This window comes from Triticum urartu, chromosome 2A, assembly GCF_056163025.1.
Source record: "Triticum urartu cultivar PI428250 chromosome 2A, HENAU_Tu73, whole genome shotgun sequence".
Classification (NCBI taxonomy): Eukaryota; Viridiplantae; Streptophyta; class Magnoliopsida; order Poales; family Poaceae; genus Triticum; species Triticum urartu.
The window spans coordinates 697,521,742-697,593,830 of NC_141874.1; the positions used below are offsets into that span (position 1 = coordinate 697,521,742).

A 72,089-nucleotide genomic window follows, 5' to 3' on the forward strand; every position below is an offset into this window, starting at 1 on the left:
TAAGCACTTCTCCCATTGCAAGAAAGATAATCTAGTAGGCCAAACCAAACTGATAATTCGAAGAGACTTGCAAAGATAACCAATCATACATAAAAGAATTCAGAGAAGATTCAAATATTATTCATAGATAGACTTGATCATAAACCCACAATTCATCGGTCTCAACAAACACACCGCTAAAAGAAGATTACATCGAATAGATCTCCACAAGAGAGGGGGAGAACATTGTATTGAGATCCAAAAAGAGAGAAGAAGCCATCTAGCTACTAACTATGGACCTGTAGGTCTGAAGTAAACTACTCACACTTCATCGGAGAGGCTATGGTGTTGATGTAGAAGCCCTCCGTGATCGATGCCTCCTCCGGCGGAGCTCCGGAACAGGCCCCAAGATGGGATCTCGTGGATATAGAAAGTTATGGCAGTGGAATTAGGGTTTTGGCTCCGTATCTGATCGTTTGGGGTACGTGGGTATATATAGGAGGAAGAAGTATGTCGGTGGAGCAACAGGGGGCGCGCCTGGTAGGGTAGGGTGCGCCCCCCTACCTCGTGGCCTCCTGTTACGTGCCTTGACGTAGGGTCCAAGTCTCCTGAGTTGTATTCGGTGAGAAAATCACTTTCCCGAAGGTTTCATTCCGTTTGGACTCCGTTTGATATTCCTTTTCTTCGAAACCCTAAAACAGGCAAAAAAAACAGCAATTCTGGGTTGGGCCTCCGGTTAATAGGTTAGTCCCAAAAATAATATAAAAGTGGATAATAAAGCCCAATAATGTCCAAAACAGTAGATAATATAGCATGGAGAAATCAAAAATTATAGATACGTTGGAGACGTATCACCGTGCTGCTATTGGATATACTCTTGATGATCTTAAGGGCATTAGTCCCACTCTATGTCAACACAAAATAAATTTGGAGAAAGACGCCAAACCAGTTATTGATCACCAACGACGGCTATATCCTAAGATGAAACAAGTGGTAAGAAAGGAAATATTAAAGCTCCTTGAAGCAGGTATAATTTATTCCGTTGCTGATAGTCAGTGGGTGAGTCATGTCCATTGTGTCCCTAAGAAGGGAGGTATTACTGTCGTTCCTAATGATAAAGATGAATTGATTCCGGAAAGAATTATTACAGGTTATAGGATGGTGATTGATTTCCACAAATTAAATAAAGCTACTAAAAAAGATCATTACCCTTTGCCATTCATTGATCAAATGCTAGAAAGATTATCCAAACATACACATTGTTGTTTTCTAGATGGTTACTCTGGTTTCTCTCAAATACCTATGTCAGCTGATGACCAAGAATATACCACTTTTACTTGCCCTTTTGGTACCTTTGCTTATAGATGTATTCCTTTTGCTTTATGTAATGCACCTGCTACCTTTCAAAGATGCATGATGGCTATATTCTCTGACTTTTGTGAAAAGATTTGTGAGGTTTTCATGGATGATTTCTCTGTTTATGGATCCTCTTTTGATGATTTTTTGAGCAACCTTGATCGAGTTTTGCAGAGATATGAAGAAACTAACCTTGTCTTGAATTGGGAGAAGTGCCACTTTATGGTAAATGAAGGTATTGTCTTGGGGCATAAAATTTTTGAAAGAGGTATTGAAGTTGACAAAGCTAAAGTTGATGCTATTGAAAAGATGCCGTGTCCCAAGGACATTAAAGGTATAAGAAGTTTCCATGGTCATGCTGGTTTTTATAGGAGGTTCATTAAGGACTTCTCAAAAATTTCCCGGCCTATGACTAACTATTACAAAAAGATATACTTTTTGTCTTTGATGATGATTGAGTGGAAGCATTTGAAATACTTAAGAAAGCATTAATTTCTGTGCCTATTGTTCAGCCACCTGATTGGAATTTACCCTTTGAAATTATGTGTGATGCTAGTGATTATGTTGTAGGTGCTGTTCTAGGACAAAGAGTTGATAAGAAATTAAATGTTATCCAATATGCTAGTAAAACTCTAGACAATGCCCCGAGAAATTATGCTACTACTGAGAAATAATTTTTAGCAGTTGTATTTGCTTGTGATAAGTTCAGACCTTATATTGTTGATTCTAAAGTAACTATTCACACTGATCATGCTGCTATTAAATACCTTATGGAAAAGAAAGATGCTAAACCTAGAATTGTTAGATTGGTTCTCCTACTATAAGAATTTGATTTGCATATTATTGATAGAAAGGGAGCTGAGAACCCCGTTGCAGACAACTTGTCTAGGTTATAGAATGTTCTTGATGACCCACTACCTATTGATGATAGCTTTCCTGATGAACAATTAGCTGTCATAAATGCTTCTCGTACTGCTCCATGGTATGTTGATTATGCTAATTACATTGTTGCTAAATTTATACCACCTAGTTTCACATACCAGCAAAAGAAAAGGTTTTTCTATGATTTAAGACATTACTTCTGGGATGACCCACACCTTTATAAAGAAGGAGTAGATGGTGTTATTAGACGTTGTATACTTGAGCATGAATAGGAACAAATCCTACGCAAGTGTCACTCCGAAGCTTATGGAGGACACCACGCTAGAGATAGAACTGCACATAAGGTATTGCAATCCGGTTTTTATTGGCCTACTCTCTTCAAAGATGCCCGTAAGTTTGTCTTGTCTTGTGATGAATGTCAAAGAATTGGTAATATTAGTAGATGTCAAGAAATGCCTATGAATTATTCACTCGTTATTGAACCATTTGATGTTTGGGGCTTTGATTACATGGGACCATTTCCTTCCTCTAATGGGTATACACATATTTTAGTTGTTGTTGATTACGTTACTAAGTGGGTAGAAGCTATTCCAACTAGTAGTGCTGATCGTAACACCTCTATTAAGATGCTTAAAGAAGTTATTTTCCCGAGGTTTGGAATCCCTAGATATTTAATGATTGATGGTGGTTCACATTTTATTCATGGTGCCTTTCGTAAAATGCTTGCTAAGTATGATGTTAATCATAGAATTGCATCTCCATATCACCCACAGTCTAGTGGTCAAGTAGAATTGAGTAATAGAGAGCTCAAATTAATTCTACAAAAGACTGTTAATAGATCTAGAAAGAATTGGTCCAAGAAACTTGATGATGCATTATGGGCCTATAGAACTGCATATAAAAATCCTATGGGTATGTCTCCGTATAAAATGGTCTATGGGAAAGCATGTCACTTACCTCTTAAACTAGAACATAAGGCATATTGGGCCATTAAAGAGCTCAACTATGATTTCAAACTTGCCGGTGAGAAGAGGTTATTTGACATTAGCTCACTCGATGAATGGAGAACCCAGGCCTATGATAATGCCAAACTGTTTAAAGAAAAAGTTAAAAGATGGCATGACAAAAGGATACAAAAGCGTGAGTTTAATATAGGTGATTATGTGTTGCTATTCAACTCTCGTTTAAGTTTTTTGCAGGAAAACTTCTCTCTAAATGGGAAGGTCATTATATTATCGAGGAGGTCTATCGTTCAGGTGCCATAAAAATCAACAACCTCGAAGGCACAAATCCGAAGGTGGTGAACGGTCAAAGAATAAAACATTATATCTCAGGTAATCCTATAAATGTTGAAACTAATATTATTGAAACCGTAACCCCGGAGGAATACATAAGTGACACTTTCCAGAACGTTTCAGACTCCAAAAAGGAATAGGTATGTGGTACGCTAAGTAAACCGACTCCAAAACAGTTCTAATGGCAATTTTTCTCCGTTTTGGAATATTTATAAAAATAGGAAAATAAGAAGTAGTTCGGGAAGGACACGAGGCTTCCACGAGGGTAGAGGGCGCGCCCTACCCCCTGGGCGCGCCCCCTGCCTCATGGGCACCCCGTGTGCTCTCCGGACTCCTTTTTCTTGCACGATACTTCTTTTGGTCGGTAAAAATTCATTATATAATCTCCCAAAGGTTTTGACCACTGTACCACGCAAATATCCTCTATTTTCTTTTCAAGCTATTTTCTGCCAGGGTTGTAAAGGCCAGGCATCATGTCGTCCCCCTCCCCCAACAATGGTGACAACGATGCTTGGCTAATGAAGATAGAGCTGAAGAGAGAAGAACCTGGGAAGATCAACAAGGATGATGGGATCAAGAAGGCCATGGAGGACCAAGTTCCGGCAGCGGGCGACATCCTTCAACTTGATCACAATCTTCTTACCCCAACTGAGATCGAAGCTTTCAAGATGATTGAGTTAGATCGTATACAAAACAAGTATCTCACGCATGAAAATATTTTGTTGAAGGAGCATATCATCGCACTCAAGGGCATTATCCGTAAATTGGAGGACCTCCTACACTCGATGTGCGACTATCCATCATCACCTCCATCTCCATCACCGACAAGGGATACATAATCACATGGGTATGGGCACTCCCCTTAGCAACTACCAAGCTTGGGGGAGGTGCCCCGGTATAGTATCACCATCACACCCCTATCTTTACCTTTTTCTTAGTTTGATCCTTTTAGTAATATCTTGATCTAGTAGAATAAAGTTTTACTATGATTTAGTTTTGAGTTTTTCCTTATGATCCTTCTATGTAATCGAGTCCATGAGCTATATATAATAAAAATTAGTGTTGAGTCAAGGGCTTGATTACTTTGCTTTGATCTTCAGGGAATAAAAAGAAAAAGGGGGAAAGAATAAAAAGAAATAAAGAGATCATATTGATCTTATGGAGAGTAATGACTTCACATGTAAAGAGTATGATGATTCAAAGTTGTTGAGAGTTGATAAACTTAGTTTTGGTCATTGTTGCAATTAATAGGAAGTAATAAAGAAAGAGAGGTTTTCACATATAAATATACTATCTTGGACATCTTTTATGATTGTGAGCACTCATTATAATATGACATGCTAAAGAGTTGATGTTGGACAAGGAAGACAACGTAATGGGTTATGTTTTCTTATACCTGAAATAAAGTATATTGTCATGGATCATCCAACCATAAAAGCACATGACAACCTCTGCTTCCCTCTGCGAAGGGCCTATCTTTTACTTTTGTCTTATTCCTTATGCAAGAGTCATGGTGATCTTCACCTCTCCTTTTTATATTTTATCCTTTGGCAAACACATTGTGTTGGAAAGATCCTGATATATATATCCAATTGGATGTAAGTTAGCATGAATTATTATTTTTGACATTACCCTTGAGGTAAAAAGTTGGGAGGCAACACTATAAGCCCCTATCTTTCTCTGTGTCAGATTAAAACTCCATACCCATAAGTATTGCGTGAGTGTTAGCCATTGTGAAAGACTAAATGATAGTTGAGTATGTGGACTTGCTGAAAAGATCTTATATTGACTCTTTCCGATATTATGATAAATTGCAATCGCTTCAACGATTGAGATTATAGTTTGTTGGTTCTCAATGAAGTTTCTGATTCATACTTGATGTTGTGAATAGATTATCACTTGAGCATAAGAAATAATATGACAATATCCATATATGTTGCTGTTATAAGTATGATCATGATGCCCTCATGTCCATATTTTATTTTATCGACACCTCTCTCTCTCTAAACATGTGGACATATTTATCGGTATCGACTTACGCTTGAGGACAAGCGAGGTCTATGCTTGGGGGAGTTGATACGTCCATTTTGCATCATGCTTTTATATCGATATTTATTGCATTATGGGCTGTTATTACATGTTATTCCACAATACTTATGCCTATTCTCTCTTATTTTACAAGGTTTACATGAAGAGGGAGAGTGCCGGCAGCTGGAATTCTGGGCTGGAAAAGGAGCAAATATTAGAGACCTATTCTGCACAGCTCCAAAAGTCCTGAAACTTCACGGAACTTATTTTTGGAATTAATAAAAAATAATTGTGAAAGAATCCACCAGAGGGGGCCCACACCCTGGCCACAAGGGTGGGGGCGCGCCCTACCCCCCTTGGCGCACCACCTGCCTCGTGGACCCCTTGGTAGGCCTCCGGCACCCATCTTCTGCTATATGAAGTCTTTCATCCGAGGAAAAATCATAAGCAAGCTTTCGGGAAGAAACTCCACCGCCACGAGGCAGAACCTTGGCAGAACCAATCTAGGGCTTCGGCAGAGCTGTTCTGCCGGGGAAACATCCCTCCGGGAGGGGGAAATCATCGCCATCGTCATCACCAACGATCCTCTCGTTGGGGGGTGTCAATCTCCATCAACATCTTCACCAGCACCATCTCCTCTCAAACCCTAGTTCATCTCTTGTATCCAATCTTTGTCCCAAAGCCTCAGATTGGTACCTGCGGGTTGCTAGTAGTGTTGATTACTCCTTGTAGTTGATGCTAGTTGGTTTATTTGGTGGAAGATCATATGTTCAGATCCATTATGCATATTAATACCCCTCTGATTATGAACAGGAATATGATTTGTGAGTAGTTACGTTTGTTCCTGAGGACATGGGAGAAGTCTTGCTATAAGTAGTCATGTGAATTTGGTATTCGTTCGACATTTTGATGAGATGTATGTTGTCTTTCCTCTAGTGGTGTTATGTGAACATCGACTACATGACACTTCACCATTGTTTGGGCCTAGAGGAAGGCATTGGGAAGTAATAAGTAGATGATGGGTTGCTAGAGTGACAGAAGCTTAAACCCTAGTTTATGAGTTGCTTCGTAAGGGGCTGGTTTGGATCCATATGTTTCATGCTATGGTTAGGTTTACCTTAATACTTCTTTTGTAGTTGCGGATGCTTGCAATAGGGGTTAATCATAAGAGGGATGCTTGTCCAAGAAAGGGCAGCACCCATGCACCGGTCCACCCACATACCAAATTATCAAAGTAACGAACGTGAATCATATGAACGTGATGAAAACTAGCTTGACGATAATTCCCATGTGTCCTTGAGAGCACTTTTCTCTATATAAGAGTTTGTCCAGGCTTGTACTTTGCTACAAAAAGGATTGGGCCATCTTGTTGCACCTTGTTTACTTTCATTACTTGTTACCTGTTACAAATTACCTTATCATAAAACTATCTGTTACCGATAATTTCAGTGCTTGTAGAGAATATCTTACTGAAAACCGCGTGTCATTTCCTTCTGCTCCTCGTTGGGTTTGACACTCTTACTTATCGAAAGGACTACGATAGATCCCCTACACTTGTGGGTCATCAGCCGTCACATACCAATTCCATGAACACATTTCTGGAACATAGAAGTTGGTAGAGACCGGGTGAACAAATCAGTCGCATGATTTGACTTGCAAGATATGCAATATAGTGATATTGCTTATTATGTAACCTGTTTGCATCCAGGCAACACAAGAAACATTATCTTGAGATAATGGTTGGTGGATGTAGCCATGAGGTCAGTTTCGAAAACTCTTCATGAGAGGGCTACCACACCTAGTAGGAAGACTAAGCTTGTCTACGATCTAACATAGTGGGGATCTGATCGATGTATCCAATGATATGGGTGTTCACATTTTTGTGAAACTAAAAACCAGGACAAGATGTTTAATGCCTTGGAGATATCGGAAGATATTCTTGAGTACCAACCAGTTGTGTTTGGTGGATCCAATGGCATTATGGAACGTTGAGTCCCAATATCTCATTTCCATCATCTCATGGTCTATATAGATCTTTCTCTATGTCTAGAGAATGAACTACCATGAGAGTTATGGATGGATAATATTTGTCCACAATGAATTAATCAGTATATTTTGGATATAGACAACATAGTATACCATAATGTATGAATGAAGCTGCTCAAGTTGTAGTAACGAGCGATATTTTGGTTTACCCGAATCCTTCATTTTAAACTCCGTCACTTAGATGATTACATGTGTCGTCATTGCAGACAGGCAAACATGGATAATCATCATTGTAGGAGTAATCCTTGTGTATAAGGAACTTACTACGTCGGTTATACCAAATGTACCGACAACAATAAGCCATATGGTGACTTATTGATTTTACACAATGTATGTTGCACTATGTACTTCGATTCAGAATTGAGATTACATCAAAAATCAATCATATATGTATGAATCTAGTGAGCCACATGTATATGTGATCACTACATCTATCAACTATAGAAATAGATGATTTTGTACTACCAATGATATAAGTTATCGAAAAGAGATTCCACCTCTGGAGAATAGTTGGGTATCTGCGTGAACCCTTGTGCTACAATACTTGCTCTATGTTTAACCACCTCATTGTTCTCAATTCTGTTTCAAGAAGACAACTGGTGTAGGTATTGCTTATGAATACCTTCCCATTATTGAGCAAGATTATTTCTACCTAGATTATACCCTTTGCTTGAGTCCAGTCTGAGTGTTGTTCACACTTTGCCATGGCCATGGTCTTTGGATCTGAATCACTTGAAAGGTTTTGCAATCTAGTTGAGAAATGTATGTCGACAATTGTAGACTTTTGGTTATATGTTCCTCCAGAATCTATATATCAATATAGAGTTGATGGAAATATCGTTACCCATGGTGACTGCTCGCGATTTCCCAATGCGGCTTAGTCGGGTATTCTGATGTCCCGGTCATTGTGTGCACTATGACCTGGGTTGGTGGAGGTTTCCCATCCACTGGGTATACTACCCATCAGGTGTCTGTCAATGTGAAGTTGGCCTGCATTTACTAATTCAGAGGCCTTGATATCCTTGCTTGCAAGAAGCTGAATCCTGATGTACTATTGTGGTACTTCTCCCCCTGTTGCTTTGAACGAGGAGTTGAGTGGTTTTAGTTGGTACCTCCACTATTTCCGACATATTTTTGCAGGATTGTAGGATTGCATGACACCTTTATAGTTAGTAAATGAATCTGGCAGGTTATTTGCAATGTCTTGCAAATCTTCTGAGCGCATGGTTCAGATCTTTGACTACGTGGATTTAAGACAGAAATGTGTTGAACATTCCACTAATTTCCTGGCATTCTCTATGGTACTTGAAATCTCCCCCTAATGCCTGGAAATGTTACTCATTGAATTAGCATACTGGCCTTAAATAACTCCCCATGTGAGGGGCTTGAAGTATTGACGGTAATACAGTTATTCCTCACATAGATCCCAACTATATGTTGAGGGGCCAATCATGTATGCCAGGTGGTGATATCGGTATGCAACCGAATTACCGTAGATAGGAAATACTTGGTAGATATCCACATATCAAAGATAGAGGGGAATAATATTATGTAGTTCTGTCATGAGCGTGTAAAACTGCATGGCTCCAACCTAAAGTTGGTAAGTTGCAATTCCAAAGTAAACATAATGCAATGAGCTTAACTCTTTGGATAGAATTCTACCAAACCATTTTGAGTCTAGACATTAGGACAAATTGCTAAAATTCAATCCAAAAGCCATAGAGAAGGCACTCAAGGAGAATTTTGCAATGTTATCCATTCGATTTGCTTGAAATCGATGTCAGGATAATGAGCCAATGGTTTTGTGCGAATAAAGCACGGACTTAAGACCATCATGTAGATATGTCTTTTAGAATCATGGAATACCTGAATAGTCTAGTCAATGGATGGGAAGAGCCACTTACCTCGACTTGATGCATTCAAGGAGTCTGGGTGGTTCAGCGTAGACTTTAAGGAGTGTGGGCCTTAAAATTAGCTTCCCTGTATCACTTGTAGTGCACATAAAATCCAAATGTTGTTAGAATTTAGCATCATAATAATCATAAACTATTGGAATTGCTGATAGCTTCGGTTTCAACCCAATGTCTCGATGACCAAGGAGAGTATGCCAAGTTTGTCATGTATAAGACACTCTGGAAAACTATCTTGTACGCAACATGTGCTACAGGTTGTGTCGTATGTGTAGTACAATCCAGATGATACACAGAGAATGTGCTTGCCATATCCGTTGCATATGGTAAAGAGAAGTTATTTCTCTTTGTTGTCATCATAAGTTTCTCTATGGAAACTATTTTAACGGATACCTCCATAGTTTAGTAGGGTACGAGTTAAACCTAGGAAGCAATAAAGCATCCCGATGTTACTCGAATACCCACATGGATAGTAAATATGACTCGAGTTGAGCCAGCAAATACCTCATCGTGCCTAGCAATTTTAAAATATATCCTTTCTCTCAATGAGAGTGGAAACATTGGACTTCCCTGAGTATAGAGTTTGTGGTGCATATCTCCACAAGGCACATATCATTTTTCATTGGCTTACTCCCTTAGAAATCTATATATAGACCTGAAGATTCTCAATATGAAAATCACTGTCAGATATATAGAATACATACAAATGTATTTGTATCAAAGTGCTGATACAATATACTGTAATATACAATATATAATGACAACAATACTTATGTTATTGTTACAACATCGTAAATGGACATTAATTATATTGACCACTCAGAAGATTGAAAGACTATTCATAGTCTCCAAACATGTCGGTTGAGGCATATTCAACCATCATATTCTCCGTGCCCATAGGGTCCCGTCACAGCTGGTGATGTCGGATTGAAGGTTGAAGTAAGATTCAAATCTTTCACTTGAGGTTCATTGTATCCCAGGAATTGCTGATACATAATAACTAGATGCTGAGATCTGAATCTAATACCTTATGATATATAAGACACCATTTTTCTGTTACGGTGTGATCCTGACCAGAGGTGAATCCAGGATTCCACACATTATCCCATGGGACACAAGAGCAATCATGATGTCCATGGCCCAGATAGAGCAGTGGTGGCCATTGAGGGCGAATGGCTCAAACTCTATAGCCATATGTTACCTCGATGGTTAAACCAGAGATAATTAATTTACAACCAGTAAATTAAAGACCATCATGGTTGATGTTGTAATGAACTTAGCAAAATCAATGGGTATTTCAAGAAGTTATCTTGAAACTATTAGTGTGAATCTCAAATTGCTAAATATGACACCTTGAAGATAATCTCCAAAATGGTGTAGATCTCGCAGCACTAGAGAGTATAATATGATGAAATCAGTAAATACTCACTCGTAATGCCTTATGTCATGACTTAGTAAAATGTGTGGGGTAGCACTTTGTAAAGCAATTATAACATCAAAATGACAAATTATAAGCTTTAACAGTAGTCATTGATAATCTGCGAAGGCAGTAGATCCATATGACTATGTGCCACACCACTGAAACCGCACATGGATCCCTGACTATCTTGCACGTAGTCCGAGCACCTAGCATGGTTGCACACCTGTTCTAGAGAGAGAAATTAAGGAGATGCAACCACAAACTTCATCATAAAATTTGTTTCATCTTCACCACCAATGAGATCATCATGCTCGTAATTTCTTGTTCACACTCAAGAAGGTCTTGTTCGCAACATTAATTTGTTGGATTATTGGCATCATAATTTTAAAGAAAGAAATTGTCTATCCAATAAAATATCATTGCACATTGCAATGTTATTCATTATAAAAAATACGATCGTCACGCTTTGGAGGGCTAATGGTACCTTTGCGTCTACCAATAACGGGCTACGGGGCATGGCGCGCACGTTCTACAGTGAGCTATACTCGACGGAACAAATATGGAAGCAATTTTGCAACATCTTAAAGCTGCGGTGACACTGGAGATGAATGCAAGACTTATGGCTAGATGGACAAACGAAGAGATCGAGCATGCCCTCTTTCAGATGGGCCCGGCGAAGGCGCCGGGTCCGAACGGCCTGCTGGCGTTATTCTACCAAAGACACTGGTCTTTGGTGAAAGATAAAGTGTGCGCTGCAGTTATAGGATTCTTGGACGGAAAGGATTTTCTAGACGACTTCAACAACATTGTATTGGTCCTGATCCCCAAGGTTACAGCACCGGAGCTGCTCTCACAATTTAGGCCCATCGGCCTATGCAATGTACTCTATAAGATAGCTGCAAAAGTTTTGGCGAACAGGCTGAAGACCATTCTACCGGTGCTGATTTCTGAGGAACATAGTGCCTTTGTCCCCGGTCGGTTAATCACAGATAATGTCCTTATAGCTTACGAGTGCACACACGCCATTTGGAAGAGGAAACGGGGAAAGGCATTTTGTGAAGTCAAGCTAGACATGATGAAGGCGTACGACAGGGTTGAATGGGTCTTCCTTGAGAAGATGATGGAGCGAATGGGCTTTTCTCTAAATTGGATTCAGACTATTCTGCGTTGTGTTAAATAAGTTAAATTCTCAGTCCGTCTTAATGGTGACACTTCTGAGTTGTTCTCGCCATCACGAGGTTTGCGGCAGGGGAACCCTCTATCCCCCTACCTCTTTCTCTTTTGTGTGGAAGGCTTCTCCACACTGTTGAAGAAAGCCCAAGAGGAACAATGGATTAAGGGGGTCGAGTTTGGGAGGGACGGTCCTCACATTACTCACCTTTTAGTTGCGAATGACAATGTTGTTTTTCTTGAGGCGACTGAGGATAGTTTGCTTGAGCTCCACAGTATACTGAATGTTTATGAGTCCGCCTCAGGGCAGAAAGTTAATTTTGATAAATCTTCCATCTTCTTTGGGAAGGGGTACGATGATACGAGGAAAACTACGTTAAGAAGTGTGATTGGTATTGTAAATGAGGCTTTCAATGAGAGATACCTAGGGCTACCAACACTGGTTGGCCGCTCGAAAGACGGTTGCTTTGAATACGTGACAAATCAGTCAGCTGCCAAAACTCATGGTTGGAAAGGACAAGGCCTCTCCAAAGCTGGCAGAAAAGTGCTTGTGAAATCAGTTCTACAAGTGACTCCCACGTTTTCCATGAGCTACTTCCAGTTTGCCAAAAAAAACGTGCCGGAACCTGACATCTATTTTTTCAAAATTTTGATGGGGAGCGGAGCATGAAAAACGTAAGGTTCATTGGATCGGATGTTATAAAATGTGTCATGGCAAGAGGACGGGGTATGGGTTTTCGGGATTTTAAGGCTTTTAACCAGGCCCTACTCGCCAAGCAAGCATGAAGGTTACTCATCACTCCGGAATCACTTTGTGCTCAAGTACTAAAGGTGCGCTATTTTCAGAATACTGAGTTTCTTCACGCAGGCTGCCCCAAAAATAGCTCTTTCACTTGGAAAAGCATTATGTTTGACCGAGAACTGCTACAGTGCAGGCTGGTGTGACGCATTGGGGACGGCATATCAGTCGACGCGTGGATGCATGGATCCCCAAGGCCGGGTCTCGTCGGCCGCTGGGCGCACTTGACAAAACGAACATAGCTACAGTGGTGGATCTGCTTGATGGATCTGCTTGATTACTCTGGAAGGACATGGGATGTGCAGACACTTGAATGGGCGCTGTTGCCAGCTGATATAAGCGACGTCCTAAAGGTCCTAGTAGGTGGTAAGGCCAACTCTAGCAGACCCCGCATCTGGCCGGTCCGCAAAACACGTTTGCAGTTTGCTGAAAAACGACTTTGCGGACCGGCGCAGACGGCCGCAGATGCAGACCCCACATAATAGATTCATAAAAAAAGATATTCGCGGAATATGCTTTTTTACGGGTCAACTTTGCGGGGTCTGATCTAGCGCAGCTCCTCCCGACCCGAAAAACCTAAATTTGCACCTTAATTTGATCCAACATAATTCATTTCTTTGCTTTTTCAACAACATTGGATACATAAGACATCACCAAATCTTTGCTAGAATAGCAAAACCAAAGAAAACAAGAACAACAAGTATGCATTTTAGAAGATTTCCAACTTCCATAACTGCTCCCACTGGTTCGAAAGAAGTAGAGGGGAGGCCCCGTGCGTGTGGCGGCCTTTCGGCATGCTCCCGCTGGCTGCTTTCGCCAGAATCTTGGGTGGCGGCCCGGCGACGGGGCGAGGGGGAGAGGGAGCTGGTTGGTGGGGAAAGCGCGGGCCGAAATGCCCCCCCCCCCCCACCACCACCAATCGCTTCCGCTTATATGCAGGGCACCGCAGCGGCGAAGGGAAAACCCGCATTTTTGCGGGTTAGGGCCGAGATTTTGTCGCGTCCCTCAAAAAATTTTGCGGGCTGGCCGCCTTTGTGGCGTCTATTCGGCCGGGATTTTCCGCACCGACCCGCATTTTGACGGTTATTTTACGGGTCGGGGCTTTTTGCGGGGTCTACTAGAGTTGCTCTATTGGGCGTGCTGACTACCCACCATGGAATAACACTAAAAATGGGGTATTCACAGTACGCTCGGCCTATCATCTTGCTATGGAAATTAAACGCTTGCGTTCAGGTTCGCCGGAGTCCTCATTACAGCGCACCAGGGATGGATTGAACTATGGGAGACCAACGTCCCAGGCAAAGTTAAAATACACGCCTAGAGATTGACCCGGAATGGTCTGGTCGTAGGGGCCGAGCTGCAGCGACGTCATATTAAACAAGGAGTCACGTGCCCGGTTTGGGGAAGGGAAGAGACATCCATCCATCGGTTTTGGAAATGTCCCGTGCTCGGCACGTGTGGTCAATTGTTAATGCAGATAGAGGAGATGACATGTTCTCAGTGCTAGAGACAATACATTTTCGAAAAGGGGTGCTTTATCTCTATTCTTAATGGAGTAGTTGGTAGTCTCCGCCGGTCAATTTTCGTTCCACCAACGACGGGTTTTTTTCGTCCTTGATCCCACCTCCCGCAACTCAGCAATTCCCTCCTTCCGCCCTCAAGACCGACAAAAAAAAACGATGTGGTACCACGAGGCTCGTTGTGAAACACTACGGTTCATCGACAGAAAATCATTCTAAAAAAATCTACGACAGTTAACCTACGAAAATTAGCCAGGCGCTCGCACCCTCGTTCCCTCGATGCAATTGCCCGCACAAGTCGTCGCAGTCATTCGTTCCTACATCGCTCAATCCCTTCGCCGCCGCCCAAACCCTTCGCCGCCGCCCAATCGCTTCGCTGCTCAACCCCTTCGCCGCCGCCCAATCCCTCCGCCGCCGCTCCTCCACCCATCTGCACCTGAACCCATAGGATCCGTCGCGGATCATCGGATCTGCGGCCGATTCCGTTGAGGGCCCCAGATCCGGCGGCGACCGCTTGGGCCGCGAGGGAGACCGGTTCCAGGGCCCGGCGCCGACGTTCCAGGCCCCGAAGATGATCAAGATATCCAACTCATACATCCAACGCATGGTCATACATGCAATAAAAATTTACATCCAACGCATGCTCAGCTCACCGCTATACTTTTAAGCAGTTCAAAGCTTGTGTCAACAGCCCTATAAACTTTAGGATGTCATTTTCCTTCAGAGCAATCAACACATGTCACTGACCAATTCGGGACTCCGGTTGGATCAACCATCTGCAGGCACGACAACAGTATATATTAGTGGTGGCTAAAGTGAAAAAGAACACGGTTAGGAGCTTCTGAGTGCTTACATTAAATAAGGTTGGCAGATAGTGCTCATCAGAATAGAAGTTATGAGATTCATTCCCAGGCTGCAAAGTGGCGACACACAAATCAGGAAGAACAACAAACTGATTTCCAACAAAATACAGAAAAAGAAATCAAACAATCTTGTAGGTCATGGCAAACATAAAACAGCTATATAGGATCGGAGGGAGTAATAACGTAAAACAGCTATATAGTACTCCCTCCGTAAACTAATATAAGAGCGTTTAGATCACTAAAATAGTGATCTAAACGCTCTTATATTAGTTTACAGAGGGAGTATTGACTCGCCCCCTCTGTGTTTTCCACTTTATATGAACAGCTAGGTTGACAGTAATATTGACAGGAGGACTATATATAGACACATACATGCAATAAAAATTTACATCCAACGCATGCTCAAGGTAATGTGCAGTATCAGCGCTAAATATGAAGGTAATGCCTGTTAATTGTTTCTGTGTATGAAATTTTGTTTCAGCTGCCTCTTGAACAATAATTTAGGCAAACAGGGTGTACTTACTTAATCTGATGTAGCAGCTTCTAGAAAGATGCAGCTTCTATGGGAAACAGAACAACTGCAAGAAGAATAAAAAATTCATGCAAGATGCAATTAACAGTAGAAAAGCATCTACAAAGTTACATCTAGGTAGTAGCGTGCTGCTAATTAACTAATAGGTAGTATAGTGGTTCCCAAAAATGTGGACCGAGATCACAATAGTTTAGTATGATAAGTAAATTATTTTGTCTATTATGACTCGCTAAATCGACCTATAACTTCAAATGTGACCTTGTGGTTTTTGTCTTTCTTTAAGCAACTACCAACTCTCTATCTGTAACCAACAATAAATGCTGAGAGTAACAAAATTGTCATTCTTTTGAGGCAAAATTAAGAATGTCTTGCAAATTAACAGCAAAAGTAAGTGTTTTTTTGAGGCCTACTGTACATAATTTAGCTGTTTTGCACACATATATGTAGAAGTAAGTGTTCAAATCAGATGTCAATTTTATTTCTTATGAGGACTGAAGGGTTAGACTACAAAACTGCGACATCAATAAATTTCTTGTGGCAAGGGCATCAGTTACAAACCGTAAAATTACCAACAACGTTTTGTTTTGGCCTAACCTGACAAGCAGACCAGTAGTCGATCACTGCATGCAGACCAAGCAAGGAGTAATTTTTTCACTTCATTGAACCTTCTTCTGGCCTCATCCTTAGCATTTTGTGCAATGCAAGACCTTTACAAGTCTGATTGCATTGCATTTCAACTATGCTTCCTTTTTTGTTCCATCCAAAAATTAAACATCTTATAAAAACTTTGTCAAACTGAGCATCTACAAAGTTGATTGTCAAACTGGAACATAGCTAGCTAGGTATCCAGGACATGTAGACACTAATTTTGATCTTCAATTTTGCGCAACAAGATTTGAGCTTTAAGAAATGGAAAACACTATCCTGTTTCAGAAGGCTTGTGCAATAGAAATCTTGTTTCAGAAATAAAAAAATGATTCGGCTGTGTAGTTTTTTTTCCAGCAACAGGATGCCAAGAGGGTCCTGCAAGGTCCAATATGTTGTATGCACATGAAAACTACCCCAAAGTTGAAGCATGAATAGTACAGGTATATGAAGTACTCTACTACCTACCCTAGGCACCGCATGCGCGCGCACACACATGGGGAGTATTTGCGGTGCCATAACTTCATACACAAAGTTTCCACATGGCAATAAAAACTATAAACGCCCTCGTGGAGATAGTGAGGGTTGCAACTTCGCATAGCTTAGCTAAATATAGATTGGTCTCTTCAAGACGCTACGTGCAGAATTTCATGGAAACAACAAAACAACAGTTATGCAAATATGTTTATAAGATCTCAAATATTTAGCAAAGTGAGGCTCGGTAATCTTTTTATCTCAAATATTTATCAAAGCATTGCTAACTGAATTCCAGAATACAACCCCTGTTTGTCATATCATAGCATTGCTAAGATGGAGACAGGATGACTACATATAGACACATGCAAAACATCTAGAGGACATCATGCATAGTATAGTTATCTTGCTACTCCCACCCCTGCTATTTCAAATATTCTTGCCATCAGGCAATTGTCATTTAATGTCAGTGAACTGCCATTCCATAGGTGCGTATGAGGAATTCGAAAAGCAAGGCAGGTGCACATCATCCAAAAGAGGACGTTACTACGGGTATGATGCACTCCATCATAAATTCCTATACATGCGTTCGGTTCATTTCTGGCAGTGACAAGCTTTATGCATAATGTATTGCAGGCCTTACGAGCGGGGGAGATGATGAAGAACATAATGCAAGCATGACGATACTTACACAACGGTTCCAGGTATAAGATTGTATGAAGATTGGTGAGAATGCTGCCTGCATAGTTTGTCGCCTATGTATCATCGGTCTTATTTTCATCCTGGTTATAACTCTACAGATGGATCAAGATCGCTACAGGTTGGAGACCATCATGATGCTTCGTTGTCGGCTCCAAGTAATCTAACAGTGGATTCTGGCACATTTGAAGCACAAAATGAATATGGTACCGACTCATCCTCATTTCATATGCCAAGAATGTTGCCTGCATAGTATGTCGCCTATGTATCATTGGTCTTATTTTCATTCTGGTTACAACTCTACAGATGGATCAAGATCGCTACGGGTTGGAGACCATCATGATGCTTCGTTGTCGGCTCCGAGTAATCTAACACTCGATTGTGGCACATTTGTAGCACAAGATGCCCGTGGTACTAACTCATCCGCATTTCATATGCCACAATTTATAAATATGGGTGTTCACCTTCATGTACAACATACCACATTTTTTTTTGATTGGTAAGCTGTAGGCTGTGAACCTTCAAACAATGAGATGGATGGTGCGGCAAAGCTACAAGGTATTCCCATGCATGCTTATCCACCATCCAAGCCGACGTATATTCCCATGCATGCTTATCCACCATCCAAGCCGACGTGTTCGGTAGCGGATCAGTCAGGTTTATGGGCTTTTTGGGTTTTACTTTTGACATGATGCAGACGACAGAACTTGGGAGCAGCATGCAACAGGAGCTGTATATAATGAAAGCAAAGATTACGCTGACAAAACAAGGGAGCAGTTCAACGCACAAAGGCGTGCGGCTTATCGGAAGAAAAAAGAGGATAAGGTCAGGTTGTGATCTATAAATGGGTTATGCATATTTGATCTCATTAGCAGTTTAAGAAATAAAATGGAAAAGGAAATTACTATATATATTGACCTTTTTAGAGCGAGTGAAAAAATAGTGCAGATAAATATTGATAGTTATGGAATTTCCTAAGGTGGTTCATATGAACATACCTGGAATATTAAGAGTTTAACGAAAGAGGACACTAAACCACCAAGCGTAGATGAATGAGGTGACAACCCTAAGAAACAAAGAAAAACATGCCCAGAGAGAATCAGTACTCAGGTATATTGCAGTGCCAACTAAATTGGCATTACTAACACATCTGTTTTTCGAGGTTTTGACATTGTATAAATACTCGGTGTGTGTGCTGGAAAGCTATAGTGATATTGTGTAAAAGGCAAGAGAAATAACATCCATAATTCAGCAATAAATAAAATAAAATTTATTGCACAAAATGATCCATTAATCATAACTGGAACCAGTACTTTTGAATGCGAAGTAGCAACGCACGGGCCTTCCAAAGCCGGTGTTTAAGAAATGGAAATAGTAGCAGCATCATCGTGTTGAGGTTTTCTATGTTCTCCTTGTTTCTGGCATAGCCATGGTCAACTCGTGGTATGTGTTAGAGTTATAATATAAGTCATGTACCCCTTTGTATTTATCCCATTGTATAAGGGGTTTCCTGCATATGTTCCACACCTGTACATGTATATATATATCGGCCTATGGCCTCATGGGAATACAAGTTGCTTATTCCTAACATGGTATTAGAGCTAGGTCAATTTTTTGCACGCCGCAACTCGTGCTGATTGATCCGCCTCGCGACGCCACCGTCCTCTGTGGCCGTCGCTCTGTTCTCTATCGCCGCTGGCTCTCCCCGCCAGGCTGGGCCCAACCGTCGCCGCCGTGTGGATCGCCAGGCTGGGCCGCTGTCTTCGCTCCCGCCCGTGCGATTCCTCCCTCACGATCGAGTCAACGACGTGCGCTGGTTCGCTCCCGATCGAGAGTTCCCTCTCCTCCCGATCGCGTCCACACCATGCTCCCTGATCCGGATCAAGCCGCCAGCCGTTCCCCTCGCTGGATTCTACCGCCGTGATCTCCCTGGTTCTGATCCAGTCGCCAGCGTTCTCTCCAGCGGACGCCCGCCCGCCCGATCCGGTCGCCCGATCCACCAATCGCCAGCGCCCTCCTGCCCAAGCTACTCCCGATCCCGATCTCGCGCCTGATTCTGCTGGTCGCCCGTTCCACCAGTCGCCAGCGCCCTCCCTCCCAAGCTACTCCCGATCCCGATCTCGCGCCTGATTCTGCTGTTCTCGATTCTGCTGTCGCTGGTGCTCTAGTCGGTTCTAAAAAAAATGTTTGCTGCATCGGGCTATGTTGCTGTCCCTCGCTGTCCGGTGATCTTTGATGGTACTAACTACACCGAGTTTACTGGCTTCATGCGCATTCACATGCGTGGCATCCGTCTTTGGGGTGTTCTTTCTGGCGAGGTCTGTTGTCCGCCACGTCCAGTTCCTCCGGTGGCCCCTACTCCGCCAACTCCATCGGTTCTTCCTATGGATGCTAATCAGGTCGCCAAGGATGCGGCTAAGCTTGCTGATGAGGCTGCTGATCGTGCTTATGATGAGAGGGTTTTAGCTTATGAGGAGGCTCTTCAGACATATCATGGTGCTCTGTCTGTTTACACCCAGTGGCTTGATGATGATGCTCGTGCTGCAGCTGTTCTCACTGCTAGTGTTCTGCCTCAGTTTGCTTCTGAATTTCTGGGTCTTCCTACTGTCTTTGAGATGTGGACCCGTCTTCGTGAGCGCTATCAGCCCTCTGGTGATGCCTTATACCTCTCTGTGATCCGTCAGGAGCATGCTCTTCAGCAGGGTGACTCTACTGTTGATGACTTCTATGCACAGAGTTTTGCTATCTGGCGCCAGCTTGATTCTCTCCGTAGTGCTGGGTGTCGTACCTGCCCCTGTTGCCAGGCTGTCCAGGCCAATTTGGAGTTTCATCGCGTCTATGAGTTCCTGTCCCGGCTCCGTAAGGAGTTTGAGCCCCGGCGTGCTCAGTTATTTGCTCGTGGCCGTATTTCTCTCATGGAGGCGCTTTCTGAGATTCGTGCTGAGGAGACTCGCTTACGTGGTGCTGGTTTGCTGGCGGTTCCCTCTGTGCTCGCTACTCGTGCTCCTACGCCACCTGCTGCACCGACCCCTTCTCGCTCGAGTGCTCCGCCGCTCTTGCCCACTCCTTCTGGAGGCTCGGGTCGCCCCCGTCCACATTGCGACTATTGCAACAATGATGGTCATCTTGAGTCTCAGTGCTACACGAAGAAGAAACACCTGCGCAAGGCTCGATCATCATCTTCAGGGACTTCGTCATCTACCTCGACAACTTCAGCCATTGCTTTGACTGAGCAGGATATTCTGAGACTTAAGCGTCTGCTCGCGGCTTCAGGTTCTTCCTCGACGGGTACTGCTGGTTCTGTGACTGATGCTTCCCGCACTGAGCAATCACCCTCTACACAGTCAGGTACATCCCCATGGGTTCTGGACTCTGGAGCTTCTTTTCATATGTCTTCTCATTCTTCCACTTTGTCCTCTCTTCGATCACTGGATTCTCCTGTTCATGTCTTCACTGCTGATGGTACTCCACTTTCTGTTGCTAGTAGAGGCAATCTTACTACTCCTTATTCTGTTCCTGATGTTGCTCATGTTCCTCGACTTACCATGAATTTGTTTTCTGCTGGTCAACTTACGGATTCTGGTTGTCGCGTCATCCTTGACGTTGACTCTTGTTCTGTCCAGGACCGTCGCACGCACACTCTGGTTGGGGCTGGCCCTCGCCGCCGTGATTCTCAGGGTCTTTGGGAGTTGGACTGGCTTCATGTTCCTTCCGCTGCCACCACCATCGCCAGTTCTTCCGCTTCTGTCGCCTCCGTTACTGGTTCCTTCCAGCAATGGCATCATCGACTTGGTCATCTGTGTGGTTCTCGGTTGTCTTCTTTAGTTCGTCGAGGTCTTCTGGGGTCTATCTCAGGAGATGTCTCTTTAGAGTGTCAGGGTTGTCGTCTTGGCAAGCAGATTCAGTTACCATATTCACATAGTGAGTCAGTGTCCAAGCGTCCTTTCGATTTAGTCCATTCTGATGTATGGGGTCCGGTCCCTTTCGCTTCGAAAGGTGGTCATAAATACTATATTATTTTCATAGATGATTTCTCTCGTTACACATGGCTTTATTTCATGACTTCTCGTTCTGAGGTGTTGTCTATTTATAAGCGTTTTGCTGCCATGGTTCATACTCAGTTCTCTTCACCCATTCGTGTTTTTCGTGCTGACTCCACTGGCGAGTATATCTCTAAGATGTTGCGTGGTGTTCTTGCTGAGCACGGGACTCTCTCTCAATTCTCTTGTCCTGGTGCTCATGCTCAGAATGGTGTGGCTGAGCGAAAGCATCGACATCTTCTTGAGACGGCTCGTGCATTGATGATTGCTGCCTCTCTCCCGCCTCATTTTTGGGCTGAGGCCGTCTCCACATCCACCTATCTTATCAATATACAGCCTTCCGCTGCTCTATAGGGTGGTATTCCTTTCGAGCGACTTTTTGATCGTTCTCCCGATTATTCGATGCTTCGCTCGTTTGGTTGTGTTTGCTATGTTCTTCTTGCCCCTCGCGAACGCACCAAACTGACCGCTCAGTCTGCTGAGTGTGTCTTCTTAGGCTACAGTGATGAGCATAAGGGCTATCGTTGTTGGGATCCTATTGGTCGTCGGATGCGTATCTCTCGAGATGTGACTTTTGATGAGTCTCGTCCCTTCTACCCACGCCCATCTTCCTCGACTTTTTCAGTGCAGGATATCTCTTTCCTCACTTTTCCTGACTCACCTATCACCCCCGTCGAGACTGTACCTCTCCGTTCCACTTCCTCTCCTTCTCCACATCTAGTTGATTTGCAGCCACCATCCTCCCCGGTCTCCTCGCCTCGCATGTCACCGGGTTCTCCACCTTCATCTCCGGTGACTTCCTCCCCGGTCTCCTCTCCCAGCCTGTCACCGGACTCTACACCTTCATCTCCGGTGACTTCTTCGTCGCCACCCCCTGATTCTACCTTGCCGATTCCTCCTTCTATTATTCCATCTTTTCCTCAGCATTACACTCGTCGTCCACGACCAGTCGATGCCTCTGTGGATGGGTCGTCATCTTCCTCTCAGCCTACTTATGGCTTGCGTTCTCGTCCTCGTCCGCCTGTTGATCGCTTTGGATTTCCCACCGCTGGTGCTGCTGTTCTTGAGCCGACTTCTTACCGTCAGGCTGTTGTTCATCATGAATGGCAGTTTGCGATGGCAGAGGAGATTGCTGCTCTTGAACGCACTGGTACCTGGGATCTTGTTTCTCTTCCTCCCGGAGTCCGTCCGATCACTTGTAAGTGGGTCTACAAGGTTAAGACTCGCTCCGATGGTTCTCTTGAGCGTCACAAAGCTCGTCTTGTGGCTCGTGGTTTTCAGCAGGAGCATGGTCGTGATTATGACGAGACTTTTGCTCCTGTGGCTCATATGACCACTGTTCGTACACTTCTTGCCGTTGCCTCTGCACGCCACTGGTCTATATCTCAGCTTAATGGTGAGCTGCGTGAGGAGGTGTACATGCAGCCACCACCTGGGTATTCTGTTCCTGATGGCATGGTATGTCGTCTTCGTCGCTCTCTCTATGGCCTTAAGCAAGCCCCCCGCGCCTGGTTTGAGCGCTTTGCCTCTGTGATCACTGCTGCTGGTTTTTTAGCAAGTGCTCATGATCCAGCATTGTTTATTCACCTTTCTCCTCGTGGTCGGACTCTTCTTCTTCTTTATGTTGATGACATGATCATCACGGGGGATGACCTCGAGTATATTGCCTTTGTAAAGGCCCGTCTTAGTGAGCAGTTTCTTATGTCTGATCTTGGACCTCTTCGCTACTTTCTTGGGATTGAAGTCTCTTCTACCTCTGATGGCTTTTTTATATCCCAGGAAAAGTATATCCAGGATCTTCTTGCTCGTGCTGCTCTTACTGACGAGCGCGTTGTTGAGACTCCTATGGAGCTCAATGTTCACCTCCGTGCTACTGATGGTGATCCTCTCCCTGACCCGACGCGTTATCGTCATCTTGTTGGCAGTCTTGTCTATCTAGCTGTCACTCGTCCGGACATCTCTTATCCGGTTCATATTCTAAGTCAGTTTGTCTCTGCCCCCACCTCGGTTCACTATAGTCATCTCCTTCGTGTTCTTCGATATCTTCGAGGCACGATCTCTCACCGTCTATTCTTTCCTCGCTCCAGTTCTTTACAGCTCCAGGCCTATTCGGATGCTACGTGGGCTAGTGATCCTTCCGATCGCCGTTCACTTTCTGCTTACTGTGTTTTTCTTGGTGGTTCTCTCATTGCCTGGAAGACGAAGAAACAGCTTGCAGTTTCCCGTTCGAGTGCTGAGGCTGAGTAGCGAGCAATGGCTCTTTTGACGGCAGAGGTGACTTGGTTACGGTGGTTACTTCAGGATTTTGGTGTTTCTGTCACTACACCGACCCTGCTTTTATCTGACAGTATAGGTGCTATCAGCATTGCACGCGATCCTGTGAAGCATGAGCTCACCAAGCATATTGGTGTTGATGCTTTCTATGTGCGCGCTGCTGTGCAGGATCAGGTTATTGCTCTTCAGTATGTGCCTTCCGAGTTACAGTTGGCGGATTTCATGACGAAGGCTCAGACTAGAGCACAACATGGCTTTTATCTCTCCAAACTCAGTGTTGTTCATCCACCATGAGTTTGAGGGGGGGTGTTAGAGTTATAATATAAGTCATGTACCCCTTTGTATTTATCCCGTTGTATAAGGGGTTTCCTGCATATGTTCCACACCTATACTTGTATATATATATCGGCCTATGGCCTCATGGGAATACAAGTTGCTTATTCCTAACAGTATGGAGAATTACTTGTAGTTTAGATTATTTTTCCTTTTGGTAGATTGCTTATGTATATTATTCTTTTGCTTTGACACTGAACACTGGAGATGTATTATTCTACCGCGATCAAGATACCAGCTTATGATCATTTTGCAATACAACATGCACCAATTTGTGGATAGTTGTTTTGTAATCAATCTTCTACTACATCTAAGTATAACGTTGTTGCATACATGTAACACACTCCAGCCTTCATTCTTTGCTTAACATTAGCAGACGGTGTGAAATAACCAAGCTCACAACACTCTGAAGCGATCTATTAGCTACTTCAATAGACAACAGACAGAAAGGAGCAACAGGTGATTTGCTCATACCAGTGGAGGCAGCAAATTCTGCCCAAAGTTTCTCGCAGCACTTGTGGTTAGCGGCGAGGATGAGCACCCACACCCGCTCCTTGTTGCCAGCCTCTGCTTCCTCCTCCCTCGACGTGGGTCTATGCGGGGAGTTGATCTAGAAAATCCTCCTGTTAGATATAACAAATAGGTGACACTCCTTGAACATGCACTGAAAACTGTTGTTTACAGTTTGATTTCTGAACCTGATGAAAACCCCTATTTTAAAAAGGATGTAATAGAATTGGTTGTGATTAATTTGTCAGAATGATAATATATTGCTTCTTATGCTTGATGGTTTCTGTTTACTATGCTATTCCCTTATGCATAATAACTCTGGGTGCTTGATTCGGTCCCTGGAGAAATAAGAACATATAATGGTGATGTCGGAGTTGAACCGATTTTACAAAAAACTAGCAAGTCTTCCTTCGTTGCCGCGCAAGTACTTCTCTTACATTCCCTGAGATATAGAGTATATACTATCTCTACTTCCTAATCAATTTGAAAGATTTGTGTATAATTACAAGTAAGCATGCTCCTGAGAAGGAGAAGTTCTTTATTATCTTGCATGTACTTTCACCAGAATGATTATTTTCATTATACCTCACTCAGCAATGATAAAAGATATTGAGCATTGCAATATTGTATTTTCCTTCTCCCTTTTATTAGTTCATAATATGTTCATGGACATAATATGACCAAAGTGAATATCTGATCGATCGCGATCATGTCTCGCATCATATACTTCTTCGTATCGTACAACTCCGTCCTAGAAATTATATTTACAGTACATCAAACTACAAGATTAGTTGCTTCAGAATTCCAAATTGAATCTTTATGTATCTTCACCTGATACTTTGATTAATGTTTCGACGCTTATAGTGGTTGTATAGGTGGCTAGAACATACCAATTTTGTTCTAACTTCTTATATGCTACTAGATTATTCTCTTTGTACCATCTACATTACCTGCGTAGGTGCTCGAAGGTGTTGTCTTCATTTTATATATTTGAAGATGCTGGATAAAATCATGGTCATGTTGCTGCCTAGAGGAGCTAATAGAATAAAAGGATATGTAAGAAGCCCATTCTACAAATGTACTGTGGTGTTCATGCATGTGGATTTGGTTGCACCTTGATGTGACTCATGTATTGTATGGTTAACATGATTTGTCCATACCGTGATAACCTTATAACCTTTTTTTCATTCCACGATGCAGATAATTTTTCTTGCACATCCCACAATCGCACAGCAATCCATTTGTGCATCATGGTAATTTATCAGGGTAACATGTTCAATTAAGATGAGATTTGTTAGATTATTTTATGAACTCAATCGGTTCTGAAATAGGTTAGTATTTTTGATGTGCTTAAAATGAACTTTGAACTAATATGCAATACACTTGTTCGCTTCTACGGGAAGAACCAATATGCTTTGAAGCCAGCAAGAATGTTATTCGGTCTCTAGATAATATATATGTACTACACTTGTTCGCTGCTAAGGGCAGAACCACTATGATTTGCACGTCGATAGATCTTCCGTGTGTACAGCAAGATTGTTATTGATAACAAATTATAGCACATGCCTAAATAATAAATATGTTTGAAACAAAAGCGACTAAAATGTTATGCCGATCATGATGCATGTACTGGACTTTGCCACTTATCCGAAGTGACACACATAGGGAAGCTCCGTCTAGATACACACTTAAATATCTAGCGTGCTGATCCACTGATCGATCTGCTATATTAGATGACACCGGAATTGATTTGTGCTGACCTGCTTATTATCTTTCTTCGTTTCTTTCTTTTTTATAATAAAACAAGCCAGGGGTAAGATAAGGTTTTTGGCGGCGAAGTGGAGCATACACATGTGTATGTATATGTGTAAAGCTAGCTGTCCAACTTTATGATGACTTTCATTCCTATTCGAAATGCTCGTGTAGCACATGCAGATCATCTAACATGATGGATTTCAGTTTTAGTTACAACCAATCAAGCTAACATCAGTACAGAGGTTGATTTCCCAGTTCAAAGGAATAGTTAGTCGATTTCCAATTAAATTATACTCCCTGCTTCGCAAACTGAAACTATGACTATCCTAAATCCTACTTCTAGAGTTGTTGCAGATTAACAACTGATCTGAGTACAAGAGCACTCCCCCTATCTGCAAGATCAGCAGTACAAGCAGTACATTTTCTAAGCGTATTTTCAGAGTACTTCGAGCAAGAGTACTGAAGTTACTGAAATTTTAAAAACTGTGCCTACGACTACATCCCCTACTCCTAATCTGTACCCAAGCAGTACTCCAAATCTGAACCAAATCCTGCAACCGTAAAGGGATGAGACAGCGGAAGCTCACCACGCGTTGGAGATGTTGGCGAAGAGGAGCATCCTCGAGTAGGATGTCCTCGAGCAGATGTTCGTCGTCGGGCATCACCTCGTTCGCCTCCCGGTCCTGGCCGTTGTAGGCGTAGGCGGGGACGCCGGCGTGCGCGCGAAAAGGGCTAGGCGCCGGCGGGGTCGAGCACGTCCTTGTGGAGCCACGGCCACGCCAGCACAAGCGTGTACCGCCTCCGACCTCCGTCGTCTGTGTGCTCGGAGAAGACGCCGCGGGAGGCGAGCAGGCGACGGACGGGTGCGGTTGGCCCGGCGGGAGCGGCTCCTCGGCCGAGAGCAGCGCGTTAGTGCCGCCCGCCCACACCGCGGTTGTCGCTCGATCTGCCACGAGAGGAGGGGATGAGAGGGGGCGGCGGTCAGAGGCAAAGTCGCCGGTTGTGGCGGCTGTGGGGGTGAGGGCGGAGGCCGGCGGCCGGCGGCGTTGCGATTTTTTTTCAAAACTATGACCTTTTTTATAGCTAATTCTGAAACTATAGTACCCATTGTCAAAATATCAAAAATATGACCCTGTCGGCCTTGTGGTGGCCGAAGTGGTAGTTTTCGGCCGGAACTAGGCCGAAAAGGCCTTTTCGTCCAGCATTAGGCCGAAATGAGCCTCAGTTGGGCCGAAGAGGGGTGGGGTGGGCCGAAAATAGTAGCTTCGGCCAGGCCTAGACCAAAATGGGCCGTTTTCGGCCAGGCCTAGACCGAAAAGGTCTGGATAAGGCCGATCCCGTCGTCGCCTTCCTCCTCTTGCTCGGTCGCCCCTGTTCTTTCTCGTTCTTCTCTGTAGAGCTCGCGTCTCCTCCCTGATCTCCTCCAATTTGCACTCATTTACACAACCAAGGCATAGAATAGATAGATCATAGCATTCTCCACCGGCCTATGGTTTTTTTTTTTCGTTATGGGTTAGTTTTTTGTGCGCTTGGGGGAGGAGCCATGGTGGGGTGGAGGAGGTCCGGTTGGGAAGGAGGTGGTGGTGAGGAGGAGCAGCAGCTGTGGAGGAGGAGGTGGTGAGGAGGAGCAGCAGCTTGTGGGGTGACCGGAGTTAAACCTCCGGCCGTCGAGTGGGCGGCGCTGCCGTTGTCCGGTGGCCGGTGCCGGTGACCGGAAGAGACGCACGCTTCGAAGGTATAACCATGGCGTCACAAATTTTCTCTAAATTGTATAGTTTATTAGTTAGAGTTAATATGTTTGTGGTGGCATTTTAGCGCGTAGTTAGTGTAGCGGGTAATATTAGTGTTCATTGTGATTAATGAGAAGATGACAATGTCTGACAGGTGAAAATGTCTGAATCAGTAAATTTGAATGTTTACTACGGCGCTGGTAACGTTCGATATAATGAGTTGGGAGTTGATCTTAGCGAGTTTAAAAATGGCGTCATGACACTAGCAGACCCGGACAGACTGGACATTAGACAATTGAAGTACTGGTTAACAACTAGTTTCGGGCTGGATCCTGAAGTATGTTCCGTCAGTATTCACGCATTGTGGATCAAATCTTGTAAAAATGTCAAGTGGGAGTTGATGCCAGTAGATAGGAGCCAACATTGGTTGTCCGTGTTAAGACGCTGCCGAGACCGAAGAATCCACCCATATGCACTTGTGCAACCTGTACCGAAGGAGGAGAATGCCGTACAACTCCACAGGGGGTATGAACCCGGCCAAGGCAGTGAAGTGGCTAACGAGATTGTTTTATCCGGGTCACAGCCACAAGATGTGGATGCTAGCCAACCCGAGAAAGAGTCAGACTACGTGCCACACAATGTTTGTGGTCCTGATACTGGGCAGAGTAGCCAGTCGATAATATTAGCTGGTTCTGGTTTTGCTGATGGGGATGAGGAAGGGGATGAAATGCAGAGGGTGATGGAGGAAGATGACGAGGATGGATTGGTGGAGGAACTGGATTCTGAAAATTCTGAGGATGAAGTGGAGGTACCAATTCCTTCTGCATGGGAGCAGGACATATCCACCGGCCTTACGGTGAACGATGGCCATGAGACTCCATGGCAGTATAATCTGAACCAAGTACAGATAGGGGCTATGTTTGATACAAAGAAAAAATTGAAGTATGCGGTGATAAAGTGGGCTATGTCTACACAGAGGGTTTTCCGGACACACATATCAAGTCCAACAAACTATACCGTGAAATGTGTTGAAACAAGTTATCCTGGGAAGGTGCACGGGCACGTGCCGAAGTATGACATCCATTGGGTTGTCACCATTGTCGTCCCACATAATTGTGTGAGGAAGAACCTGCTGGTGAAGCATCCGAACCTGACTTCAAGTCTCATTGCGCAACTCATGTATACTGAGATAGTAGAGAAGAAAGATATGGAAGCAAAACACATCCAGACAGCGGTGAAGGTCAGATGGAATTATGTCATTCCTTATGGGAAGGCTTGGAGGGCTAAGCAGAAGGCTATGGAGGAAAGGTTTGGGACGTTCTTCGACTCATATGATAATGTTGTCCGTCTCCTGGGCATACTGAAGGAGAGGAATCCCGGCACTTATGTGAACGTACAACACATGAGGTTGCTGAGTATACCAGATTTCAAGGTGTTGAAACGAGTGTTCTTCTCTTTTGCTATGTGCATCGAAGCTTTCCGGCATTGTCCTCCTGTTATATTTGTGGATGGTACATTCCTGACCGGTCAGTATAGAGGGCAAATCCTGACTGCTATTGGTGTGGACGGGAACAATCAAATCATCCCACTTGCCATGGCATTTGTGGAGGGTGAGAACTTTCTCAGCTGGGTATGGTTCTTCCGCCAAGTGAAAATTGCCATCGTGAAGGACCGACCAAACGTGTGTGTCATTCATGACAGACATGCTGGTATATTGAAGGCCGTGAAGACACTTCGTAATCTAGCAGATGACGAACCAACACCTTGGAGGGACTTGCAGAGCCGGTGGTGCATGCGCCATCTTGGGGATAATTTTTTCTCACAGTTCAAGAACAAGCGGTTGATGAACTTGTTCAAAAAATTATGCAAGCAGAGCCAGCAGCGGAAATACGAATTTATTTGGTCAAAACTAGATGAGTTTACTAAGAAGCAGGTCCGTGCAAGGAAGAAAATGGAAGAAGATCAGGTTAAATTAGCAGCACTCGTCGCGGAGCTAGAGGAGCCAGTTGGTCTTTGTGACTTGCCAGCAATTGACCCTCCTAATACTAAGAGAAAGAAGGGAAGGGCAATAAAGAATTTTTCTGAGTGGATAGAGAAAGAGCCTCCAATGAATTGGTCTTTGCTGCATGACACACATGGAGCTAGGTATGGCCACATGACAACCAATCTTGCAGAGGTGTATAACTTTGTGCTGAGAGGGAATAGAGCATTGCCACTCACAGCTATTGTGGAGGCTGTATTCCATGGCACTTTGAGATATTTCAGAGAAAGGCACGAGTTAGCAAAGAAGCATATTGAAGATAATCAGAACACACCTTATTGTAGCCGTGTCATGGAATACATGGCAAAGAAGATAGAGAAAGCAAAGAAGTACAGTGTCAGACTCATAGGGAATCAAGAAAGGAGGTATGAGGTTCAGCTTCCTACCGATGGTTTTGGTTCTGGAAATGAGGTGAAGACACACGAGGTAAAAATTGGAACAGAATTTTATCCAACGTGTGAGTGTACATGCAACAAACCGAAGTTGTTGCACCTACCTTGCTCTCATGTGTTGGCTGCCTGTGGCCAGATTCAGTTGGATGCTATATCCTTCGTGTCCCCATACTATTTAAAAGAGGCAGTGCTCAACACCTGGACAGGCGAGATGACAGGGTTTAGAGTCGTCGGCAATTTCAACAAGGTAAACGACGGTGAGAGAGTATACATCCCGCATCCAAACCTTCGGCGAACAAGTAGGGGCAGACGAAAGGCCCGTCGCATCCGGAACGATATGGACCAGTCTGAAGCTGGTGGAGCAACCAGACAATGTTTGTTATGCGCGGCTTATGGGCATAGGATGAAATATTGTCCCGACCTGAACAAAGATGGTGCTTCCGCATCGACGAGTGCTTCCACATCGACGGCTGCGACAACAGGAGCAAGAGGCGGACGTGGTCGTGGCAGTCGAGGCCGAAGGGGCGGACGAGGAAGAAATAACTCACAAGCTATATAATGTGCCGTGGTGGGTTTTAATATGTAATATGTCAGGACTATGTTTTAATTTGTAATATGTGAGGACTATGTTTTAATTTGTAATATGTCAAGACTATGTTTTAATATGTAATATGTCAGGACTATGTTTTAATTTGTAATATGTGAGGACTATGTTTTAATATGTAATATGTCAGGACTATGTTTTAATTTGTAATATGTCAGGACTATGTTATAATTTGTAATATGTCATACTATGTTTTATTTGCACCTAAGATTTGTTGTTTGAATTGCAGATATGTCGTATCTGTTGCTTAATGGTAACATCGATAGAAAGCACCGGGGCGCTCTTACGGAAGCGGGCAACAACTTAGACGTGTTGGTCACTCGTACCCCAAAGACTAACTGGCTGATACACGATTCATGGGTTGATAGGTATGTGTGCATATAATGGAGACCATATAATGACTTACTATGTTTGACATACTTTTCATAACCGCTAACAATCACTTTATTTTGTAGGTTAAGTTGGGCTGGACTTCTACCCTTTGGCACGGCTGGTTGAGGGTACATTGGATGAGTGGATTGATGGTCCGGACTTAGATGAGGCAGGTGAACCATTGCAGTTACACAAGAGGCAAGTGAGACGTTTCTCTTACGACAAGTCACTCCTTACCTGCTTAGTAGATAGATGGAGACCAGAAACACATACGTTTCACTTTCCTTGGGGAGAGATGGCGCCTACTTTACAGGATGTGTCTTACTTGTTGGGATTACCTCTGGCCGGTGCTGCCATAGGTCCCTTAGAGGCAGAATCTGGGTGGCAAGCAGCGATGCAGACCCGTTTTTTTGGCTGCAGTCCCGACTGCTAGGGCTATAGACAACGATCCTCATGGACCTCTTTTTAGATGGTTGAGCCAGTTTCAGGTAACCATCACGGCCACTTAAACAAATGTTGTTTTTTAGTTGTCTGATGTTCATACAATTATTACGTTTCTATGTAGATTGTCTCGTTAGGACATCCCGACGTTCAGTTGTCGGAGGCTCAGATTGACCGGTCCCTAGAGGCATATATTCTTTGGCTATTCGGCAAGACAATGTTTACGGAGAACCACGTGACCACTGTTGATGCACGACTCATCGGTATTGCACGAGAGATAGCTGACGCACGTTGCCCTGCGGATATTCTACAGAGGAGTTTTGGTTCTGCTGTGTTAGCGGCTACGTACAGAGGCCTGTGCAAAGCTTGCTTGTTGAAGTCTAGAAAATCTAGTCTTGTTGGATGTCCATTATTGTTGCAGCTTTGGTCATACGAGAGGTTCCCTATTGGACGACCCTATGTCTATATTGATAAACCTTTTGGTTTGGAGGACTTAGCTGGGACTTATGTGCCTGCTATCGGCGACTTACCTACTATGGGATCTGTTTGGACACGGCGAGAGGTACTTTTATATTAAGTAACAATTAATTCAATTATTTCTTGCCATTCAATAGTATTACTAATGCTTATTTGTTGTCATGCACAGAGACAGTTTGCGCATACTCAGGTTAGGGGATGCTACCCGTCCTTCATGGCGCAGTTTGATAGTTTGCACGAGGATCAAGTTATTTGGGAGCCATACTCGCCTCAGGCTATATCATCAAGGTACCCAGTTGGGATTTCTGGATTGTGCACTAGAGATCGGCACTTTTGGATGACCAAGGCCAAGTTGGTGTTCGACGTGACGGTTGAGGAGATGTCTCTTCATAGGGTGATGAGACAGTTCGGTCTATATCAACAGCCTGCGATTCCAGATATTCCACACTTGCCAGACCACGTGCACAAGTACTAATACTATTTTAGTTGGCAGCTCTGCATTCATAATATACCTAATCATGTATCGCGCATGTCAATCTCAGGGACAGTCGCCTAGGAGGAAACAAGTCCATGGCTTATTGGCGAGAGAGCATTACCCCTTACGTTGACGAATGGACTACCGCTGCGACAAATATCTAGGGTGAGGTTCGGCCCTTTAACTGGGAAATGTTCGGGTTGTATCTGCAGCGTTACCGGCATACAACGAGGATCTACTTGGTTCCATCAGCTGCTACTGATCAGATCGAAGCCCCTCTCACCAGCGATATGTACCCAACTGCCTCTGTTGTGGGAACCAGACACCACGCGGTAAATGCCTTGGTTCTCATATGTTAAGTCTTTTGTTAATCTGGACATATTCGCTTGGTTGTCTATTCGTGGTGTCTATCATACAACGAGCATATAATTGGTTCATTCTTTGTGTACAGGGTGACTTGACACTACAGGCGCAAGAGGAGGTTTCCGCTTTAATGCGGCGCTTTCAGAGGGGAGAAACTATCCCACCGCGAGAGGGTGTCTCATGGTTGAGGCGTCTTGATGACAAGCTACGCGGGATTTACGCAGCTGTTACGTGTAGACGGACTTCGGATGTTGCACTTCCTCCTCCAGCACATCGTCCGCCACGTCCCTCTGTACAACATTCAGAACCACGACCCTCTGTGCATCGTGCAGAACCTCATCCTTCACAGCCAGGGAGATCTTCCTGGCATGAGCCACCTCCTTCACAGCCAGGGAGCTCTTCCTGGCATGAGCCACCTCCTTCACAGCCAGGGAGCTCTTCCTGGCATGAGCCACCTCCTTCACAGCTAGGGAGTGATTAGTGGCATCAGCAAATGAATCTAGGTAACACTACTCACTACATTCTTTTGAACAGTGTAGTAATCGTTCTTGCATTCTCAGCAGTCACTGATGCTTACTGGTGGTGCTTCGTTCATGCATTTGTATCAATTTTACTTTACCGCAGGCGGCAACCAGTCGCAACCGTTCATGCATTCAGAGCAGTCACCGATCCTTAGTGGTGGTGCTTCGTACTTTGAGGGCGACCGCGAGGATGATGACCAAGCTACAAACATTTATGGCTTCTCGCAGACAGTGTTTCACACTCCACCACCACCACCGACGCAGGAGACACAGACCGTGACAGACAAGGTTAACTATGGTCGTGGTTATCGCGAGCCTCGTCCACCGCCTCAGCGCTTATCGCCTTCGGGTCCTCGCCCGAGGAAGACCCAGACTCGTCGTCGTCCCCCGCAGTGATATGCTTATCTATCTATATATGACTCATTATCTATGTTAGTTTCAGACTATTCGCAGCTGTGTGTCAGTATTTATGTATGAGACATGCTTCATGTATGTGTTACTATCGCACTTGCTTCTATGTGATCAGGAGACATATATTGTTTTATGTATGCGAGACACATATTACTATTAATTCGCATTCTTATTTCAGTTACATTTCCAAATAGACTACAACCGATAATTAAGATACAAGTACATCTAAATTAAACGGTGCGGCTGAACTTGTGCAATACATCTTACATACTACAAAATGAAATTCACATAGAACATAATGCCCTACAATAATACAATACAAACTAATAATGCAAATACATCTGAATGAAACGGTACAACTAGAATACATCTTACATACTACATGAAGTCATCATCGTCATCCTCCGTTGATGCAGCCCTCTTGCCCTTCGACGATGCGCTCCTCTTGCCCTTCGTCGATGCAGAACTCTTGCCCTTGGTCGATACAGAACTCTTGCCCTTCGCGGATGCATAACTCTTTCCTTTGGACGATGCAGAACTCTTGCCCTTCGACGATGCAGAACCCGGAAGCGGCGGCATGAAGATATCATCGTCGTCCTCGCTCTCCTCAGTCCATAAAAATGGATGCTTTTCTGCAGTCCTTCTGAAAGTTTCACTCTTCGGCTCCACCACCTTCTTCCACCTTTCATGCAACCTAAGAAGCTCTTGACGTACCTCCTCATAGGTCCTTTCAGGCCACCCAGACCTACATAGTTGGTGAGCCAACTCATTCATTATGGTGTCACTACCGGTGAGTTCGTCCCATGGAACTATCCTATTGTCCATCCTGAAATCGGTAGCTAGACTCAGCAGAGTGCTGCTCATCTCAGGGTGAAAACTACGATCGAATGGATAATGGGACATCTCGACTACACTACACTGGAATGCTTATCCACCTCCGCCTGAAGGGGGTTTTATAGATACAGAGGAGAAAATGGCGGGAAAGAATAACTGCGGTATGGCGGGAAAGGGTTGGCGGGAAGGGATTGGCGGGCAAATAAGGCGGGAAGGGATTGGCGGGAAAATAAGGCGGGAACGGATTGGCGGGAAAATAAGGCGGGAAGGGATTGGCGGGGAGGGGTTGGCGAGAAACGGGTGGCGGAAACATATGGCGGGAAGGGGTTGGCGGGAAACGGGTGGCGACAAAATACAATTCAGCATGAGCCATGCAACTTCGGCCTAGGGTTGACCAAAAAGTGACTTTTCGGCCTAGACTTGACCAAAAAGTACTACTTCGGCCTAGCTGTGGCCGAAAAGTACTACTTCGGCCTAGCTGTGGCCGAAAAGTACTATTTCGGCCTAGTTGTGGCCGAAAAGTACTACTTCGGCCAAAGAATGGCTGACGGGCTATTAGTTTTGGTTTTTTTGCATTACGTCAATTGCTACAAAAAATAACATAGTTTTGAAAAAAATCCGGCGTTGCGGGGGAGAGGATGATGGGGTCGACGCAGGGGAGAGGAGTGGACTGGATGTAGGCTGTGTTTGTTTGGGCTTCAGTTTCAACAGATTCAGCTGTGGGCTTGCTGTGCTGGCAAAACAGCTATACTGAGGAAACAGCTGTAATGAACGTTAGCTGTTTGGCAACGCAGCTGTGAAAACGACTGTGAGCTGATGAAAAGCCCGAAATGCCCTTAAAGCACTGAGATCAGTGTAACTTGTTGATTCAGTGTTAATAGATTTTTTAAATGGTATTTTGACTGAGAGGGAATGATTTGTTCTATGTTAATGCATAAAATATTTCATAATAATAATTTTCTCACTTTCTTGCTCATATATACATTTGCCCATACAATACAAAAGATAGTCCATATAATTAATAATCCGTACAAAAGAGAGCTAAAGGATTAGACCGTTCATATAACTAATAATCCATACATATAATTAGAGGTCCGTACAAATACTAATCTATGTAGCTTGTCGCGCAATAAACAAAGAGCTCGCAATCCTATCTCGCGTGTTGTTCATGTTGCCTTCATCAGATGAAGTGGGAACGACATCGCCAAGCAAAGGTGTTGACCGTGAGGTTGCAGGCATGTAATTTTCATTATCATCACATTTATCAAACTCTTTATCGCGTAGCTTGCTGTCCTTGATGAAATTGTGAAGCGTCATACAAGCACTGATAATCATCGTCTGACTTCCCACCTTGAAGTGTGGCCCATCCCTTAGGATGCGCCATTTCTGCTTGAGCACACCAAATGTGCGTTCAATCACGTTCTGAAGAGAAGAGTGAAGATAATTGAACGCCTCAAATTTATCACTCGCTGGGTGGCGGCCAGACCGAAATTCGGCAAGGTGGTAGGTTGTCCCTTTGTAAGGAGCTAGATACCCCACCCGGTTAGGATAACCAGAATCAACAAGGTAGTACATATCTACATCCATCGAGAATAAATTTGAGCACATGTACAAATTAATACAAACAATCCGTACAAAATTAGAACACTTGATTTGTGTACCTTCAGGAGGTGCAGGATAAGTACTAGCATACTTCAATATACTATGGTGGAAAATCCGTGTGTCATGTACCGACCCCGCCCAACCGGCAACGACAAAGGTAAATTTCATGTCAAAGTCACAAACTGCCAACACATTTTGACTTGTGTAACTATGTCGACCCATATAGTTGCAGGTCTCTTTAGCGGGAACTATAACGGGAATGTGAGTTCCATCAATTGCACCAATACAATCTTTGAAGTGAGGCCAGAAACGTTTGTCCCTAATTTTTGGATGCACATCTGCGAATGTAGGATCTCTAGGTTTGATGATGTCTCCTCCTAGAGAATTTACACAGTGCAACACATGATTGAACTTCCTATGGATTGTTTCAGTTGACCGAACAAACCGATCTTCAGCTTGGCGAAATGATTGAGGGCCTCCAAGCATCCACAAGAACATGCCTAGACTTTCCAATGAGTTCATCTCGCTAGTTGACTCCAAATGGTAGTCACTCACTAAAAGACCATGCAAACTCAAGAAAACATCTGGATACATTCTAAACATTTTGTAGCAAGATTTAGGACGTGCCAACTTTTCCATAACCCATTCATGACCAGTTTGTACTGCAATCCTCCTAGGCTGCCTACGTTGCTTATTCAAACAAGTTTTGCTGTAGTGCATAGCCATTTGGCCCAAGGTTGCAAGATCAGTACTTAACTTGAGCAAGTTTTGAAGTTGCACTGTCTTTATGTTAGCATCATCATCGTTACCACCTCCGCCGTCAATTCCATCAGTCTACAAATGGAACATGACAACAAGATTAGTTGTCATATCCATTATTCATACATATGGGAAAATAGCATTCAAATAAGCAAATGGTTCATATCCAGCAAAGCCAATAGTTCACACACGAATGGTACAGACCAACAATATAGCATAATCCAAGCATTCAAATAAGCAAATGGTACAGACCAACAACATAGCATAATTCAAGCAAAGAACTAAGCAATTATTCTAAACGAGAAGTTACATAGCATAATCATGGCTCTCTCGAGCCAATCAAACCTTCCTTCCTTGGTCTGAACCGATGCAAACATTTCTCTATACTCAGCCTTCATAAATAGCATGCTCGAAGAGAAAAAGAGAGGAGTTCCTTCCTCAACTCCACATTCACGAACCATCTCCATTGCCGGCCAACCGGAGTAGGGGGAGGAGCAACCAAAGGAGGGGGAGGACGAGCCATGCTGGAGCTATATGCTTCTTTTATACTTTCAGCTGTTACACATATCGCATCACTAGCCTTCTTGTACATCCGAACAAATGGGTTCTTCTCATCTTGAGCAAAAAAATCATCTTTACAGGACTTGGTCTTTCGCTGCTTCTTTGGTTTTGCTTTGATGACTTCATCATCATCCTCTGCACTATCAGTGTCATCACTAACATCCTCCTTGTCCAATGGTATCTCACCGGGGATAGCTGACTGTAACGCCCCGAGACCGATGTGCCAGGTGTCGTCCAGTTATTCGCTGACATTGTCATGTAATTTGCTTGCATGTCATGCATTGCATATCATGTCATCATGTGCATTTCATTTGCATACATATTCTTCTCATGCATCCGAGCATTTTCCCCATTGTTCGTTTTGCAATCCGACGCTCCTATGTCACCCGGTGGTCATTTCTACCTTTCTTTTGTGTGTGGGGATTAAACACTTCCGGATTGGACCGAGACTTGCCAAGCGGCCTTGGTTTACTACCGGTAGACCGCCTGTCAAGTTTCGTACCATTTGGACTTCGTTTGATGCTCCAACGGTTAACCGAGGGACCGAAAAGGCCTCGTGTGTGTTGCAGCCCAACACCCTTCCAATTTGGCCCAAAACCCACCAAAAACCTCTCCATCTTCTAGAGCGTTTGATCACGATCGCGTGGCCGCAAACCGCACCTCATTTGGACTCTCCTAGCTTCCTCCACCTATAAATATGTGTGCCTCCCCGAATTTTGTCGCAGTCTAAACCCTAGCCTCTCCTCCCCGTGCCGTCGGACTTGTCCATCCCGCCGCTGGACGTGTCCGCCGCCGCCGCCACGTCGCCCGAACCAATCAGGGGCCAACACCTCAGCCGGCCACCGCCCTCGCCCAACCGGGCGCCGCCACGCGTCCCCGCGCCCACTTCCCCGCCGCGCTGGCCCGCCATGCCCAGATCCGTCCCGCGCCGGGCCGAACCGGGTTCGCTTCCGCGCGCTGGGAGCCCGAGCGCTCCGCCGCCACCGCTCAAGCTCCCGCCGGCCACCTGTGCCTCGTCGGAGTCCGTTCCCCTCGCCGGCCTCCGTTCCTCGCGCCTTCGCTTCTACTGCACCAACCCTCGCCGCCATGAAATCCATGGAGCCGAGCTCCCGATCTTCGACGCCGGCGTCGCCGAGCCCCGCTGACCTCGGGAATGGGTCCCGCAGCCTCGGCCTCCGCTCCCCGTGCCCGGATCTGGCGGGTCTCCGCCGTCCCTCGCCGGCATCGCCATCGGGCGCCGCCGCCCTTGCCTCCTGGGATCCAATCGGGATCGAGGGAGACGAGCGCGCCTCCGTTGACCCTCCGCGTGGGCCTCGCAGGCCGCGATCTCACTGAGGCCCGTCTCCGTCGGCCCGCTTGCCTCCTCTCCATGTCTGGGCCGAAGCCCATGGTGAGCCACCACTATTCCCCGCTCGTGCGCACGATAGCTATCCTGCGCCCATGTTTTTTCCACCAAGTCCCCGAGATTTCCATGTTTCAAGTGCCCATGTTCATCGCCTCGTAACTTTGCATCCATAGCTCCGATTCATGCATATAGCATATCAAAATGTTCGTCTCAGAGAGTACATCATTTCATCTCATTGCATCATTTTCATTTGAGTTCACCTTGATGCCCTAAATGTTGTTAGAAGAGTGCTACTTGAGATAATTGTCAGATCTGCTGCTCCATCTAGATATTTGTCATTTTTGCCATGATTATTGTGTGCATGATATGCCCATGAGCTCTACATATGTTTTGTTAAGGGTTTTGCCATCTTTCCAGAGGTGCAACCCATGTATTTTTGTGATGTGTGTGGTGACTAGCATAAGCTTGCAAAGTGAGGCACTTGGTAATGCTGATTTCAGGGACTTAGCATTTCCACCAAGTCCTTGATCTGTTTATCTCATATGGCCATATGTTCATGTTGTTTCCTAGTGATCCGTGCCTCTTTTGAGGATGATCAGTAAGGATGTTTTGTTAATCTTGTAGTGCTCTATCCATCCATGTCTTTGTTTGCATTTATGGAGCACCCTAGCTTGAGTCAATCGAGTTCTACTTTTGTCATTTCGTGAATCTGGGCAGATTGTCTACTTGTTAGCAATTTTGCCGAGGATGTTGTAGTTGATCCGTGCATGCTATGCTATTGTTCTTGCCATGTCTAGATTGCATTTTGTGTATTCTTAATGGGTGTATGCTTAGCTTGTCATGACTTGCTCTGTAGGGAGTGCATCGAGCTCGTAAATATGCCTACTTGATATCTGTTTTCAGCATGCTCCAGTTTTCACTAAGTCTGAGAACTGATTATGTTTTTGCCATGTTCACATGCTTGCAAATGTATTTTCTGATCTCTTTTGGCTCAAGGTCACTAAGGGACTTTTGTTAAGCTCTTTGAGTAGATCCATGCCATGCTTTACTTTGCCATGTTCAGGTCCTGTAGCATATAGTTTTCATGCTCCGAAGAGTGCTATCTGATCTGAAATTCCAGACAAGTGTTAATTTCACTAAGTCTGAAATCTGTTTACCATATGCATTTTTGCCTTGCTTGTTTGAACCTGTTAATGTATGAATTGGCCGTAGCTCAGTGCTAGACTTTTGTTAAGCATCTTGAATGGATCCCTACCATGTGTTTTGATGCCATGTTTGGGTGCTGTAGCATGTTCATCTTGTTGCATTTATATGGCTACTTGCTGTTTATCACAGACCGGTGCCATATTTGAATTGCTTGCCATTTTCAAACCGTAACTCCGATTCCGGTGATCTTTATATCATTTTCAAGTGATTTCATCTCATCTTTCTAGTGGCACACTTGTATTTCCAAGTTGAGGCCAGGTTCATTCATTTCCCTTGCAAATCATGCATATGCATCGCATACTGCATCCCGCATATCATACCATGTTCTTGTGTTGGTTGTTTACTATGTTGTGTGCTTCTTTTCCTGTGTTTGCTTCTTCGGGTTGGTTCCGATAACGTCGCGTTTGTAAGGACCCGTTCGTCAACGTCCGTTTGTCTTCTTCATGGACTCGTTCTTCTTCCTTGCGGGATTTCAGGCAAGATGATCATACCCTCGAAATCACTTCTATCTTTGCTTGCTAGATGCTCGCTCTTTTGCTATGCCTATGCTGCGATACCTACCACTTGCTTATCATGCCTCCCATATTGTTGAACCAAGCCTCTAACCCACCTTGTCCTAGCAAACCGTTGTTTGGCTATGTTACCGCTTTGCTCAGCCCCTCTTATAGCGTTGTTAGTTGCAGGTGAAGATTGAAGTTTGTTCCATGTTGGAACATGGAGATGATGTTCCTTGTTGGAACATGTTTACTTGTTGGGATATCACAATATCTCTTATTTAATTAATGCATCTATATACTTGGTAAAGGGTGGAAGGCTCGGCCTTATGCCTGGTGTTTTGTTCCACTCTTGCCGCCCTAGTTTCCGTCATATCGGTGTTATGTTCTCGGATTTTGCGTTCCTTGCGCGGTTGGGTTATAATGGGAACCCCTTGACAGTTCGCCTTGAATAAAACTCCTCCAGCAAGGCCCAACCTTGGTTTTACCATTCGCCACCTAGCCTTTTTCCCTTGGGAGTCGCGCATCCCGAGGGTCATCTTTATTTTAACCCCTCCCGGGCCAGTGCTTGTTTAAGTGTTGGTCCGAACTAGAGTCCTTTGCAGCGCCACCTCGGGGAAACTTGAGGACTGGTTTTAGTTGTACGGAGCACTCATCCGGTGTTGCCCTGAGAACGAGATATGTGCAGCTCCTATCAGGATGTCGGCGCATCGGGCGGTCTTGCTGGACTTGTTTTACCATTGTTGAAATGTCTTGTAACCGGGATTCCGAGTCTGATCGGGTCTTCCCGCTAGAAGGTCTATTCCTTCGTTGACCGTGAGAGCTTGTCATGGGCTAAGTTGGGACACCCCTGCAGGGATTTGAACATTTGAAAGCCGTGCCCGCGGTTATGGGCAGATGGGAATTTGTTAATGCCCGGTTGTAGATAACTTGAACCTTAACTTAATTAAAATACATCAACCGTGTGTCTAACCGTGATGGTCTCTTCTCGGCGGAGTCCGGGAAGTGAACACGGTGTTGGAGTTATGCTTGACATAGGTTGTTCTAGGATCACTTCTTGATCATAATTTTATCGACCATGCTTTGCCTTCTCTTCTCACTCCCATTTGCGTATGTTAACCACCATATAGGCTAGTCGCTTGCTGCAGCTCCACCTCATACCTTTTACCTTACCCATAAGCTTAAATAGACTTGATCGCGAGGGTACGAGATTGTTGAGTCCCCGTGACTCACAGATACTTCCAAAACCAGTTTGCAGGTGCCGATGAGACCGTGCAGATGATGCAACCAAGCTCAGGAGGAGCTCGATGAAGATCTTGTCCTTTGTGTTGTTTCGTTCTAGTTGATCGGTAGTGGAGCCCAGTTGGGCTCGATCGGGGACCTTGTCGCATTTGGGGTTCTTCTTTTATTTTGGTTCCGCAGTCGGACCTTGATTGTATTTGGATGTTGTAATGCTTTATTCATGTAATTGTGTGAAGTGGCGATTGTAAGCCAATTATGTATCTTTTTCCCTTATGTATTGCATGGGTTGTGTGAAGATTACCTCACTTGCGACATTGCTTTCAATGCAGTTATGCCTCTAAGTCGTGCTTCGACACGTGGGAGATATAGCCGCATCGAGGGCATTACACTGACTCGGCACCGGTGACATGACGGTCATCAAACATGAGGTCCATTTTAGCCAAGTTGGGTGGTCCTCCATTCCTATACTTTGCATGCTCCGGGTTTTTCTGAAATATAGCAAAAGAACAAACGGTCAGCTAAATGGATAATTAAGATAATATAAACCCAATGTAAATGCTATGAGTAACATGAACTTACTATTAGGTGAGTGTTCCACCAATCAGTATCAGCATCAATGGTTCCTAGGTTAGCATTCCATCCAAGTCCAGATGCGTCAATTTGTAGTTGTTTCCATTGATAATACATAGTTTTGAGATTTTCCCATCTATTCTTGAATTGCATCCTCACATAACTTTTCTTAGTTATCTGCAACCAACTCTCCCCTAAATTCTTATATCATCTAGGACTCAAGAACGCCCCCGGCCTATTGCCTGCTTCAACTTCCCTCGCACACAACTCGCAAAATACCCTAGTATGGTATGCATCCCAAATTGCCTTGTCTGTCTTGTCTGCCTTCTTCACTGCCTTCTTCGCTGACTTATTCGCTGCCTTCTCCATCTAGTTCATTTTCACCATAATTTATACCAGAATACATCACAAGGAAGAACTATGTATAGCAAACAAGCATGTCCAGCAAGCAAATAGAAAAAGATATGTCCATCATGAAACAAGCATAGCCATTTGACCCAAGCAGAGCATCTACATGTACATCCAGCAAGCAGAGCATCCACAACAAGCTTCAAATATTAATTTACCCATCAATGAACAACAACTATGCATCATATATCAGCATCATGTATGAAGCCTCAATCAACCAGAGCATCCACATCAAGCAATATGCACCATATCAATCAAGCAGTGCATCCACAAAGAACAGAAATTTCTGCCAAGAAAATCTCACCCCAACTGACAACGACATCGTTGCTCGAGGGAGTGGGCGTCGTTCTCCGGCGGTGGATGAGAAGGCCAGGCGTTGGCCGGTGAAGGGGACCGGCGAAGACGGCGAGTGGAGGCAGCGACGGCTCTTGCCGCGGCGGTGGCGTCTCTTGCGGTGGGCGAGGACGAGTGGAGGTGGCGGCTACTGACAGCGAGTGGAGGAGGCGGCGGTGGGCAACGGCGAGTGGAGGAGGCGGCGGCGGGCGACGGCGAGTGGAGGAGGCGGCGGCGGCTCTTGCGGTGGGCGAGGATGAGTGGAGGCGGCGGCTACTGACGGCGAGTGGAGGAGGCGGCGGCGGGCGACGGCGAGTGGAGGCCGCGGCGGCAGCTCTTGCGGCGGCGGCGGAACCCTAGGTTCCTCTCCCCCTCATTGTCTCTGTTCGTGCGTGGGCTTGCGATGAGGGAGACGAGACGAATGGATCGATTGAAACAGGGCTCAATGGCATTCCTTTCGTAATTGCGCTGAACTGTCAAGGGCGTCGATGGAAATTTGACCGAGGGAAATCAGTTTCCTGGTGAAAGCACGACTGGCCTCGCTTCGCCCTATACCACGTAAAAAGGCCTGAAACCGTTTTTGACTATCAGCCGAAAACTGCCCCGTTTTAGCTGTTTGTTACAGCTTTAGCTTATTTCTGCCGGAAACTGCTCTCTAAAACCAAAACAAACACAGCCGTAGTGAGGGAGAGGAGTGGACTCGATGTAGTAGTTAGGAGACGATAAGGTTAGGTGCAAATCTTTCCAAAGAAAATTAGGTTTTTTACAAATTAAAGCAGCTGTGTTAGTTTCACTTTTATTTTTATTATATATTATATATGTTTATATGATGCAGTATAAAATATTATTTATATTTTAAATCTTCCACTTTCATTATATCATGCAGTATAAAATCGGTTTTGAGGTACGAGAAAATGTGCATATAGCTAAGTATGTTATACATGATAATACAAAAAGTGCATTTTTATATATTTTTCTTTCAGAATATAGCAGAGATAGATATGGATTTTGAAGATGTACAAAAGGAACCCATCGACAAGGGTTCTGAACCGACATCGCTGAAAGCAGTGGCAGACCTAGCCCACTGGGCCAGGGTGGGTCAATAGTGTAATTTACATATATATTTATCTTTTCTTCTATTTTTTGGCCTTTATGCCACAGTACTATAGAGGCTATTTCCATATCTCGGGGTGGGCCGTGGCCCACCCTGTCCACCCCCTACCTCCGCCACTGGCTGAAAGGGGCTGAATATTCACCGAGTGTTTTACAACATCATGATGTGGAACTGATGATGTAGATCTTAATAATTTGTAACACATTTTTATTTAGTGCATCGTTTTGTACGTATATGTCGTTAAATTGAATTTTTGTTATCAGTTTACTTTACAATTATGCAATTGTGTCCATGTTATATTTTCTTCACCTCTAAAATTTAACATGCATTATTTTTATATGACTTCAACGAAATATTTCAGATGCCCATGGCAACGCACGGGCCTTTTACTAGTTACTTAAAAGGTTTAAGCATTACACATGTTCTCTGCATAACTAAGATGCACACAGTCAATGCCAGAGGCAATACATACACAACATCAGCTAGGCCGGTGACTGCTGGACTGGTTTGGCAAAGCGTCTGAAGCGAATAAGGCCGTCTTTATGATGGTGCTTTATCACATGTTTTTTTAGAAAAGGAGGATGACCCCCGGTCTCTGCATCTGGGAGATGTATACGGCCACTTTATTGATTATTCTCGAGGACCTTACAAAGTATTACAAACAATATATCTGAATCCACCATCTTGGCAACATATACCGCTACTCCTATTCATATGATGAAGGGATGCTAGCTAGGCCACTACCCAAACCACTCACCTAAACCTAACATCAAAAGCTGGAAGCCCCAGCCGAGCCACATACCGGGTCTGGGGCACAATCCGGTCAGACGCACTCGTGTGTCGTCGCAGCCATCTTCCACAGGTCCGTCTTCAGATTATATTGAGGCTTCTACCTTGTCTGGCCACTCTGCCATCGACGTCACCATGACGCCAGACAGCTACCTCCTCCTGCACGAGTCCATCTCCGTGCATCGGACGCCGAGCCTCCACTGCGCCAAGCCGCCGATCTCCGCCGCCATCAATGTGTGAGATGAAGTACCGCTCCACCACGGCAGGTACAAGGTAAGGAAGGGCGAGGTCCCCATCGGAGACACGGCCGGACGGGCCGCCACCAGGAACCAGACAAGCTCGGCATACACGCCCAGCATCCCCATGCCCAAGACGGTGCCTTTAAGAAGGTGACGACGTTGTGGCGCCGCTGCCGCTTAGCCACCGGGGCTAGGGTTTTCACCCGCGCGCATGGGAAGGGGGAGGCAGGGGAAGTTGAGCCTCGGCGCCGCCACCAAGGAGGGAATGGCGTCCGGTACGCCATCGACGCCGTCACCGCCACCGGCGGCCAAGGGTTTCCCCCGGCTAGACACCCTGCCGCCACCTATGAACCAGCCACGTCATCAGCAGGCGCGTGCACACCGGAGATCCAGGCCGGCCGGAGGTCATGCGTCACGGGCGGACCAGAACGCCTCAGATCTGACGAGGGGAGCCCGGGGCCTCCCCGCGCCACGACCAACGCCCACCGGGACCTCGCTACCCGCGCAGCCGAGGGGACCCGGCCAACCTCACATGTGGTTAGCAAGAACTGCGACAAGATACGGAAAGCTCATTGAGGATTCTAGATCCCTTGTTGATCGTGACTGGGCACTGCTAGATGAATGGGCTAATGTCCATGCTTCACCGGTTACCACACAAGGAGGAACACCAACGTAGGAGTAGCGCCCCCCGGACCAAGGATGGCTGAAACTTAATGTCGATGGAGCGACAACGAAGGTGGATGGCTCAGGAGGCGCTGGAGCGGCCGTACGAGATCATCATGGTGTGTTCGTGGGAGGTTCATGCCATTTTTTTTCCATCCATGAAGAACCCAGAACATGCAGAGCTATTGGCTTGTCGGCGCGGTGTCCAGCTCGCCATTGAGGTGGGCGCTCGGAGGATTGTCTTGGAGACAGACAATCTGGGAGTCAAACAAACATTATGTTTGATGGAGCTAGCTAGATCCCGGTATGGCCCCTTCATAGAAGAGATTAAGGAGCTTCTTGACTCTCGGGATGAATTTCGTGTGTGTTGGGCTAGGCGTTCCGCGAATCGCATGGCACATAATCTAGCTAGGGATGGTTGCCTTAATAAGTTGTGCAAGACTTGGTTTTCGATTCCTCCTTGTATTCATGACATTGTTGTGGCTGAGGCCACTTAGTTAACTAGAAGATACCTCGTGTGTTGCTGCGGAAATCATGATAAAACCAAGCAAAAAATAGCCTTATAGAAATATCTTTTCAAAGAAAAAGAAGAGTTACGAAACTTGTAATATAGATACATGAAGCAATTTAGTAACCCTCCTCAACAGTAACAAAAGAAGTCATATTCTCATAAACCATCTCGGCGACGAGGGAATATCTACAAACTAATGGGTCAAAGCATAAAATGAATCAATTGTTGTATGTACCTTGTATATATCGATACATTTGATGAACTTTGCAATGAACGGTGACAAACCAGAGATATAGGTTGTATCAGTACAACCATTAACTTATAACATGTTCTTGTTTATCCCCAATTAAAGAAATCACTTGTATGTAAGAGGATCCATAGATATGATCCCTATAATGAAAATAGTGACAATTAAATTTATGCAAATAGTGGACCAAAATGTTACTTTTGTGAAGTCAATTAACGTATTTTTTCTCACAAAAAGAAAATAAGTTTTTTTAGAAAATTAACCCAATCGGTAAGAAGGTTTGTATGGCGCAATAATATTATCCGATAGGTTAGTAACACATGTAAGAAATCAAATGATTTTGCTATCTAAGACATCCAGAATCAAATGCAAAGTGCATGATAGTGCAAATAAAAATTTAAAATAAATGGTAAAAGATGGGGCTCGTATGTACCAAACCTGCCAGATGGTTATGTATGAATTTCAGAATTAGGATTAGGTTGCAGATCAAGAAGCTTTAATTCATTGTTAGACCCTTACCTATCCAAAGAACAACATAGAATTGGTCTGCACATGGGTTGCAGCATGTACATCTGCAGAAAAAAAATATAGTTCAAGAACGAGGACTTGACCTTAAACTGCAGAAGCGTTCTTGCCGTAGTCTGTAGGCCTCCGTCTTCGCCCAGTTGAAGCTAGCAAGCACCTCGGAACAAACATTATGTTTGATGGAGCTAGCTAGATCCCGGTACGGCCCCTTCATAGAAGAGATTAAGGAGCTTCTTGACTCTCGGGATGAATTTCGTGTGTGTTGGGCTAGGCGTTCCGCGAATCGCATGGCACATAATCTAGCTAGGGATGGTTGCCTTAATAAGTTGTGCAAGACTTGGTTTTCGATTCCTCCTTGTATTCATGACATTGTTGTGGCTGAGGCCACTTAGTTAACTAGAAGATACCTCGTGTGTTGCTGCGGAAATCATGATAAAACCAAGCAAAAAATAGCCTTATAGAAATATATTTTCAAAGAAAAAGAGGAGTTACGAAACTTGTAATATAGATACATGAAGCAATTTAGTAACCCTCCTCAACAGTAACAAAAGAAGTCATATTCTCATAAACCATCTCGGCGACGAGGGAATATCTACAAACTAATGGGTCAAAGCATAAAATGAATCAATTGTTGTATGTACCTTGTATATATCGATACATTTGATGAACTTTGCAATGAACGGTGACAAACCAGAGATATAGGTTGTATCAGTACAACCATTAACTTATAACATGTTCCTGTTTATCCCCAATTAAAGAAATCACTTGTATGTAAGAGGATCCATAGATATGATCCCTATAATGAAAATAGTGACAATTAAATTTATGCAAATAGTGGACCAAAATGTTACTTTTGTGAAGTCAATTAACGTATTTTTTCTCACAAAAAGAAAATAAGTTTTTTTTAGAAAATTAACCCAATCGGTAAGAAGGTTTGTATGGCGCAATAATATTATCCGATAGGTTAGTAACACATGTAAGAAATCAAATGATTTTGCTATCTAAGACATCCAGAATCAAATGCAAAGTGCATGATAGTGCAAATAAAAATTTAAAATAAATGGTAAAAGATGGGGCTCGTATGTACCAAACCTGCCAGATGGTTATGTATGAATTTCAGAATTAGGATTAGGTTGCAGATCAAGAAGCTTTAATTCATTGTTAGACCCTTACCTATCCAAAGAACAACATAGAATTGGTCTGCACATGGGTTGCAGCATGTACATCTGCAGAAAAAAAATACAGTTCAAGAACAAGGACTTGACCTTAAACTGCAGAAGCGTTCTTGCCGTAGTATGTAGGCCTCCGTCTTCGCCCAGTTGAAGCTAGCAAGCACCTCGGAACAAACATTATGTTTGATGGAGCTAGCTAGATCCCGGTACGGCCCCTTCATAGAAGAGATTAAGGAGCTTCTTGACTCTCGGGATGAATTTCGTGTGTGTTGGGCTAGGCGTTCCGCGAATCGCATGGCACATAATCTAGCTAGGGATGGTTGCCTTAATAAGTTGTGCAAGACTTGGTTTTCGATTCCTCCTTGTATTCATGACATTGTTGTGGCTGAGGCCACTTAGTTAACTAGAAGATACCTCGTGTGTTGCTGCGGAAATCATGATAAAACCAAGCAAAAAATAGCCTTATAGAAATATCTTTTCAAAGAAAAAGAAGAGTTACGAAACTTGTAATATAGATACATGAAGCAATTTAGTAACCCTCCTCAACAGTAACAAAAGAAGTCATATTCTCATAAACCATCTCGGCGACGAGGGAATATCTACAAACTAATGGGTCAAAGCATAAAATGAATCAATTGTTGTATGTACCTTGTATATATCGATACATTTGATGAACTTTGCAATGAACGGTGACAAACCAGAGATATAGGTTGTATCAGTACAACCATTAACTTATAACATGTTCCTGTTTATCCCCAATTAAAGAAATCACTTGTATGTAAGAGGATCCATAGATATGATCCCTATAATGAAAATAGTGACAATTAAATTTATGCAAACAGTGGACCAAAATGTTACTTTTGTGAAGTCAATTAACGTATTTTTTCTCACAAAAAGAAAATAAGTTTTTTTTAGAAAATTAACCCAATCGGTAAGAAGGTTTGTATGGCGCAATAATATTATCCGATAGGTTAGTAACACATGTAAGAAATCAAATGATTTTGCTATCTAAGACATCCAGAATCAAATGCAAAGTGCATGATAGCGCAAATAAAAATTTAAAATAAATGGTAAAAGATGGGGCTCGTATGTACCAAACCTGCCAGATGGTTATGTATGGATTTCAGAATTAGGATTAGGTTGCAGATCAAGAAGCTTTAATTCATTGTTAGACCCTTACCTATCCAAAGAACAACATAGAATTGGTCTGCACATGGGTTGCAGCATGTACATCTGCAGAAAAAAATACAGTTCAAGAACGAGGACTTGACCTTAAACTGCAGAAGCGTTCTTGCCGTAGTCTGTAGGCCTCCGTCTTCGCCCAGTTGAAGCTAGCAAGCACCTCGGAACAAACATTATGTTTGATGGAGCTAGCTAGATCCCGGTACGGCCCCTTCATAGAAGAGATTAAGGAGCTTCTTGACTCTCGGGATGAATTTCGTGTGTGTTGGGCTAGGCGTTCCGCGAATCGCATGGCACATAATCTAGCTAGGGATGGTTGCCTTAATAAGTTGTGCAAGACTTGGTTTTCGATTCCTCCTTGTATTCATGACATTGTTGTGGCTGAGGCCACTTAGTTAACTAGAAGATACCTCGTGTGTTGCTGCGGAAATCATGATAAAACCAAGCAAAAAATAGCCTTATAGAAATATCTTTTCAAAGAAAAAGAAGAGTTACGAGACTTGTAATATAGATACATGAAGCAATTTAGTAACCCTCCTCAACAGTAACAAAAGAAGTCATATTCTCATAAACCATCTCGGCGACGAGGGAATATCTACAAACTAATGGGTCAAAGCATAAAATGAATCAATTGTTGTATGTACCTTGTATATATCGATACATTTGATGAACTTTGCAATGAACGGTGACAAACCAGAGATATAGGTTGTATCAGTACAACCATTAACTTATAACATGTTCCTGTTTATCCCCAATTAAAGAAATCACTTGTATGTAAGAGGATCCATAGATATGATCCCTATAATGAAAATAGTGACAATTAAATTTATGCAAACAGTGGACCAAAATGTTACTTTTGTGAAGTCAATTAACGTATTTTTTCTCACAAAAAGAAAATAAGTTTTTTTTAGAAAATTAACCCAATCGGTAAGAAGGTTTGTATGGCGCAATAATATTATCCGATAGGTTAGTAACACATGTAAGAAATCAAATGATTTTGCTATCTAAGACATCCAGAATCAAATGCAAAGTGCATGATAGTGCAAATAAAAATTTAAAATAAATGGTAAAAGATGGGGCTCGTATGTACCAAACCTGCCAGATGGTTATGTATGGATTTCAGAATTAGGATTAGGTTGCAGATCAAGAAGCTTTAATTCATTGTTAGACCCTTACCTATCCAAAGAACAACATAGAATTGGTCTGCACATGGGTTGCAGCATGTACATCTGCAGAAAAAAATACAGTTCAAGAACGAGGACTTGACCTTAAACTGCAGAAGCGTTCTTGCCGTAGTCTGTAGGCCTCCGTCTTCGCCCAGTTGAAGCTAGCAAGCACCTCGGAACAAACATTATGTTTGATGGAGCTAGCTAGATCCCGGTACGGCCCCTTCATAGAAGAGATTAAGGAGCTTCTTGACTCTCGCGATGAATTTCGAGTGTGTTGGGCTAGGCGTTCCGCGAATCGCATGGCACATAATCTAGCTAGGGATGGTTGGCTTAATAAGTTGTGCAAGACTTGGTTTTCGATTCCTCCTTGTATTCATGACATTGTTGTGGCTGAGGCCACTTAGTTAACTAGAAGATACCTCGTGTGTTGCTGCGGAAATCATGATAAAACCAAGCAAAAATAGCCTTATAGAAATATCTTTTCAAAGAAAAAGAAGAGTTACGAAACTTGTAATATAGATACATGAAGCAATTTAGTAACCCTCCTCAACAGTAACAAAAGAAGTCATATTCTCATAAACCATCTCGGCGACGAGGGAATATCTACAAACTAATGGGTCAAAGCATAAAATGAATCAATTGTTGTATGTACCTTGTATATATCGATACATTTGATGAACTTTGCAATGAACGGTGACAAACCAGAGATATAGGTTGTATCAGTACAACCATTAACTTATAACATGTTCCTGTTTATCCCCAATTAAAGAAATCACTTGTATGTAAGAGGATCCATAGATATGATCCCTATAATGAAAATAGTGACAATTAAATTTATGCAAACAGTGGACCAAAATGTTACTTTTGTGAAGTCAATTAACGTATTTTTTCTCACAAAAAGAAAATAAGTTTTTTTTAGAAAATTAACCCAATCGGTAAGAAGGTTTGTATGGCGCAATAATATTATCCGATAGGTTAGTAACACATGTAAGAAATCAAATGATTTTGCTATCTAAGACATCCAGAATCAAATGCAAAGTGCATGATAGTGCAAATAAAAATTTAAAATAAATGGTAAAAGATGGGGCTCGTATGTACCAAACCTGCCAGATGGTTACGTATGAATTTCAGAATTAGGATTAGGTTGCAGATCAAGAAGCTTTAATTCATTGTTAGACCCTTACCTATCCAAAGAACAACATAGAATTGGTCTGCACATGGGTTGCAGCATGTACATCTGCAGGAAAAAAATACAGTTCAAGAACGAGGACTTGACCTTAAACTGCAGAAGCGTTCTTGCCGTAGTCTGTAGGCCTCCGTCTTCGCCCAGTTGAAGCTAGCAAGCACCTCGGAACAAACATTATGTTTGATGGAGCTAGCTAGATCCCGGTACGGCCCCTTCATAGAAGAGATTAAGGAGCTTCTTGACTCTCGGGATGAATTTCGTGTGTGTTGGGCTAGGCGTTCCGCGAATCGCATGGCACATAATCTAGCTAGGGATGGTTGCCTTAATAAGTTGTGCAAGACTTGGTTTTCGATTCCTCCTTGTATTCATGACATTGTTGTGGCTGAGGCCACTTAGTTAACTAGAAGATATCTCGTGTGTTGCTGCGGAAATCATGATAAAACCAAGCAAAAAATAGCCTTATAGAAATATCTTTTCAAAGAAAAAGAAGAGTTACGAAACTTGTAATATAGATACATGAAGCAATTTAGTAACCCTCCTCAACAGTAACAAAAGAAGTCATATTCTCATAAACCATCTCGGCGACGAGGGAATATCTACAAACTAATGGGTCAAAGCATAAAATGAATCAATTGTTGTATGTACCTTGTATATATCGATACATTTGATGAACTTTGCAATGAACGGTGACAAACCAGAGATATAGGTTGTATCAGTACAACCATTAACTTATAACATGTTCCTGTTTATCCCCAATTAAAGAAATCACTTGTATGTAAGAGGATCCATAGATATGATCCCTATAATGAAAATAGTGACAATTAAATTTATGCAAATAGTGGACCAAAATGTTGCTTTTGTGAAGTCAATTAACGTATTTTTTCTCACAAAAAGAAAATAAGTTTTTTTAGAAAATTAACCCAATCGGTAAGAAGGTTTGTATGGCGCAATAATATTATCCGATAGGTTAGTAACACATGTAAGAAATCAAATGATTTTGCTATCTAAGACATCCAGAATCAAATGCAAAGTGCATGATAGTGCAAATAAAAATTTAAAATAAATGGTAAAAGATGGGGCTCGTATGTACCAAACCTGCCAGATGGTTATGTATGAATTTCAGAATTAGGATTAGGTTGCAGATCAAGAAGCTTTAATTCATTGTTAGACCCTTACCTATCCAAAGAACAACATAGAATTGGTCTGCACATGGGTTGCAGCATGTACATCTGCAGAAAAAAAATACAGTTCAAGAACAAGGACTTGACCTTAAACTGCAGAAGCGTTCTTGCCGTAGTCTGTAGGCCTCCGTCTTCGCCCAGTTGAAGCTAGCAAGCACCTCGGAACAAACATTATGTTTGATGGAGCTAGCTAGATCCCGGTACGGCCCCTTCATAGAAGAGATTAAGGAGCTTCTTGACTCTCGGGATGAATTTCGTGTGTGTTGGGCTAGGCGTTCCGCGAATCGCATGGCACATAATCTAGCTAGGGATGGTTGCCTTAATAAGTTGTGCAAGACTTGGTTTTCGATTCCTCCTTGTATTCATGACATTGTTGTGGCTGAGGCCACTTAGTTAACTAGAAGATACCTCGTGTGTTGCTGCGGAAATCATGATAAAACCAAGCAAAAAATAGCCTTATAGAAATATCTTTTCAAAGAAAAAGAAGAGTTACGAAACTTGTAATATAGATACATGAAGCAATTTAGTAACCCTCCTCAACAGTAACAAAAGAAGTCATATTCTCATAAACCATCTCGGCGACGAGGGAATATCTACAAACTAATGGGTCAAAGCATAAAATGAATCAATTGTTGTATGTACCTTGTATATATCGATACATTTGATGAACTTTGCAATGAACGGTGACAAACCAGAGATATAGGTTGTATCAGTACAACCATTAACTTATAACATGTTCCTGTTTATCCCCAATTAAAGAAATCACTTGTATGTAAGAGGATCCATAGATATGATCCCTATAATGAAAATAGTGACAATTAAATTTATGCAAATAGTGGACCAAAATGTTACTTTTGTGAAGTCAATTAACGTATTTTTTCTCACAAAAAGAAAATAAGTTTTTTTTAGAAAATTAACCCAATCGGTAAGAAGGTTTGTATGGCGCAATAATATTATCCGATAGGTTAGTAACACATGTAAGAAATCAAATGATTTTGCTATCTAAGACATCCAGAATCAAATGCAAAGTGCATGATAGTGCAAATAAAAATTTAAAATAAATGGTAAAAGATGGGGCTCGTATGTACCAAACCTGCCAGATGGTTATGTATGAATTTCAGAATTAGGATTAGGTTGCAGATCAAGAAGCTTTAATTCATTGTTAGACCCTTACCTATCCAAAGAACAACATAGAATTGGTCTGCACATGGGTTGCAGCATGTACATCTGCAGAAAAAAATACAGTTCAAGAATGAGGACTTGACCTTAAACTGCAGAAGCGTTCTTGCCGTAGTCTGTAGGCCTCCGTCTTCGCCCAGTTGAAGCTAGCAAGCACCTCGGAAAAAAAAGCAAGCACCTCGGAACTACCAGCAAGTGCCAAGAAACATGCAAACACCATATGACAACACAAAATCAAGCCAATCAGAAGAATGCAAACAAACCAGGACAGATTGGAGGCTCGAGCTCACCATTGATACCGATCTTGATCAGAGTTGTGCAGACCATGAAATCAGAAAAGCAGAAGATTAATCATCATCCAAAGCACCACCAGAAATCGAAAACTGCAACAACTAATAAGTGCATGAAGTGGTAGACTGGTCTTGGAGCTGTGCAGACCACGAAAATCCATAAAATAGACACAAGATCAATCATCCAAAGCAGCACCAGTAATCCGAAACTACAACAACTAATAAGTGCATGAAGTGGCGGACTGGCTGGCCAATCATGAGGAGAAGAGACGCTCACGCTCTTCTTCAGTTGGGCTTGCGGGCTTTCATATAGACGTCGAGAAGGCAGGAGGATGCCAGCGAGCTTCTCCTTCCTGAACTCATCCGCTGGGACCGGGGCCATGACGGGGATGGTCGTGGTACGTCTGAGGCCATCGACGCGAGAAGGGCATGGAGCAGAGCAACGCGTGCGCACATGTTTACTGGGCATCACGGGGCTGGCCGCGTCAGGGGCGTGTTGGAGTTAAACCCGACGTAGTCGCCGTATCCGGATCGTATACGGAACAATCGCCTAGATGTACACGTGCATGTATGTGAGCCCGAGTAGGACTAGTGTTAGATACCGATTCGGTTTGCTAGTACTAACTAGGCTGATATATATATATGTACGTATACCCCTTGTAAACTTGTACCGAACCATGAGTTGAAGCAATAAAGTAATTACCAGGAACGATACGTTCCTATGGCAATACATCGGTTATACGCGTGCGTGCTTCCGGCCGGCTGGCCGTTGTGTATATACGTGTGCTGTTTTGTGTTGCTTGCAGCAACTACGACGCTTGATCGATCAAGAGCAAGATTAGCTAAAGGAGGCTAGCTTTGCACTGCGGTTGATCGGTGCATCTCGGCGTAAAGCACTTCGTCGAGTTCGTCAGCGAACTCCGTTCATCATCGTCGTTCGTCCTTGGTCGTATCACCGTTGCCGGAAAGTACTTGATGTCGTCTCGGCCAACAATTGATATCAGAGCAAGGTTGATCTTCTAGTAACGGAGGATCATGGCGGACGACGAGAAGACCAAGCAGCTGGCGAAGTATTCCGGTGCGGCTAAAGTAATTGCTGCTCCGGCGAGTTCGTCGTATCCACGGTTTAATCGCGAGAACTTCGCGGTCTGGAAGCCCCTCATGGAGTGTGGTCTCCGCGCCAACGAGCTATGGGACGCGGTCGATCCAGGAGACGACGCGTTCAAGAAGGAGGGAGCCGAGCACCGGCAGGATCGGCAGGCGGCGTCGGCGATTTATTCGGTGATGCCGATGGATGTCCTCCAGCACCTGATCGCCAAAGCAACAGCGAAGGAGGTGTGGGATACGCTGAAACTCATGTTCGCGGGACACACCCGCGTTAAGCAAGCCAATCTCCAAACTCTCCTAAAGAACTACGAGACTTTGGTCATGGGCGACGATGAGTCCGTGGATGCGTTCGCTTCACGGGTGGCTACTCTCGTCAATCGGATCCGCGCGCTTGGAGAAAACCTCATGGAGGCCTCAGTTGTCCGGCGGTTCTTGCATGCGGCCCCTCCCCGGTACCTGCAAATTGTCACGGCGATCGAGCAGTGCGTCGATCTCGCGACTCTCTCCATCGACGATCTTGTCGGACGGTACAAGGCTCACGATGAGCGGATGCGGTACAGTCTTGGGGACGGGAGGAACGACGAGCTTGTGATGCTCACAAGGGCGCAGTGGGTCGCTTTGTCAAAGGAAAAGCAAGGCGGATCCACGAGCAGCAGCAAAAAGAAGGGGAAGCAGCGTTCGACGAGAAAGAACTTCGCCGACTCGGACGACGACTCAGATGGTGAGGCTGCACCACCACCAAGGAAAAAATTTGACATCAGAAAAGTGAGGTGTTATAGTTGTGGCCTCCTCGGTCACTTCAAGGCTGACTGCGAGAAAGCACCGAAGCAGAAGGCGCTCATAGCCCAGCAAGGAGATGATAATGACATGATGTTGATGTGTGAACTCGTGGACAAGCAGGATCCAGTTCTTCAAGTGTCGGCTAAAGAAATGGTCGCGCTCGTGAAAGAAAAAGTTTGCCATCATGATCGTGGTCCGGAAACCTGTGTCGAAGCTACAGATGCGGGAAGTGATTCCGAAACTTATGTCCGTGCTATGAACGTAAGTGCCAACTTTGCTGAAGCGGATGAAGCGATAGCTACATGTACTCGACCGTGGAGAAGCAGCCCTGTTACAAACCTGATTGGTATTTTCAAAACTTGTGCCGAAGCTACTGGCGTGGGACGTAATTCTGAAATTTGTGTCGATGCGACGGACACGAACGTCAATTTGGCGTACGTGGCACCTCAAGACCACGTATCAAAATATGCTGATGCAAAAGTAGACACGTATGCAGCAAATATGGCCGTGCCGGAAGCCGGTGCATCGAGTCGTGCGGTGACTTGCACAAGTGAAACATGGACGAGGAGTTCTGAAAGCATTAACGACTCGATGGAGTCCGGTGGCACTTGCGCAGCAGCCGTGCCACGCTGGCTAGTAACAGGCAGACGTGCAGTCCAACCAGAGAAGAGGTCTGTTCGACTGGAGGAACGCAGCCCAGCAGGAGCATTTTGTGGCTCAAGTGGTGTGCTAAGGTCGTCACCTAGTGACTCACCGAGCGGAAGTTGCAGCACAGCAGATGGGCAAGGCCCACCAGTAGTGGCAGCTGGAAGTCCAGCTTGGGAAGTCACGCACGATGACCATGCTAGCAACCGAAGGAATGTTTCATGCGAAGCATGTAATGGATTTTTTGCTTTGCCAAAAGAACAGTGCATAGCAGAAAATGAAACATTGTCTCCAAAGACACAGGAGACGAGGACAACTTCATCTACACCCATGCATCTTAAACCGGTGTTACACCCATATTCGGAGAAAACTCTTCGGACGCTTGACCCGGAAAAGGTGAAAAGGAGTGGACGACGGTGTCTAGCAAGCGTCGAGGAACCGGCGGATTTGGAGGACGCAAATACGAAGGAATGTTGGCGTCAGGCAATGGAAGAGGAGTTGAGGCCGATTCACGACAATAATGCATGCAAGTTTGTGGATCTTCTCAACAATGAAAAAGCCATGGATTTCAAGTGGGAATTTGTGATCAAGAAAGATGCCGAAGGGTCCGTGAAGCACAAAGCGAGGCTAGTAGCGAAATAATATGTGCAAGAGGAAGGTGTGGACTTCGAAAAAGTGTTCATTCCCGGTGCAAGGATGGAATCGGTGAGACTACTCATCGCTCTCGCGGTTCGGGAATCATGGAAGATACATCACATGGATGTAAAATCCATGTTTTTGAACGACGAGTTAGAAGGAGATGTGTATGTTAATCAACCACCGGGTTTCATCAAAGAGGGAGAGGAGTACAAGGTACTGAAATTACACAAAATCTTGTATGGGCTATGGCAAGGACCTCTAGAGTGGAACGTCAAACTTGATCAGACCTTAATTTCTTTTGAATTTGAGAAAGCCCCGCTAGAGCATGCAATGTACAAGAGAGGTGAAGGAAGGGATCGTCTACTAGTTGGCATCTACGTTGACGACCTATTAATTATTGGAGCAGATGAAGAGGTGATTGCAAAGTTCAAGCTACAAATGAAAGAGCTTTTCAAGATGGATGATCTAGGTCTTTTGAGCTGCTACCCCCGGATAGAGGTACAACAAAAGACGGAGGGGATCACATTATGCCAGGAGGCATACACAAGAAAGGTACTTGAAAACTATGGCATGAAAATTTGCAATCCAATTGACGCTTCAATGAAACATCGTGTTGAGCTAATCAAGAAGGGCGAAGCACCTGCAATTGATGCAATAGAGTATATTGCAGCTGCAGCTGCGATGTGTCAAGGTGTGTGGCTAGGGAAGCTACACGGTGATCTCATGGATCGAGATCCGGAACCAGCGGTGCTCAATGTTGACGGCGATTCTATAACTTTTCTACGCGAGGATCCAGTGCGGCATGAAAGAAGCAAGCACATTGATACGGTGTATCACTATATAAAGGACTGCGTGGAAGAAGAGAAGATGAAGGTTAACTACGTTTGCACTGATGATCAACTGGCGGATATGCTAACCAAGACTTTGGACCGAGAGAAGTTCTTGGAGATGTGAAAAAGGATCGGCGTCGAAGCTGTGACGTGACGACGTCGTGTTTAGGGGGTGATTGTTGGAGTTAAACCCGACGTAGTCGCCGTATCCGGCTCGTATACGGAACAATCGCCTAGATGTACACGTGCATGTATGTGAGCCCGAGTAAGACTAGTGTTAGATACCGATTCGGTTTGCTAGTACTAGCTAGGCTGATATATATATGTACGTATACCCCTGTAAACTTGTACCGAACCGTGAGTTGAAGCAATAAAGTAATCACCAGGGACGATACGTTCCTGTGGCAATACATCGGTTATACGCGTGCGTGCTTCCGGCCGGCTGGCCGTTGTGTATATATGTGTGCTGTTTTGTGTTGCTTGCAGCAACTACGACGCTTGATCGATCAAGAGCAAGATTAGCTAAAGAAGGCTAGCTTTGCACTGCGGTTGATCGGTGCATCTCGGTGTAAAGCACTTCGTCGAGCTCGTCAGCGAGCTCCGTTCGTCATCATCGTTCGTCCTTGGTCGTATCACCGTCGCCGGAAAGTACTCGATGTTGTCTGGGCCAACAATTGGTATCAGAGCAAGGTTGATCATCTAGTAACGGAGGATCATGACGGACGACGAAAAGACCAAGCAGCTGGCGGAGTACTCCGGTGCGGCTAAAGTAATTGCTGCTCCGGTGAGTTTGTCGTATCCACGATTTGATCGCGAGAACTTCGCGATCTGGAAGGCCCTCATGGAGTGTGGTCTCTGCGCCAACGAGCTATGGGACGCGGTCGATCCAGGAGACGACGCATTCAAGAAGGAGTGAACGTTAGAATCTATCACACCCGATCATCACTTGGTGCTTCGAAACAACGAACTGTCGCAACGGTGCACAGTTAGGGGGAACACTTTCTTGAAATTATTATGAGGGATCATCTTATTTACTATCGTCGTTCTAAGCAAATAAGATGTATAAACATGATAAACATCACATGCAATCAAATAGTGACATGATATGGCCAATATCATATTGCTCCTTTTGATCTTCATCTTCGGGGCTCCATGATCATCATCGTCACCGGCATCACACCATGATCTCCATCATCATGATCTCCATCATCGTGTCTTCATGAAGTTGCCTCGCCAACTATTACTTCTACTACTACAGCTAACGGTTAGCAATAAAGTAAAGTAATTACATGACGTTTATGTTGACACGCAGGTCATAAATAAATTAAGACAACTCCTATGGCTCCTGCCGGTTGTCATACTCATCGACATGCAAGTTGTGATTCCTATTACAAGAACATTATCATCTCATACATCACATATATTATTCATCACATCCTTTGGCCATATCACATCACATAGCATACCCTGCAAAAACAAGTTAGACGTCCTCTAATTGTTGTTTGCATGTTTTACGTGGCTGCTATGGATTTCTAGCAAGAACGTTTCTTACCTATGCAAAAACCACAACGTGATATGCCAATTGCTATTTACCCTTCATAAGGACCCTTTTCATCGAAACCGATCCGACTAAAGTGGGAGAGACAGACGCCCGCTAGCCACCTTACGCAACTAGTGCATGTCAGTCGGTGGAACCAGTCTCACGTAAGAGTACGTGTAAGGTCGGTCCGGGCCGCTTCATCCCACAATGCTACCGAATCAAGATTGGACTAGTAACGGTAAGCATATTGAACAAAATCAACGCCCACAACTACTTTGTGTTCTACTCGTGCATAGAAACTACGCAATAGACCTAGCTCTGATACCACTGTTGGGGAACGTAGCATAAATTCAAAATTTTCCTACGTGTCACCAAGATCTATCTATGGAGTCATCTAGCAACGAGGGAGGAGTGGATCTACATACCCTTGTAGATCGCGCGCGGAAGCGTTCAAGAGAACGGGGTTGATGGAGTCGTACTCGTCGTGATCCAAATCACCGATGATCCTAGCGCCGAACGGACGGCACCTCCGCATTCAACACACGTACGGAGCAGCGACGTCTCCTCCTTCTTGATCCAGCAAGGGGGAAGGAGAGGTTGATGGAGATCCAGCAGCACGACGGCGTGGTGGTGGAAGTAGCGGGATTCTAACAGGGCTTCGCCAAGCGCTGCGGGAGGAGGGAGAGGGAGGCGCCAGGGCTTAGGGTGGTGCTGCCCTCCCTTCCCCCCACTATATATAGGGCCAAGGGAGAGGGGGGGCGCAGCCTTGGCCCTTCCTCCAAGGAAGGGTGCGGCCAGGGAGGAGTCCCTCCTCCCCAAGGCACCTCGGAGGTGCCTTCCCCCTTTAGGACTCTTCCTTTTCCTCTTCTCTTGGCGCATGGGCCTCTTGGGGCTGGTGCCCTTGGCCCATATAGGCCAAGGCGCACCCCCTACAGCCCATGTGGACCCCCGGGGCAGGTGGCCCCACCCGGTGGACCCCCGGGACCTTCCGGTGGTCCCGATACGTTACTGATAAAACCCAAAACTTTTCCGGTGACCAAAATAGGACTTCCCATATATAAATCTTTACCTCCGGACCATTCCGGAACTCCTCGTGATGTCCGGGATCTGTAACATCCCAAATTTGCAATTTGGAATGTTATACACTAGATCATCATGCATATCATATTTCTTGCATTTTGGTCGATCCTAGAAATTTCACGCAACTCAAGGACCTTCGGAGAGAGTTGGAGATTTCGTTATTTTCATATTTGAGAGTTTTCTCAAATTTGAAAAGAGGATCATTTGATTTATTTTATTTCATCTTCAATTATTTTTCCAATATCAAATATGAGAGAGGGAATAATATGACTTTCCCAAAGTTAAGAAAAAAAATGAAGATCTAATGAATAAATCAAATTTTGGTTTTGCCGGAGTTTTGTTTGCATTTTATTTGGACAGGGAAAAATGCGCGTTTTCAAAAATTGCATTTTAGGTCCGGAGTACAGTTCATTTTTGTTCGGCTCATTTTTAGGAGTCGGAGAAAATTTACTTTAGAATTTTTGGAGCTCGTTTAGTTTCTTTTTCTTCGTTTTTCTGCGCGCGAAACTATTTTAAAAAAAAAGAGAAGGAGCAGCGCCCCGCCTGGGCCAATGCCCAGCCGGCCCCCTAGCCGCGCGCGCCAGCCAGGCCGCCGCCTCGCCCGAGTCCGGCTTGGACTCCAAGCCGCCGCCGCTTTGCCCTTGCCCCCTTCCCCAAGAAACCCCCCTCCCTCCTATAAATACCTAGCCACCCCCCCTCTCCACCCCAAGCAGCAGCAGCAGCCACCGCCGCCTCCCGCCCCGAGCCGCGCGCCAGCCCCGCCGCCTAGCAGCCGCCGCCGCCGCCCTAGCGCCGCCGCCGCCCTAGCGCCGCCGCCGCCTAGCTGCCGCCGCCGCCTAGTAGCCGCCGCCGCCGCCCTTAGCCGCCGCCGCCGGAGCCCCTCGCCGGAGCCTCGTCGAGGTAGCCCCGCACCGCGCCTCTTTTTCTTTCCTCGGTCCGGTTTTTCCTAAAAGAACCGTTCCGTTTTCTCTCCGATTCTTTTCTTTTTCTTCCGGTTTTTGTTTCGGTTTTCTTCCAAAACCCTAGATCGGTTTTCCGTTTCTTTTTTGGTTTCTTTTCCGAAAACCCTAGATCGGTTTTCGTTCTTCTTTCGGACCGTTCGTCTCAACGAACGTGATCACCGATTTTTCCCGGTTAACGACGCCCGTTCGTTTAACCGTTCGTCTCTTTCTTTTCGTCGGATTTATTCTGCGATCGCGATCTCAGATCCGATCTTCGTTCTAGTCTTTATTCTCGCTCGTTTATCGGAATCAGGTGACTCAAGCGCCTGGAGTTTCGTTTCGAAACAGCCGTTCCGTCTAATCAACTTAAACAAGTTTTTGCCCCGGTAAAATTTGACCTAGATTCAACTTGCTAGAACCGAGTTGTTTTCTTTCGCCGTTTGTTTTCTGTTTCTTTGTTCGGTTCGTTCTTTCTTTGCAACCGGAGTTCTTAAGTTGAACTATCTGGTTCGTTCTCTTGTTTGAGTTTTACCTGTGCATTAGATGAGTACTTATTGTATGCTTGTTGTTTGTCTGCGATAGATCACCCGGATTGCGCCGCCTGTTACTTCGAAACCCTAGGTCTCGCAGATCATCAGCAAGGCAAGTAACACTTTGATCATACCTTTTCTACAACCCATGTTTTATTGCATTAGATCAATCCTCTCACATTGCATGATTAGGATCTAATTAAATTGTGGGATGGGAAGTAGATGAGGTAGTACCTATTACCTGTATTATTATGAAACCCTTGGGAGTTACTTCTACGTTTGCTTATTATGCCATGCTATGCTAGTAGACGTGGATTGGGTGAGTGATATCCATGACAGATGTGAGTTTGTTAATTTTAATGGTTTATCTAAGGTGGCAACTTAAACACACATCTGGGTGGATTGAGGCACCTGATGTCTATCAGGACTTGGCTGTTTTTTTTTTGGACCGCCACCCAGGCTCAAAGGGATCATAAGATAATTCATGCTAGAAACTTCCGTGTGCAGCCACATGCTACTATGGGCTCTGGCATAGTTGACTAAGTTGTGCGAACTCTTACGGGGTGGACTAGCAGATGTAGGGGTTGTAGGTGGTACGGTCTACCCCACATGTAAGGTGCTAGCGCTTCTGAAAGACTATGTCTCGATCATCCGTCTTCTCAAACACCATGTAGTGCGAGAAAACAAACGGAGGCGATCGAGTCATGTGGGGAAAAGTGCGCAAACCTCTGCAGAGTGTACAAACTAATCATGATTAGCCGTGTCCCCGGTTATGGACAACTTGAGTATCTAGTACTTGAATATCATGTGAATCTCAACATGTTCCTTCTAATTAAAGTTGTTGGGTTTTAATTGTTCACTTAATTGGGATCGGAATGCTGTCAACCATTCTCGATGTTTCACAACCACCATGATAGTTAAATAAATTTATTCCTTTGCAGTAGGGAAAAATTGGCTTTACGCAAAACAATAACCATAGAGCTTTCCACCAGCCATATATGCATATAGTATAGTTGTTTCATTCCATTACTCTCTATGTGTTACATTGCCAGCATATTCCATGTGCTAACCCGTTTTCGGGCTACAACTTCTCATGTTGCAGACTTTTCAGACGACGAGTAAGGTGCTTTTAGGTCGTGGTTCTATACTCAGTGATGCCGTTGGAGTTGATGGACCCATTTATCTTCCGAGTCTTCCGCTGTTATCATTATTAGATGGCCTTAAGCCATTCTTATTGTAATAAGTTCTCTTTGAGACAACGATGTAATAGGTGTGTGATTGCCACTATGCTATAAATCCTTCGATGTACTGTGTGGTGTCAGCATTACTGATCCAGGGATGACACCCGAGCACAGTAGACTTGACCCATTCGGGTCGGGTCGCTACAGAGATGGTATCAGAGCACACACTGACTGTAGGACACGGCCACTAAGTTAAAGCCATAGGTCACTATTCTCTTCTCATTTTCTAACTCCTCATCTTTTCTACTCTTTTAGGATGACGCACGCGAAGATTAAGTACGCTCAACCGGATGAAGGCACACCATTTGGATTTCACCTGAAGGAAGTCACCAAGTACCTGAACATTGGATTACCAAGCTTCACGGGAACCTTCAACGCCACTCTGCCTGAAGAGGAGCGCTGGAAGATTCAAGCTCACGTTCCGGGAAGGACATTCGCGCCAATCATGAAGCCCATAGATAGTGTTTTCAATGCACCAACCTGGAGTTTGGGAAAGAGCATGGCAGCTCATATCACCATAGGACGTATTGGAGAAGTTTACCAAGAAGACCTCAAGGACACTATCTACCAGATTTGCGGACGCCGAGATGAACAATGGGAGTTAGTCAGCACCAAGAAGGATAGATCCATTGCATCATTCATCCAGGAGTTAAACCAGCACATTCGACGCCAAGAGAACCAGATGTGCAATGATATGATAGAGTTGAAGAATGTGAAGGCAAGGATCATCGAGCTAGAAGGAGAACTGAAGTCTACACGCAAGGACTACATGGACGAGATCGTAGCTCTAGCAAGGCACAATGGCGATCTTAAGCAGGAGATTGAAGAACTCAAGAGGAAGTTAGCATCAAAGGAGGAAGATGAGTACGTCGCATGTCCGGACAACTACATCATCATCGACGACACCGATTCGGATCCAAGTGAACCTGACTTTGAAGACGAAGTTGGAGCAGATATCATGGAGTCTTCCACCGGTTCAAATTTCTAGATGACCACCAAATAGTAGTAGTAATCCCCCATGTAAACATTAGTTCGAGCACTTTTGCGATAGTTTTAGATCGTTTGTAAGCCCTTGTTTGATTGAATGAAGTGATTTTGTGTGCATTTGCTCATGTGCATTGGGGTAGTGTTTTCCCTTAGACCTCACTCTATTCTTAATTCTCATCTTTTCTAAACCCTCAGATGCCTCCGAGACGTGACAATGGATTCCCACCGGAGCTCACTCAGTTGATCCAGCAGCAAAATCAATTGATGCAGATGTTAGTCCAGAACCAGCAGAACAACAACAACAACCCACCAACCCCACCACCTGTTGACCACTTAGCCCGTTTCCTTAGGCTGAATCCGCCGATGTTTTCTAGTAGCACCGAGCTAATAGTAGCAGACGATTGGCTCCGCAAGATAGGAAGGGAGTTGACCACTGCAGGATGCACGGATGGTGAGAAAGTGAAGTTTGCCGCTCACCAGCTTGACGGACCCGCGGCAGCATGGTGGGAGAATTTCACAGCCACTTACCCAGTTGACACTGTCACATGGGATCAGTTTCAGCAAGCTTTCCGCACTGCCCATGTTTCAGCAGGAGCTATGGCCATAAAGAAGCGTGAGTTTCGTAACTTACGCCAAGGAGGAAGGACAGTTGGCCAGTACGTTGATGATTTCAGCAAGTTAGCACGTTATGCTCCAGATGACGTTGCTACGGATGCAGCTAAGCAGGAGAAGTTTCTGGAAGGACTGAATGATGAACTAAGCATGAAGTTGATGGTAGCGAGTTTCAACAACTACCAGGAGTTGGTAGATCGTGCCATCATGATTGAAGGGAAACAACAGCAGATTGAGAACCATAAGAGGAAGTATGGACAGGGAAAGTATAACTCTGGAGCCCAGCAGAAGCCCCGTTTTACCCCTAAACCGGGATTTCAGTTTCAGCACACCCATGGAGGAGGTAGCTCGCACAACCATAATGGCCACAAGAATGGTAATGGGAATGGAGGAAGCAACGGCCAGAACCGGACCACCCCATCGACCCCAACCAAGAGAGACCTGAGTCAAGTCACATGTTTCAAGTGTTCCAAGACCGGACATTATGCCAATGAATGTCCTGAAGGCCAGAATGAAAATGGCAATGGAAGCTCTGGGAAGAAGCCGAACCCTTTCAATAGAGGACAGGTGAACCACGTTAATGTGGAAGAGGTTGAAGATCAGCCCGATGCAGTAATCGGTAAGTTTTTGGTTAAGTCATTTACTGCACTTGTTCTTTTTGACACTGGTGCATCGCATTCGTACATCTCAAGGGGATTTGTGGATAAGTATAACCTACAAACCCAAGCCCTTAGGTCACCCATGTTAGTAACCTCGCCAGGAGCGGAGTATGTGGCAAGTTTATGGTGTGATCGATTACCATTAAGGATTGGTAACTATGTTTTTCCCTCAGACCTAGTAGTATTGGAATCTCAAGGATTGGATGTGATATTAGGCATGGATTGGTTATCAAAGTATAAAGGGAATATTGAGTGTGCTAGTAAGTCAATTTTGCTTACCACACCAGAAGGGAGAAGGATCAAGTATGTATCCCGGCATGTACCAAAAAGGACACAAGTGAATTGCCTAACAGGAGTTGTGCAGGAGGAAGTACCAGTGGTAAAGGATTTTCCTGATGTATTTCCAGAAGAATTGCCAGGCATGCCACCGGATAGAGACATTGAGTTTTTAGTTAAGCTTTTGCCAGGTACCGGCCCAATATCGAAGTGACCATACCGGATGCCAGCAAAGGATTTGGTGGAAATTAAGAATCAGATTAAGGAGTTATTGGATAAAGGTTACATTCGCCCAAGTTCTTCACCTTGGGGATCACCCATACTTCTAGTGGAAAAGAAGGATGGATCATTAAGGATGGTTGTAGATTATCGGGGATTGAATGAAGTAACCATCAAGAACAAGTACCCACTGCCAATGATCAACGATCTGTTTGATCGGTTGCAAGGAGCTAAAGTGTTTTCCAAGATCGATTTGCGATCAGGGTACCATCAATTGAAGATTCGGGAGCAGGACATACCTAAGACAGCATTCACCACGAGATATGGACTGTATGAGTATACCGTTATGTCATTTGGATTGACTAACGCACCTGCCTATTTTATGAACCTGATGAACAAAGTGTTTATGGAGTTTTTGGATAAGTTCGTCGTAGTGTTCATTGATGACATCCTGGTTTATTCAAAGAATGAAGAGGAGCATAAGGAACATTTGCGTTTGGTTTTGGAGAAACTAAGGGAACATCAGTTATACGCCAAATTCAGCAAAAGTGAGTTTTGGTTGAAGGAAGTTGGATTCCTCGGACACGTTATATCCGGAGAAGGTATAGCAGTTGACCCCACAAAGGTCGAGACTGTAACCGAATGGGAAGCACCAACAACAGTTGGAGAGATCCGGAGTTTTCTTGGACTCGCAGGATACTACCGGAGATTCATTGAGAACTTTTCAAAGATTGCAAAGCCTATGAATGAATTGTTGAAGAAGGATACTAAGTTCAAATGGACTGAGGAGTGTGAGGCTAGTTTCCAGGAATTGAAGAAACGTTTGGTTACCTCACCAGTATTGATTTTGCTAGATCAAACCAAGGATTATGAGGTGTACTGCGACGCTTCACGTCGAGGACTTGGAGCAGTGCTTATGCAGGAAGGGAGAGTTGTTTCGTATGCTTCACGACAACTGAAGCCTCATGAGTTGAATTATGCCACGCATGATTTGGAGTTAGCAGCCGTAGTGCATGCATTGAAAACATGGAGACATTTCCTCATTGGAAATCATTGTGAGGTGTACACGGATCACAAGAGTTTGAAGTACATTTTCACTCAGAAGGAGTTGAACCTCCGACAAAGGAGATGGTTGGAGCTCATCAAGGATTATGATATGAAATTGCATTATCATCCCGGGAAAGCTAATGTAGTATCTGACGCATTGAGCCGTAAGAGCCATGTCAACACCCTAGTGACGGGGAAAATACCCAAGGACTTAGCAGAAAACCTTCGTGAGCTATGTTTGGAAATAGTTCCGAGAGGCTATGTAGCAGCATTGGAGATTCAGTCAACATTGATGGATAAGATCAGAGAAGCTCAGAAATCTGACAAGGAGATTGCTGCTATAAAAGAGAAATTGAGCGAAGGAAAAGCAAAGGGATTTCGTGAGGATGAGCACGATACCTTATGGTTTGAGGACCGTGTTTATGTGCCCAATGACCCGGAGATTAGGAAGTTGATTTTGCAAGAGGCACATGATTCACCGTATTCGATTCACCCAGGGAATACCAAGATGTATTTGGATTTGAAGGAAACATTCTGGTGGACCGGAATGAAGAAGGATATTGCAGCATATGTAGCAGTTTGTGACATATGTCAGAGAGTAAAGGCAGAGCATCAGAAGCCAGCAGGATTGTTACAACCATTGCCGATACCCGAATGGAAGTGGGATAAGATAGGCATGGATTTTATCACAGGACTACCCAGGACGAAAGCAGGCCATGACTCGATATGGGTAGTAGTTGATCGTTTGACAAAGGTAGCACATTTCATTCCAGTTAAGACCACTTACACCAGTGCTAAGTTGGCGAAGATATACATGACTAGGATCGTTTGTTTGCATGGAGTTCCGAGGAGTATCATATCAGATAGAGGAACCCAATTTACCTCAAAGTTTTGGAATCAGTTGCATGAAACTTTAGGAACCAGACTAGAGTTCAGCACAGCTTTTCATCCGCAGACAGATGGACAGACCGAGAGAGTCAATCAGATTTTGGAAGATATGCTGAGAGCTTGTGCACTAGATTATGGATCTAGTTGGGACGATAACTTGCCGTATGCAGAGTTTTCTTACAACAATAGTTACCAAACCAGTTTGAAGATGGCACCTTTCGAAGCTTTATACGGAAGGAGGTGCAGGACACCGTTGTCATGGGACGAAGTTGGAGACCGTCAATTCTTTGGACCAGATTTGATTAAGGAGTCTGAACAGAAAGTTAAGTTGATTCGCGATAGGCTCAAGGTAGCCCAGTCCAGGCAGAAGAGCTACGCAGATTCTAAACGCAAGGAGACCGTTTACGAAACCGAAGACAGAGTTTATCTCCGAGTATCCCCACTTCGAGGAGTTAAGCGCTTTGGAGTTAAGGGAAAGTTAGCACCGCGTTTCGTTGGACCGTATAAGATTTCGCAACGTATGGGAGAAGTTGCTTATAAGTTGGAATTACCAGAGGGACTGTCAGGAGTTCATGATGTATTCCATGTTTCTCAGCTGAAGAAATGTCACGCCGAGATGGCGGAGGTACCGCTAAGAGATACAGTGCCACTTGAAGCGATTCAGTTGAAGGACGACTTAACGTATGAGGAGAAGCCAGTCAAAATTCTTGATTATGCCAGCAGAGTTACCCGCAGCAAGGTTATCAAGTTTTGCAAAGTTCAGTGGAACCACCACTCAGAGGATGAAGCCACCTGGGAAAGAGAAGAAGATTTGCTCAAGGACCACCCTCACCTATTTTCTAGCCAACCCGAATCTCGAGGGCGAGATTCATCTTAAGGGGGGGTAGGTTTGTAACATCCCAAATTTACAATTTGGAATATTATACACTAGATCATCATGCATATCATATTTCTTGCATTTTGGTCGATCCTTGAAATTTCACGCAACTCAAGGACCTTCGGAGAGAGTTGGAGATTTTGTTATTTTCATATTTGAGAGTTTTCTCAAATTTGAAAAGAGGATCATTTGATTTATTTTATTTCATCTTCAATTATTTTTCCAATATCAAATATGAGAGAGGGAATAATATGACTTTCCCAAAGTTAGGGAAAAAATGAAGATCTAATGAGTAAATCAAATTTTGGTTTTGCCAGAGTTTTGTTTGCATTTTATTTGGATAGGGAAAAATGAGCGTTTTCAAAAATTGCATTTTAGGTCCGGAGTAAAGTTCATTTTTGTTCGGCTCATTTTTAGGAGTCGGAGAAAATTTACTTTAGAATTTTTGGAGCTCGTTTAGTTTCTTTTTCTTCGTTTTTCTGCGCGCGAAACTATTTAAAAAAAAGAGAAGGAGCAGCACCCCGCCTGGGCCAAGGCCCAGCCGGCCCCCTAGCCCCGCGCGCCAGCCAGGCCGCCGCCTCGCCCGAGTCCGGCTTGGACTCCAAGCCGCCGCCGCTTTGCCCTTGCCCCCTTCCCCAAGAAACCCCCCCTTCCTCCTATAAATACCTAGCCACCCCCCCCCTCTCCACCCCAAGCAGCAGCAGCAGCAGCCACCGCCGCCTCCCGCCCCAAGCCGCGCGCCAGCCCCGCCGCCTAGCAGCCGCCGCCGCCGCCCTAGCGCCGCCGCCGCCTAGTAGCCGCCGCCGCCGGAGCCCCTCGCCGGAGCCTCGTCGAGGTAGCCCCGCGCCGCGCCTCTTTTTATTTCCTCGGTCCGGTTTTTCCTAAAAGAACCGTTCCGTTTTCTCTCCGATTCTTTTCTTTTTCTTCCGGTTTTTGTTTCGGTTTTCTTCCGAAACCCTAGATCGGTTTTCCGTTTCTTTTTCAGTTTCTTTTCCGAAAACCCTATATCAGTTTTTGTTCTTCTTTTGGACCGTTCGTCTCAATGAACGTGATCACCAATTTTTCCCGGTTAACGACGCCCGTTCGTTTAACCGTTCGTCTCTTTCTTTTCGTCGGATTTATTCCGCGATCGCGATCTCAGATCCAATCTTCATTCTAGTCTTTATTCTCGCTCGTTTATCGGAATCAGGTGATTCAAGCGCCTGGAGTTTCGTTTTGAAACAGCCGTTCCGTCTAATCAACTTAAACAAGTTTTTGCCCCGGTAAAATTTGACCTAGATTCAACTTGCTAGAACCGAGTTGTTTTCTTCCGCCGTTTGTTTTCTGTTTCTTTGTTCGGTTCGTTCTTTCTTTGCAACCGGAGTTCTTAAGTTGAACTATCTGGTTCGTTCTCTTGTTTGAGTTTTACCTGTGCATTAGATGAGTACTTATTGTATGCTTGTTGTTTGTCTGCGATAGATCACCCGGATTGCACCGCCTGTTACTTCGAAACCCTAGGTCTCGCAGATCATCAGCAAGGCAAGTAACACTTTGATCATACCTTTTCTACAACCCATGTTTTATTGCATTAGATCAATCCTCTCACATTGCATGATTAGGATCTAATTAAATTGTGGGATGAGAAGTAGATGAGGTAGTACCTATTACCTGTATTATTATGAAACCCTTGGGAGTTACTTCTACGTTTGCTTATTATGCCATGCTATGCTAGTAGACGTGGATTGGGTGAGTGATATCCATGACAGATGTGAGTTTGTTAATCTTAATGGTTTATCTAAGGTGGCAACTTAAACACACATCTAGGTGGATTGAGGCACCTGATGTCTATCAGGACTTGGCTGTTTTTTTTGGACCGCCACCCAGGCTCAAAGGGATCATAAGATAATTCATGCTAGAAACTTCCGTGTGCAGCCACATGCTACTATGGGCTCTGGCATAGTTGACTAAGTTGTGCGAACTCTTACGGGGTGGACTAGCAGATGTAGGGGTTGTAGGTGGTACGGTCTACCCCACATGTAAGGTGCTAGCGCTTC

General features: G+C 44.4%; 3 protein-coding genes and 1 pseudogene across 3 annotated transcripts; 3 read left to right on the forward strand and 1 right to left on the reverse strand.

Annotated features, from left to right (window-relative positions):
* Positions 1-14,815: 14,815 nt before the first annotated feature.
* LOC125537967 (uncharacterized) lies at positions 14,816-28,275 on the reverse strand. Its single transcript, XM_087542187.1, has 9 exons — positions 28,253-28,275; positions 27,118-27,619; positions 24,740-24,875; positions 18,617-18,684; positions 17,611-18,348; positions 16,395-16,546; positions 15,792-15,846; positions 15,259-15,318; positions 14,816-15,181 (listed from the first exon to the last, which is right to left on the reverse strand). Exons 1-5 carry the CDS (start codon positions 28,273-28,275, stop codon positions 18,268-18,270), a joined length of 810 nt encoding a protein of 269 aa, XP_087398313.1. The 3' UTR covers positions 14,816-15,181; positions 15,259-15,318; positions 15,792-15,846; positions 16,395-16,546; positions 17,611-18,267.
* On the forward strand, positions 19,802-21,681 carry LOC147986882 (uncharacterized; annotated as a pseudogene).
* Positions 28,276-28,420: 145 nt separating the features above from the next.
* On the forward strand, positions 28,421-33,143 carry LOC147986883 (uncharacterized). Its single transcript, XM_087540185.1, has 2 exons — positions 28,421-30,193; positions 33,081-33,143. The coding sequence occupies exons 1-2, from the start codon at positions 28,421-28,423 to the stop codon at positions 33,141-33,143; spliced, it is 1,836 nt and encodes a 611-aa protein (XP_087396311.1).
* Positions 33,144-56,193: 23,050 nt separating this feature from the next.
* On the forward strand, positions 56,194-59,283 carry LOC147986884 (uncharacterized). Its single transcript, XM_087542188.1, has 2 exons — positions 56,194-57,565; positions 58,736-59,283. Exons 1-2 carry the CDS (start codon positions 56,194-56,196, stop codon positions 59,281-59,283), a joined length of 1,920 nt encoding a protein of 639 aa, XP_087398314.1.
* The last annotated feature ends 12,806 nt before the right edge of the window (positions 59,284-72,089 follow it).

Coding starts and splice junctions, on each gene's coding strand:
- LOC125537967 (XM_087542187.1), bottom strand. CDS start 28,275: ATGGTTATACCTTCGAAGCGTGC. Junction 24,876..27,117: donor GCCAACATCTCCAACGCGTG/GTGAGCTTCCGC, acceptor AGGATTTTCTAG/ATCAACTCCCCGCATAGACC. Junction 18,685..24,739: donor AGAATTTGCTGCCTCCACTG/GTATGAGCAAAT, acceptor TTTGTTTCTTAG/GGTTGTCACCTCATTCATCT.
- LOC147986884 (XM_087542188.1), top strand. CDS start 56,194: ATGGCGGACGACGAGAAGACCAAGCAGCTGGCGAAGTATTCCGGTGCG. Junction 57,566..58,735: donor TATGGCCGTGCCGGAAGCCG/GTGCATCGAGTC, acceptor TTATTGGAGCAG/ATGAAGAGGTGATTGCAAAG.
- LOC147986883 (XM_087540185.1), top strand. CDS start 28,421: ATGTCTGAATCAGTAAATTTGAATGTTTACTACGGCGCTGGTAACGTT. Junction 30,194..33,080: donor ATGAGTTTACTAAGAAGCAG/GTCCGTGCAAGG, acceptor TTTAGTTGGCAG/CTCTGCATTCATAATATACC.